Consider the following 72,089-nt stretch of genomic DNA (forward strand, 5'->3'; position numbering starts at 1 on the left):
CAACCCTGAGAGTCAACCTCACACCAGTAAGAATGACTAAGATTAAAAATTCAGGTTACAGCAGATGCTGGTGAAGATGTGGAGAAAGAGGAACACTCCTCCATTGTTGGTGGGATTGCAAGCTTGTACAACCACTCTGGAAGTCAGTCTATTGGTTCCTCAAAATTGGACATAGTACTACCAGAAGATCCAGCAATACCTCTCCTGGGCAATACCAAGAAGATGTTCCAATTGGTAATAAGGACACAAGCTCCACTATGTTCATAGCAGCCTTATTTATAATAGCCAGAAGCTGGAAAGAACTCAGATGTCCCTCAACAGAGGAATGGACACAGAAAATGTGGTACATTTACACAATGGAGTACTACTCAGCTATTAAAAACAATGAATTTATGAAATTCTTAGGGAAATGGATGGACCTGGAGGATATCATCCTGAGTGAGGTAACCCAATAACAAAAGCAGTCACTTGATATGTACTCACTGATAAGTGGATATCAGACCAGAAACTTAGAATACCCAAGATACAATTTGCAAAACACAAGAAAATCAAGAAGAAGGAAGACCCACGTGTGGATACTTCATTCCTCCTTAGAATAGGGAACAAAATAACTATGGAAGGAGTTACAGAGATAAAGTTTGGAGCTAAGAGGAAAGGAAGACCATGCAGAGACTACCGCACCCGGGGATCCATCCCATCATCAGCCACCACATCCAGACACTATTGCATTAGCCAGCAAGATTTCGCTGAAAGTACCCTGGTATAGCTGTCTCATGTGAGGTTATGCCAGTACCTGGCAAATACAGAAGTGGATGCTCACAGTCATCTATTGGATGGAACACAGAGGCCCCAATGGAGGAGCTAGAGAAAGTACCCAAAGAGCTGAAGGGGTCTGCAACTCTATAGGTAGAACAACAATATGAACTAACCAGTATCCCCAGAGCTCATGTCTCTAGCTGCATATGTAGCAGAAGGTGGCCTAGTCAGCCATCATTGGGAAGAGAGGCCCCATGGTCTTGCAAACTTTATATGCCCTAGTACAGGGGAACCCAAGGGCCAAGAAGCAGGAGTTGGTGGGTAGGGGAGCAGGGTCGGGGGAGGGTACAGGGAACTTTTGGGATAGCATTTGAAGTGTAAATAAGAAAATATCTAATAAAACAAAACAAAAAACAAAAGAATATGGATTGAGCCAGTACACCTCAAGTTTCTGGAAGTTGACTACAGACTGGATTGTATGTACCATTCTCTTAGGAATTTAAGTAAAAACACATGATTTATTTCTCTCTTTCCAGTTTGGTTGGTTAATTATGGCAGGGGATGCAGGTCTTACTATGCAACACTGGAGTCCTAGAACTCATTGTAAACAGCACAGTGGCATCAGACTCAATGTGATCCTTCTGCCTCTGTCTCCCTGACTGCACCGTTAAAGGCATAAGCCAATAGACCCAGCTTCTTTATTAATTTTCATAGTTAGTAATTGTTCATACAGTTTCTTAAATGTGTGGTAAGCAGTATTGATCTTGTGGAGCTTGTCTCCTCTTTATGTCTATTAATTGACGTATCTCTAGAAAGGCTAAATCCTACTCAAAGGGTGAGAAATGACAGAGGTGAACCTCATTATTAGGTTTCCTTCTAAAATGACTTGGTAGCGATAGTAGAAGTTCTGTGTCAGGAAATCATTTTGTCTATTGTGGTTTCTTTTGTAAACGTGTATGTGATGCTCTAGAATGCAGTGACTTATGAGGATGTGCATGTGAACTCCACGCAGGAAGAATTGGCTTTGCTGGGTCCTTCTCAGAAGCAGCTCTACAAAGGTGTCTCTAGCTGCATATGTAGCAGAGGATGGCCTAGGTGGCCATCAATGGGAGGAAAGGCCCTTGGTCTTGCGAAGATCATATATCCTAGTACAGGGGAACGTCTCATCAAAATGGTAAATCCTCGGAACTTCAAGAAAGACCTAAGACTGTGGAAAAGAACTTTAAAACCATGAGTTTGAAAATATATCATTTCTGAACTAAACAAAAATATAAGGATGCAATATAAATCGTATAAGGGGCTTCACAGATCTAAAGGAACAGAGGCAGCTATACTATGAGCCAGCTTACCAGAAAGATTCAAAGACAGGCAAATGCAAATGCAGGCAGATCCCTGAGTTTAAAGTCAGCCTGCAACAGAGAGAATTTAGGTCCTGGTGTGGTCAGAATGGAAATCTCAGGAAAAGGTCTCACCCAGCTAAATTTATGCTCTGCAGATAGATCTCTGCATTCTTTTGCAGTGCTTAAAAAAAAAAAATGCTTGTTGTCAAGGTTCTGGTGATTCTGAATGCTGACTCATAGGATAATCAAAAGCAACCCTACAATAAAGAATGAAATTGATGTGTAAATTAAAACCTTGGCTTTTGGTCTGCATGAGATTATCTAGCTAAAAGTTGCAGCACTTCCTTTTTAGATTCTTTTTTTTTTTTTTTTTTTTTTTGGCAAGACCTGAGCAGTCTGGACATATCTGGTAAACCTAAATAGTTCTTGACATTTATTTTTTCAACAAGATTTTCTGACATTGTTTGGAAAATCCATGGAGAGAAAACACAGCTCTCTTACAATTTCTAGCTCTTTTAGAATTTTTTCAAAAACAGATATCTAAAGAACATTTCACATTCAGACAAAAGAATATGCCTGCTTCTCAGCACCTCACAGAAAATTCTCCAAAATTACTTGGAGTCAAAATTCTCAACAGAAGAATCTGGAATGTCTGAGAAACACTTAAAGAAATGTTGAAACTCCTTACTCATCAGGAAAATGGAAATCAAAACAACCCTGAGATTTTTTCCTAAACAATCAAAGTGGCTGAAGTCAAAAACTCAAGTAAGAGCACATGCTCCCAAGGGTGTGGAGAAAGGGACCCCTCCACTCCTGGTGGGATTGTAAAACTGAATAACCACTCTGAAAGTCAATCTAGCCATCCTCAGAAAATTGGAAGTAGTTGTACACACAAGGTACTCTGTCCCTTGATTGAATAAGAAAATGTGCTCTGGGAGACTGCAAGAATTTCTTGATAACTACAAATTTCCCACACTCAGGCCCTGTGTGCCCCTGTTGTGGAAGCAGAGAGCTGGGCAGGCCTGTGCTGTCTGAGTCATTTGATCTCTTCTGGTCCAGTAGGAGTGCGGCCACAGTTTTGAGGCCCAGCAGGATGACAGTAGATTGTGATGAACTCTGGGTAGACGTAGTCATTAGGAGCAACAGTAGGAAGTACCTTGTGTCTTCCTTCTGGGATTCAACTCTGATGTAGCACTAGGGAGCTGTGAGGTAGACCGTAAGCTGAGTGTCACAGCTCCTGTCCAGGAAAGTCACTTTCAGGACCAGGAAGAGTAGGTTGGCTAAACTATCAGAATCTGATCTGTTGGGACTGGGATGGATTGTGAGCAGACTATGGTTCTGTTCATACATGTATGTAGTGACCTGGACAGAGGCCCTTGGCCTGTGAGCCTTCCTGAGTTTTTATTTGCTGGGGGTGGGGGGGAGAAAGGTTCTACAGTCCTGGCAATGGAAAGATGTGGTTCTTACAAAATGACTATCCAGTGCACACACCAAGACACTGCTTTGTGGATGTAGAGAAAAGACAATTTTAGAAAATGTATTTGTGGTTTCTAGAAGTTCTTAACATTGCATTCCAAAGATTGTTTTGTGTGATAAATTTTATAAATAGTTTAGAAACTGATTGACAGGAGGAGATGGGGATCATACTTGAAAGAAATTCAATAGTTGCTGTAGGGTAAAAAATATACCAAATAAGGGTCGGGCAGTGGTGGCACACTCCTTATAATCCCAGCACTTGCGAGGCAGAGGCGGGTGAGCTTGAGGCCAGCCATGTCTACAGAGTGAGTTCCAGGACAGCAAGAGCTATACAGAGAAACCCTGTCTTGAAAAACAAAACAAATCAAAACAAAACCAGAAAACAAACAAACAAACAAATCCCCAAAAAATAAAAGAAAAAAAATATACCAAATTACAAATTTGGGTCTAGATTGAGTTATTAGTGTGGGTGTGGAGAAGTCTTTGTACTTTTAATTACTAAATTTTGTTAATTAATCATTCCATTAGTTTACATCTCAAATGATATCACCCTTCCCGGTTACACCTCTGCCACTACCACATTCCAACTCTCTTCTCCCCACTCCCGTTTGCCTCTACGAGGGTGCTCTCCCACCAACTCACCGTTCTTGCCATACCACACCATCAGCCCCCTATGCTGGATCATCAAATATCTACAGGACCAAGTCTCTCCCCTCACATTGATGGCAGACAAGGCCATCTTTTGCTACATCTGTATTTGGAGCCATGAATCCCTCCATGTATACTCCTTGGCTGGTTGTCTAGTCCCTGGGAGCTCTGTGTGGTCATCCCAGCCTACACTGTTCTTTCTTTTTTTTTTTTTATTGGTTTTAACAGTTTATTATGATTATTTTTAAAATGTGAATCCACTAAACCATGTAGAAATGAGTCTGCACAAACAAAACATACTTTAAACATGAAAAAGTCGAGTGGGTGAGATCATGATTTTTCCAGCACATCTTCATTACACTATGGCAGCCAAGTAATCCATCACTTCAGTTGGAGTGAGCCTCCTAAAGCCAACCTCATTGCAGATCCCAACTTCTATGTTATCTTCTGTCATCTGCCCTTCCAAGCTTTCCTTTAGGGTTAAGATGGCTGTATGAATGGCATCCTCCAGTTCTAGGTCTTCATTATATCTTTTCTCAAGGAAAGTTTTCCCGTTCACATAGTTCTTTCCTGTTGCTGTGGCCTTCCAGGCAAAGTAAGCTCCAGATGGATCTCACTGAAATAAATATGGCCGTCGCTCATTCCACCCACAGGTGAGTAAAGAAACACCACATGGAGGAACACCACCTGACTGCGTGTACTCCTGCATCACAGGTGCTACTCTCTGTACCAGCTGGGCTGTAGGAAAGGGTTCTTGGTAAACAAGACAGTATTGCTGAGCAAGTTTCGAGCTCTGTGTACAAGTACTCTGTAATCGGGAACCATGCCACTATACACCACACCGATGTGTTTGGTAATGGGCTCCACCTTGTGAACACTCCTTTCATCATACAGGATGGATTTCTGCTTTTTCTCAGTTGCTAATACTACGCCATTTGCAGCTTTAATTCCCACTGAAGGGGCCCCTCCAGCTACAGCAGCCAAAGCATATTCAATCTGGACAAGCTTACCAGATGGGCTGAATGTAGTCAGCGAGAAGCTGTAATCGCGCTGTGCCATCTTTACCCGGAAAGTCGGAAAACATCTACATTGTTCTTTCTATGGGGTTACAATCCCACTCTGCTCTTCCAGTCCTTCCCCTGACCTCACCCACCAGGGTTCAGAGCTCACTGTGATGATTTGCTGGGAGCATCCACATCTGCTCTCATCAGGCACTATCAGAACCTCCCAGGAAGAGCCACACCAGGTTACTGTCTACAAGAGTTTCTTGGCAACAGCAACAGTGTCCAGTGTCAGAGTTTGGTGTCTGATGAGAGGATGGATCCCCAGTTGGAGTGGTCACAGGATGGCCCTGCTTCAGTCTCTACTCAAATATTTGTCCCTGTCTTTCCTTTGCACAAAGACATTTCTGGGTTAAAACCTTTGAAAAAGGTGGGTTACTCCATCCTTTGACTAGAGGCCATGCCATTCTACTGGAGATGGTCTCTACAGGTTCTATATCTCCTTTGCTTCTCATTTCAGCTAGAGTCATCCCTGTTGAGGCTAAAGTTATCCCCATTGTGTCCTGGGAGCCTTTTGCTTCCTTGGCTTCTAGGACTGTCCAGTGGCTTCCCCCAGTTCCTCATCCCTCACTGGTACATAATTTTACCTAATCCTCTGTAATTCTCTCCTGTTTTTTCCAATGCCTCATCCTGCCCCTGTCTGCTTTCCTTCCCCCTCATCTCTACCTCCCAGGTCCCTACTCCCTCTACCTATTTCAACCATCCTGTTCTCCTTTCTATGCAGGACTGAAGCATCCACACCCTGGTTTTCTTTCCCCAAAGCACCATATGATCTGTGGGTAAAAAAAGGGGTACAGAGCTAAATGAGAATTCTCAGCTGAGTTATCTAGAATGGCCAAGAAGCACCTAAAGAATTGTTCAACATCCTTACCATCAGGGAAATGCAAAGCAAAACAACTCTGAGATTCCACCTCATACCAATGAGAATGGGTAAGTTCAAAAACTCCTCCATTTCCGGTGGGATCACAAGCTGGTACAATCACTTTGGAAATCAATCTGGAAGTTCCTGAGAAAATTGGAAATGCTTCTACCTGAAGACCAGCAATACCACTCCTGGGCATATACCCAAAGCATGCTCCAACATATAACAAGGACACATGCCCCACCATGTTTATAGAAACCATGTATATAATGACCAGAAGCTGCAAAGAACCCAGATGACCCTTAACAGGAGAAAGGCTACAGAAAATGTAGTACATTTATACAATGGAGTACTACTAAAGCATTAATAACAATGACATCATTAAATTCACAGGCAAATGGATAGAAATAGAATCATGAGTGAGGTAACCCAAACACAAAAGAACACACATGGTATACACTCACAGATAAGTGGATATTGGCCCAAAAGCTCAAAATATTCTATGAATTTTCCACACATAAAGCCATAGGGAACATTGTTTAAGGTCACATTTTGCCTTGCAGAGGTTCTTTAGGTTTTTGGTGAAAGCTTTTCTAAAGTTAGGTTCATTTTTTTGCATTCCAAAGGCTGTACCTTCTGCTGGTCTCACCCACCCACTTCCTGCCATAGAGACCTTTCCCATTGCTTCTCCTGGCCCTAGGTATCCTCCCACTGTTGGCCATCAAGTCTTCCCCAGATTAGGTGCATCACATACCACAGTCAGGCTACAGATTTAGGGAAAACATCTTCTGCTGGGGGCATGACTGGATTTTGAGGGCTTACAGTTCAGGTGGGTGGGTCACAGTGTTGGATGATGATCACTGGTCTTATATCTTTCTCTGATTGACTCGATGCTATCAGCTAATGGCTTCTAGAAACCTAACACTCTCTTGGCTTGATTCTTTTTATCTCACTGTGTGTAATTTTTACTTTATAAAACTCTGGGCTTTATTCAATGCTGTAGTTTTTTGGGTTTTGTTGTTGTTGTTGTTGCTGTTGTTTGTGTGTGTGTGTGTGTGTGTGTGTGTGTGTGTGTGTGTGACAGGGTTTCTCTGTATAGCCCTGGCTGTCCTGGAACTCACTTTGTAGAGCAGGCTGGCCTGAACTCAGAAATCTGCCTGCCTCTGCTTCCCAAGGGCTGGGATTAAAGACATGCACCACCACCGCCCGGAGCTCATTGTATTTCTTATTTGGAAAACTTTACTTAGTTTTATCAGGAATGGGCACACTATAAAAAAATATTCCTCATACTATTTTAATCAAATCAGGAACTCCATAAAATGATTAATACTTCTAAAAGCATTAATTCATCAAAGTTCATCTTCATGTTGATCTGAAGGAAATTTGCCCAATAAGACTGGCTGATGCCTACATACCATTAAACTAAGTAGTAGTGATAAAAAGGTATATATATCATCTGCAAGAAGCAATACTGATGTGAAATCTCTTCGGACCTTTCTTCTAAGAGCTCACCCATCTTAGGCCACGCAAAAAGAGGTAGGCTCCATATAAGAAGGCCTCCTGCTTGACTTAGCCTTTCCTAGATGGCTCCTGACACTCAGATCCATTTGGTGGGGAGCCTAGAGGGAGACTGCTGCACTTCTGCTACATATGTGCCTAGGACCTCATTCCAGCCCATGTGTGCACTTTGGTTGGTGGCTCAGTCACTGGGAGCTCACAGAGGTCCAGGCTAGTTGACCCTACTGGTCTTCCTGTGGGGTTCCCACATACTCCAGGGACTTTAATCTTTTCTCCAACTCTTCCACAAAATCTCCAACCTCTGTCCAATGTTTGGCTTTGGGTAATGCATCTGAATGAGTCAACAGCTGAGTAGAGTCCCTCAGAGGACCTTTATCCTAGGCACCTTCTACAAACATAACAGAGTATCATTAATAATGTTAGAGATTAGTGCCAGGCGGTGGTGGCACACACCCGGCACTAAAACGTACAACTTCAGTGTCAGTAAATAAGTGGAGTAGGCCACAGAATTATATGGACACATTGTCTGTGAATAATACATGCTCAATGTTGTTTCTATTGTTCTTTCTTTTGTACACATTTATGGGATGCTCTAGAATGCAGTGACTTATGAGGACGTGCATGTGAACTTCACTCAAGAGGAGTGGGCTCTGCTGGATCCTTCTCAGAAGAAGCTCTACAAAGATGTCATGCTGGAGACCTACAGGAACCTCAATGCTATAGGTAAGACTATGAATTCCCTTTCATGTTTTAAAATTGGAAAAAACAGTTTCTTTCTTTTGATGCACTTCTGTAATTTCAATTGAGATGGACAAAGAGTTTGGTGAATAAATCATGTGTAATTCTAAGGTTCATTGAACATAGTAACTTATATTTTGCCTAATTTCCACACATACATTTTCTGTTACTCTATTTTAGGATTTAATTGGGACAACAAAAATACTGAAGAACATTGTCAAAGTTCTAGGAGACAGAGAAGGTAATTTTCTTTTTTATTTATTTATTTATTTATTTATTACTACTTTTATTTTTGTAATAGATATTTTCTTTATTTACATTTCAAATGTTATCCCCTTTTCTAGTTTTCTCTCCGAAAACCTCTTATTCTCTCTCTCCCTCCCATCCCCCTTCTCCCCATCCCAATGACTCCAGCTCCCTGTCCCTGGCATTCCTCTATACTGAAGCATAGAACCTTCAAAGGACCAAGGGCCTCTCCTCCCATTGATGACTGACTAGGCCATCCTCTGCTACATATGCAGCTAGAGCCATGAGTCCCACCATGTGTTTTCTTTGATTGGTGGTTTAGTCTCAGGGAGATCTGTGGGTACTGGTTAGTTCACATTGTTGTACCTCCTATGGAGCTGCAAACCCCTTCAGCTCCTTGGGTACTTCTTCTAGCTCCTTCATTGGGGACCCGGTGCTCTGCTCAACGGATGGCTGTGAGCATCCATTCTGTATTTGTCAGGCACTGGTGTTGTTTCCCTAATTTTTTTCGTATTCTGTTTATCATTTGTGTAGAGAATGGCCACTGATTTGTTTGAGTTAATTTTATATCCAGCTACTTTACTCAAGGTGTTTATCAGCTGAAGGAGTTCTCTGGTGGAATTTTTGGGGTCACGTATGTATACTATCGTACCATCTGCAAATAGTGACATTTTGACTTGTTCCTTTCCAATTTGTAGTCCTTTGATCTCGTTTTATTGTCTGATTGCTCTGGCTAGAACTTGGAGTACTATATTGAATAGGTGGGGAGAGAGTGGGCAGCCTTGTCTAGTCCCTGATTTTAGTGTGATTGTCAAGTTTCTCTCCATTCATTTGATGTGGCCGACTTGTTTGCTTTATATTGCTTTTATCATGTTTAAGTATTGGCCTTGCATTCCTGATCTTTCTAAGACTTTTATCATGAATGGGTATTGGATTTTGTCAAATGCTTTCTCGGCATCCAATGATATGATCATATGGTTTTTTTCTTTCAGTTTTTTTTTTATATAGTGGATTATGTTGATAGATTTCTGTATATTGAACCAACCTTGCATCCCTGGGGTGAATCCTACTTGATCATGATGGAGGATTGTTTTCATGTGTTCTAGGATGTGGCTTGCGAGAATTTTATTTGGTATTTTCTCATTGATATTCATATGGGAAATTGGTCTGAAGTTCTCTTTCTTTGTTGGGTCTTTGTGTGGTTTAGGTATCAGAGTAGTTGTGGATTCATAGAGTGCAGAAGGTAATTTTCACGTGCAAACTTATACAAATATGCCTCTGAAGAAATATTAATGTGTGCTAAAGGTTTTAAAGTAAATCAACAGTGTAAATAAGCATAACTATAATTGTATTGGTTATTCTTACATTCTAACAAAACTATAGTCCTCAGTGTCCTCTATCTGATTTGTTTTTGCAAGGCATTCCTTTAAGAAAGAGGACATGGAAATAGTATCTTAGTGTATATCATCATTTGAAACATAGCCATATTAGAGGTACAGTGTACAGCTGACAATCCATTTCTTCTCATTATGTAAAAGCTATACACATTAAAATGTAGTACATATAGGTCCAAAATCTTCTAAGAAGCAAATAGTCTAGTAAAGATAGTGTTACTCATATATTAATAGTAACATTGCTAAGTTCATTGAGACGAGGAGCATATGGGAGGTAAGAATGATGCTGTACGGTTACCTTAGTTCCTATATCACATATCACTGAGGAACAAAAGGTTATACTCAGTAAATGAAATATTCTAACTTTTTATTTGTTAGTTGTCCTTTTATCATATGTCCTAATGGATACCTGCCACTTGTACTTAACTTACGGGATATTTAAAGAATTAGTGTACCCCTCTCTGTCTCCCAGAACAATTAGAAGACATGCATTTGCTTGCATTTAGGATGGATTTTTGAATGTGATACAAGTTTCATCTCATTGGTTTTCCAGCTTCATTGACAATACTCATTCTGTAGAAATACTCATTCTGTAGAAAATTCTCTTGGGTCCTAGGAATGTGGAAATGCTTCTCTTTCTCCTGGTTCTCTTTGCAAATATAGTATGATCCACAGTCTAGGAAAAATTGGAATACACTTAGTGTGATAAAGGTCTGAGTTGTTCCACTTTTGTTCAAATATGGGAAAATCCTTTTATAGAAAAAGAATATATAAAGTTGAGCCATGTAATATATGGTCATACCTTCTCAGGTATCTTTGAAGGTGAAAAAAAAAAACCATAAGGAAGAGGTAACAGCATGAATGATAAACTGCAAAGTGATAAAAATCTTAAGGTCTGATTCCTTTTTCTATTTAGACAAATAGTACCATTAATTCATACAGGTGCAAGTATTCGTCAGTGTGATAAAGCTTTCACATGTGCCAATTTTCTTGTCAGGCATGAAAGAAGTCCGAGTGCAGAGAAAGCGTCTGAATATACTCAATGTTATAAAGTCTTTTTTTTACATGCTCACCGTCATGCTCAAAGGCATGAAAGGATTCATACAGAAAAGAACACCCATGGATTTATTCAATTTGTTTAAGCCTTTGCTCAACATAGTCTCCAAATTCATGAAAGAGCACAAATTGGAAAGAAACTCTATGAATGGAAGCAATGTGGTAAAGCCTTTGCAGATCACATTAAATGTAATGAATATGGTAAAGCCTTTTCACAAAACCGTGATCTCCAAAAGCATAAAAGAATACATACTGGAGAGAATCCCTACAAATGTAATCAACGTGACAAAGCCTTTTCTCGACATATTATGCTCCAAGTGCATAAAATAATACATGCTGAAGAGAAACCACACAAATGTAAAGAATGTGAAAAAGCCTTTTCCAAAACAGTGATCTCCAAAAGCATAAAAGGACACAGAAGGGAGAAAAACCCTACAAATGTAATCAGTGTGAAAAAGTCTTTTCCCAACATCATCATCGCCAAATACATAAAAGAACACATACCTAAGAGAAACCCTTCAAATGTAATGAATGTGATAAAGCCTTTTCACAACATGGTAGCCTCCAGCCCCATAGAAGAATTCACACTGGAGAGAAACCCTAGCGAAGTAATAAATGTGAGAAAGCCTTATTACAACATAGTCACCTCCATTCACATAAAAGAATTCATACTGGAGAGAAACCCTACAGACGTAATAAATATGAGAAAGCCATTTTTCGACAATATAACCTCCAAAGACATAAAAGAATACATGCTGGATAGAAACCCGATGAATGTGATCTATGTGTGAAAGCCTGAATATGTCACAGGCATCTTCAAAAGCATAAAAGAATTAGTACTGTAGAGAAAGCTTAAGAATGTATATAATATGGTAAAATCTACAAATATTCATAGTCTTAATCATCCTGAACATATTTGTATTGGCAAGAAACCCTCTGAATATTAACTGTGTGATAAAACCTATCCCAACACACTTATCTCCTAATGCATCAAGGAGCACATACTGGGGAGACAGAGGTGTGTGTGTGTGTGGGAACTTATAAATGTACACAATGTGGTAAAAATCCATGCTGCAGGGAAGCCCTACAGATGTAGTCCTTCAGTTAAAACTTTGCACTTCACAGTATCTTTATGTAAGAGGAAAGCCTTTAGCTTATACTAAATCTGTTACATTAGCACATCACAGTAATTTTTCAAACTCTAAGAACTCATAAGTAAGGCAGTCTAGGACTCTGATGGACTTGGAACAATTTTTAGCCAATCCACTTACATTAAGTTACACAAAATTATTTATTCCTGAGAAAAACTCTACCAAGTGTCAACTATCTGCTCAAATGTGATGATGTCTCTATTTTTTTAAAATGTAAATTCATAGGTCCAAAAGCCCTTTCTATTTCATTGATAAGGTAACTGGCTTAAATTTCACAGTTCACTTTAAGTCCATTAAATAACTCATTCATGTGTAAAACTATGGGTGCAGATTAGTGTGTTTTCTGTTGATGGGAGAAAATATTTTAAGTATTGTAGAAAAGTCCCAAACCAGGGTTTCCACCCCAACTTTGGCCATTTGTTTTTCAGGTAAAAAACACACAGCCTTAATCAGCACATGAGCTTGGCAGATATTTATCCTCTATGCTATTATGTCTATTTCCCAGCCAATGATTTCATCCTAGAATTTGCCTTGCTTCATCTAGGCTATGCTTTGTCTGTGGCTTTGTGTGATTATGTGAATGCTGATTTCCAAGAAAATTAAGCTGTTGTATAGCAAAAAATATAGGAAGATCTAAAACCCTGACCTGGTTTCTGGGAATAAACTTTTCTTAATTGCTTGGCCATGTGTCTAGGCATGTAAACATTTTACAGTGTTTTATATCATCTTGATGTCAGAAAATAGAAAACACTTATACAAGAGAAAAACCATATGTATGTTGATGATCTCATTATAGACTGTAGACACCACAGTTGTTTTTGACATCAGGGAAAAAAAATCCTGTTTAATTTCTTCTTCATCCTGGCCTTAAAGAAGTAAATTATTTCCCATTGTCACTATGTGTTGTAGTAGAGATCACCAGTCGTGGTGGTGGTTTTTTATTTTCAAACTTTTGGAATAGATATTGATGTATGTTCTATGACTTTCAAATCCATTTACAGGTGTTTATTAGGGGGTTCTTGAGTTCATTCTGAGACTTAAGTTCACCTTTATTTCAACTCTCCTTGTTGAAATGTATTTTTCTGCTGCAATGAATTTAGTTGGATAGTCCTCTTCTAAGTGGCCCATTCTTTAAATATCAGGATCTGTGTGATTATACATTTCCAGTAAGGTTGCTGCTAAAAGCATGGTGAGCTCTGTTTGTTGTTTCATTTTATTCACAAACTTCTTTGAGATATTGTTGTTTGTTATCCAGCCTGGCTTTGTTGTCAGTCAGTCAGCATTTCATTTAACCTCTTGATACTCATGTGTCAGCCGTCTGAGTACAAGTCCAGGGATAGGAGATGTATGCTCAGTGTGTCCTTTTTCTTTAACATGTTTTAATAATATTAATGTTAACGTGCTTAATGGATGGAAATAGAAAGAACAATAAAATTCCTATCATATTCCTCTATCTCATAGAAATATAATGTAGAATAATCAGCAATCAACTGTATATCTCACAACATAGCTTGCTATGCAATGTGTGTGACTATATTATTTGTCAGCTCATGCTTCTTCATGTCCTGTGAGTTATGCAGTTGGCACTTCATCTTGAACTGCTGCTGTCTTTTAAAGAAATTATCTGTAGATGTAGGATGATGTAAATGCAGTGAGATTTTAAATCTTTTTACTTTGAGTCTGTGTAGGAGGTAGTGATGTGTTTTTAGGTCAGCACAGATATGTGGAGACTGGAAGACAACTTTGTGGCTTCCACTTTTGGCCATCATTATCTGGAGATCAAGGTCAGGTTACCAGCCTTGCTCACCGTAGACATTTCATATTGAGCCTTCTCACTAATGCTCAAGGAAATAGAGAGATTCCATCAGTAGAATACTGTTTTCTGTTCAGACTATAAACAGGAAAGGACTGTTTTCTTTTCAGACTGTTAACAAAACAGCCTCCAGAATGACAACATATGCGGAATACAAATTTTGTTCTTGCTTGTCTTGTCTTTGAGCATTAACTCAAGCTGAATTTTGGCTGTTACAAAAAGGTTTTTTTTTTTTTTTTTTGAAAAAATAATCTTTTAAATGTGTGGAATAATTTCTTCCAAGAGATATATATTGATTCTAGAGCAGCAGCTCCCAGTCTAGAATGAGACTGAGAAAAGCTCCTCTGGTTGACTCTGGTGGCCTTGATCCCACTGTTGCTCCTGAGGGCAATAGCATGCTGTCTTCATGACTAACCTAGCTAAACCCTTCAATTAGCTGGGTGTCCCACCACTCAGTTTTTCAGTTACCCATTTGAATCATGTTGTCAACTTTGCATCACAGCAAGAGGAAAAGGATTTGGATATGGACTATGGCTTTTAACTTCACACCAGAATGAGAGTAGTCTCTTATTGTACAATTCACAGGGAGAAATATTGTAAGCAATCAGCTGCTAGAGTCACAATTATGCAAAAGTACCTCATTGTGACATGCTGAAGGATTTTGTAATTTCCCTGCATGTATTAATAATTCACGCCATGTGCAAACCAGATTTGTATGCATACAATTTGAGGAGGCGTGCTTGATCCAGTGAATATTGAATTTACCCATACCAGGTGCGCCCTACAGATATGTTTTATCCCCTTTCGTAGGTAATTCATCTCATAGGGGTGAGAAACAGGCCATTGGTTTTAACTGTGTGTATTTGTGATGTTTCCTATATGCTTGGCCCAGGGTGTGTCACTGTTGGAGCTGTGGCCTTGTAGGTGTGTGCTTTAAGATCCTTGTCCTAGCTGCCTGGGAGCCAGTATCCTGCTAGCAGTCTTCAGATGAAGATGGAGAACCCTCAGCTCCTCCTGCACCATGCTTGCCTGGACAGAGCTATGCTCCTACCTTGATGATAATTGACTGAAACTTTGAAACTGTAAGCCAGCCGCAATTACTTCTTTGCTGTATAAGAGTTGCTTTGTTCATGGTGTCTGTTCAGTAAAACCCTAACTAAGTAGTCAAACTCTAAGACATTGTATGTTTACATATCTTAGAAGTTAACATTGTATTCAGGGGCAAGATTACATAGCACTTTCTTAATGCCTTTCTCTCTGCAGGGGAATGGCCATCTTTTATTATTTTTTTTAAGATTCATTTATTTATTACATGTAAGTACAATGTAGTTGTCTTCAGACACTCCAGAAGAGGGCGTCAGATCTTGGTATGGATGGTTGTGAGCCACATGTGGTTGCTGGAATTTGAATTCAGGACTTTCAGAAGTTCTCATAAATGCTGAGCCATCACTCCAGCCCTGCTTTCTCCTTTTCAAATTAGTATAGCTACGTAGATTTTTTTAAGCTTATCTGTCCTTTTTTCAGAATCAACAATTGATTTCACTTTTTAACAAAATTATTATTTTAAACTAAAACCCCAGTATCAGGCCCTCTTCTCCCACCACCCTCTTGCAGCTCCTCTTCACATTCCGTTTTGAGATGGAGGAACCAGTCCTGTGTATGATCCTCAAATCTACCGTCCTCTCCACCCCTCTAGCCTGAACACATCATTCTCTACAGGACTAGGCACATCTTCTCACTGAGATCAGATATGACAGCCCACTTAGGGTAATGGAATCCACAGGCAGGCATCAAATCAGAGACAGTCACCACTATAGTTGTTGGGGAATCCACATTAAAACCAATATGTACCTATGTTACATATATGAGAGGGGGCCTAGGTCCAGTTCATGCTCACAATTTGGATGGTTGTTCAGTCTCTGGGATCCATCAAGATTCCAGAGTAGTAGATTCTATTGGTCTTCCTGTGGATTCCCTATCTTCTTTGGGTCCCGCAATCTTTTCCTGAACCCAACCCTTCCACACACTTCACCAAGCTCTGTTTAATGATTGTCTGTCTCTGTATGTATTTCTGTTAGCTGTTCATTAGAGTCTCTCAGAAGTGAGGTTTGCTAGTATCCTGTCTGCTAGCATAACATGATATCATTAATAGTGTGAGTGATTGGTTCTTGTCCATGGGATGGGACTCAATTTGGGCCAGTTATTGATTGACCACTTCTTCCTTCTTTGCTATCTTCTCCCTGTTTGTCTTATAGACAGGGCAGGTTTTAGAAGGAAGTTTGTTTTTAGATAGATAGATAGATAGATAGATAGATAGATAGATAGATAGAGTAGAGAATATAGTTTATTCAGCACAGGGGAGGGGAGTTAAGAAGGTAGTAGAGATAGGCAAGGGCAGAGAGAGAACAGAGGAGTATAGGCTGGCCATGAGCACTGGGGAGAGAGGGGAAGAGAAATAGGGTGAAAGGGGGAGCAGGAGGGAGAGGACAGAGCTAGAGCAAGAAGTCAAGAGTAGATGGAAGATTTTGTGGGTGAGGTGATGTCCTTATTTCTCCACTGGGAGACCTGCTTGGCTACAGGAAGTGGGCACTTCATGATCCACATCTTCCAGTCCTAGGAGTTTTAGCTAGAGGATTGCAATAGTCATCTTGTGGGCTCCCTCTGTCTGTGATTCTTGGCAGAACCTAAACATGTCTTTTGGATCCTATACCACCAGTTTCCATTATTTTCTCTGCTTTCCCTGCACCTGTACCTCACTCCCCGCACCCACAGCTTCCTTCCAAATTTCTTTTCCCACCCAGTTTGAAATCTTATGAGGAACATGCAACCAGCCTTCCTTGGGCCCTCTTAATTATTTGGGTATTTTAGATCTGTGAAGTTTAGTATTATTATCCTATACTTTATCTGTAATATCCACTTATAAGTCAGTGCCTAACATTCATGTATTTTTGGGTCTGGGTTACCACACTCAGGATGACATTTTCTTCTTCCATCCATTTGCCTGCATCATGCCCTTGTTTTTAATGCCTGAGTGTTCCTCGTGTAATGGAATGGCATGTCCTTTATCCATTCTTCAGGTCAGCGACATGAAAGGTTTATTTTGCAGTTTATATCTGTCATGAATAAACCTGCTATTAGCATGGTTGAGAAAGTGTCCGGGTGGTGTGGGGGAGCATATTTTGGGTATATGCCCAAGAGTGATATAGCCGGCTCTTGAGGTAAAACATTTCCCAGTTTTCTTGGAAGCTGACAAAATGATTTCCAAAGTGGTTCTATAAGTTTGCACACCCGCCACCAATACAAGAATGTTTCTCTGGCTCCACATTCTTTCCAACATGTGCATTTTTTGAGTCTTTGACGTTTGCAATTCCAGTGGGTGTAAGATGGATCCTCAAAATTTTGATTTGAATTTCCCTGATGATGAGAGACTTTGAACATTTCTTAAATATTCCTTGGCCACTCACAATTCCTCTGTTGAGACTTCTCTGACAAGCACTGTACCCCATACTTTAATTGGGATATTTGGGTTGTTGGTGTCTACCCTCTTGAGTTCTTTAGAAATTTGAATATTATCCCTCTGCCAGATGAAGGATTATTGAAGATTATGTTCCAGTGTGTAGTCTCCTGTTTGGTCCTACTGACAGTGACCTTTGCATCACAGAAGTTCTGCTGTCTTGTTTTTATTTATTTATTTTTGGTTTTTTTGTTTTATGTTTTTTGTAAGGATTTTTTTATGTATATGAGTACACCAGAGTTATCTTTAGACACACCAGAAGAGGGCATCAGATCCCATTATAGATGTTTGTGAGTCACCATGTGGTTGATGGGAATTGTACTGAGGACCTCTGGAAAAACAGTCAGTGCTCTTAACCACTGAGCCATCTCTCCAGCCCAAAGATGTATGTATAATTTGACAATTCATGTTCCTTCATATCCCCATTAGTTATCCATTTGGCACTTCATCTTGAATTACTGACTTCTGATAGAATTATCTAGAGATGCTAGATGTTGCAAGAGCAATGAGATGTATTATTTTGTTTTGTGTTGTATGTGTGTGATGTGATAATGGGCCTTTAGGATCCCGTGGATATGTGGAGACTGGAAGATGACTTTGTGTGATCACATTTGGCCATCGTTATACATTGATCAATATCAGTTTGCCAACCTTGCACACCAGAAGTGTTTCACACTGAGCCTTCTCATAGATGCTCAAATAAGATTAGGTGGATCAAACATTTTTTTTTTAAAGATTTATTTATTACTTATTATATGTAAGTACACTGTAGCTGTCTTCAGACACTCCAGAAGAGGGAGTCAGATCTCGTTACGGATGGTTGTGAGCCACCATGTGGTTGCTGGGATTTGAACTCCGGACCTTCGGAAGAGCAGTCGGGTGCTCTTACCTGCTGAGCCATCTCACCAGCCCTGGATCAAACATTTTAACAGAAAACATTACCTTCATTTTAGATTGTGAACATTTTGTTCTATAAGGATGGAGGAAAACAGTACAAGGTGATAACACATTTTATCTGCAAAAGAAAATAATGTACTGCTAAGTCCTTTTAAAAATGTGTTATTTTGGGCTGGTGAGATGGCTCAGTGGGTAAGAGCACCCGACTGCTCTTCCGAAGGTCAGGAGTTCAAATCCCAGCAACCACATGGTGGCTCACAACCATCCATAACGAGATCTGACTCTCTCTTCTGGAGTGTCTCAGGACAGCTACAGTGTACTTACATATAATAAATAAATAAATAAATAAATAAATAAATATTTAAAAAAATGTGTTATTTTATTCTTAGGTGAAAACACTTCTTTACAACACTTTTCTCAGCAGCACAAATGAATGCCAGACAACTGTCTCAGTGGGTAGAGCTAGTTGCTTCTAAACCCGATGACCTGAGTTCAGTTAGTGAGACCCATATTATCCACAATATTTTCTTATTTCTATACTTAGGTTCTGGCTTATGCATGTCACACACCAGCAGTATATAAATGGTAAAAAATAAGATACAACGGTGTGAGTCACAGCCAAAACCTCCTTGGGTTTTATTTCTAGAACTCCCATAATGGAAATAGATAATAGACACCTGTTAGGTGTTTTCTCACTGCTACCTACACCCATGGTATAGCTGCATATCCACAAACACAGTGAAAGAACCTAGTGGGGAAACCCCCACTCAATTTTCGATTCGGTGGGCACCCAAGAATCACGAACAGACGACCATCTTGATGTAAAAGCATGAGGTAGTTTAATGAAGGAGCTCCGGGCTGACACATATCTCCCGCAGGAGACAGAGGTGTCGACCACATGGTGGAGCCATAATGGCAGAGCTCCGGTTCGAAACTTATCTCACACAGGAGACAGTGGTTTCGACCCCGAGGCTTGGAAGCTAGGGACTTTTATAGAAAAGGGGTGGGGCTGGAGGAGGAATTGGCACAGCTTCACATGATTGGTTCATTTAAACATTAACAGACTGTCAGAAGGGCAGGAGATAGGGAGGCACTAGGACAGTCAGGACATGTAATGATGGGCCTGCCCGGGCATGTCCTGGCCTGTTCTGCTATGTTCTCAGCCCCAGGTTTCAAAGCTCACAAACAACTCTTTGGGCTATTTGACATAAATTACATGAATCACATGTCTCAAGTTTTATTTCCTTTCAACAGTTGAAACAATTTTCCATGGAGGAAATTAACAAAGCCAAGAAAATAACCCCATTTTTGAAAACATGAAATGATTTGCCAGTTTAAATTATTACTATTACATTTCAGTAGTACTGAACATCAAAACCATGAGGTTTACTCTTCAGTTTTTATCTTGTCATTCGTTTTTGGTTCGAATGTAAGTCACTTAAAAAAAGTCTCAGCTCATCTTAATAGTGGATACCTGTAAACCTATGACATTTGGGGTGGCCTGAGTTTTAGGCCAGGGTGGTCTACATAGTGAGTTCTTGGAGAGACATATTTTATAGTGAAATTCTGTCTCAAAAAAAAAATCCAAAAAGAAAGAGCATACCTCATTTTATTGAAATTTTTCTAATACAATCTGTCTGGTTTCTGGACTCATTTGGCAGCAGTAGGAGCCTCTGATGTAATTTATGCTTTTTGTAATGAGATAAGGGTACCATGCATGTATGAAGATTGACTAGCTGAATTGGATCCTGTTCTGGTTCCTTAATGCCTATAAAACATTCATTTCTGAATTCTGAGTGATGGTGACTCTAGGTGTCATCAAGGCCATTGTCAGGGGACCCTGGACCTCAAAACCAGGTCACTCTAGAACTGTGGATGTCAGGCATTTCAAAAGAACCATGAAATATTGATTGGGGGTGGGGAGTTGAGGCTTTGGTTTTAAAAGAAAGAGGAAGAAAAGGCCCTCTGGAGTGCAATGCTTGGGGTGTAGCTGAACACCAGCTGCCTTCTATTGTACTCTCTGTATCCACTCAGCTGTGGTGGGTCAGTCCTTTCCTGTTCTTCCCCTCTTTTTATCAAGGCAACTACACAGATCAGTGGATGATAGCACCTTGCATAACCGATGGGGTGTTTCCAATTAGGCCATAAAGCCTCTCAGTCCCTACCCCATTATCCCTGTATCCAGCAGGGTTGGTAAGAATTGAATATTCATCTCTCCCTTTGGTTGTGGTATAGTGTTACAGTGGACACCAGGAATTTTGATTTTCCTTGGATGACTTTTCCTCTAGTTAAGGACTTCTGTATATAATAAATATTTATTTGTTAACTAAATGCTTTTCAGGAGAGCAAGGAGCTAAAATTCTGTTCAGAACTTAGAAAAGGGCGAAAATTCTGTTTCAAATTAGTCACATGAACAAATATGTTAATCTGTTTTCTTCTTCTTCTTCTTCTTCTTCTTCTTCTTCTTCTTCTTCTTCTTCTTCTTCTTCTTCTTTTTCTTAAGATTTATTATATTTATTATTCGTAAGTACACTGTAGCCTTCTTCAGTCACCAGAAGAGGGCATCAGGTCTTGTTACAGATGGTTGTGAGCCACCATGTGGTTGCTGGGAATTGAACTTGGGACCTGCAGAAGAAGCAGTCAGTGCTCTTAACCTCTGAGCCATCTCTCCAGCCAAGTTAATCTGTTTTCAATTTTCATTAGTAATTTCCTTTTTTTACTTTACTCATTTCTATTGTTTTATTTTAAAGACTATTCTTACGATGGATGGCCCGGAACTATAATCTGTTCTAGAACATCAGAGAATTCTGCCCACCTTGCCTCCAGATTACCAGCATTATAGGTGGGCATGTGACAGCTAGATAAATGAGTTCTTTTAATCGGCTTAGTGAACATGAGTGGCTGAGTCTATATTGTTAGGGTCACCAAAGGACTAGGGCAGATTCTGTCCTCATTCTATAGATGGTGAAACTGAGACTCAGAGTGTTAAGTCAGTACTGAAAAGATATGTGGAACTGCTCTTCTTATTCCTGCTGTGTTTCCAGGGACTCAGTGAATGAAGTGAAAGTCACCCCAGAAAGACATGGAGGCACAGGCCTGCAATCATGGTGCTTGGAAACTGGAGACAGAAAGGAACAGGCCAAAAGAGTTGATAAATTCCCTGCTTTGACAGTACCTAATATTAGAAATGAACATTGAGGTAATCAATTTTAGATGATTGATAAGTATCCTGCTGGCCCATTTTTGGGGTCCAACACCAGGCGTTCTAGAATCTGCAAAGAAGCCAGGTGGTGGTGGCCCACACCTTTAATCCCAGCACTTGGGAGGCAGAGGCAGGAGGATTTCTGAGTTCGAGGCCACCCTTGTCTACAGAATGAGTTCCAGAACAGACAGGGCTACACAAAGAAACCCTGTCTTGGAAAAGAAAAACAAAACTGAAAACAACAAAAACAAAAGAATCTGCATAAAAAACGAATTTACCAAAAAATCAAATTACTATAGTTACACTAGTCCTAGCAAAAGGGTATCTAGGTACTGATTGTGATTCGGTTTTTTTTGGTTTGTTTGTTTTGGTTTTGGTTTTTGGTTTTTTGGTTTTTGGAGACGGGGTTTCTTTGTGTAGCCCTGGGTGTCTTGGAACTCACTTTGTAGACCAGGCTGGCCTCAAACTCAGAAATCTGCCTGCCTCTGCCTCCCCAGTGCTGGGATTAAAGGCCATTTTTTTTTCTCTTTCAAATTTTAAGATAATCCTCCTGATAGAATAGGCTTAAGTAATACTTGGTGGGCTCTAATCAAATCCCTCCTCCCTCTCTGGACGCATAATCATCAAGCCCATTTCAAGTTCCCCCCCCCCCCCCATAGGTATATAAGCTATTTATTAACAGCAAAGGCCCAGAGACTCATTTCTTCTTGGATACACCCATAGTACGGCCCCTGCGGCCAGTGGTCTTGGTGTGCTGGCCGCGGACACGAAGGCCCCAAAAGTGGCGCAGCTCTCTATGGTCTCGAATTTTCTTCAGCCGCTCCGGGTCCTCAGGCAGCTTGTTGTCTGGACCGTTGGCCAGAATCTGGCTGCACTTCCCATCCTTCACATCCTTCTGTCTGTTCAGGAACCAGTCTGGAATGTTGTACTGTCGTGGGTTCTGCATGATGGTGATCACTCGCTCCACCTCATCCTCCGTGAGTTCTCCAGCCCTCTCGGTGAGGTCGATGTCTGCTTTCCTCAACACCAGATGAGCATATCTCCTCCCCACGCCCTTAATGGCAGTGATGGCAAAGGCTATTTTCCGCAGCCCATAGATGTTGGTGTTGAGTACTTCCAAAATGTCCTGGGACCTCTCAGCAGGCAACCATCCACATAGAGGCAAGGTCAAACAGTATTGGAAAAATGCTATTCATTCTACAAGGACATGAATGCTCCTTTTCAAAGTCAGAATGGGTATGTGTTTTTTCAATAATATTTATGTTTGTAAAAAGTCAATTATTGGTTCCCTATAAATACTGCACTGCTCTTGTTTCCATTCGATTATGTTTTCCAGATATAAGAATTTCTTTCCATTTCTTTTACAAGTGCTGCTTAGGACAAGGTCTCCTGAAGCCCAAGCTGGTTCATGCCACGTAATTGAGACTTGCCTTGAACATCTAATCCTGTCTCTAAAGCCACATGATGGGAAGACAGTCCTGCATGCTTTCTAGGCTAGACTTTGAAGGTGAAAGTTTTACTGGTATGGCTTTACTTGACATTAGCAATGAGTAGTGATGTCACCAACTTTCCATCTTGATAGTCACCTTGACTGGCCATTACTCTGGTCTGCAGCCCAGGAAATTAAGAATCTGGATAAAACAGATGGGCACTCTGAGGGGTTTTTATTATTTTCAACATTTAATGTGGGAAAACCCTTCTTTAATCTGGAAGTTTAGATTGAGATGAAAAAAATTAATCAAGGCCAGAAGTTCTGCTGTGAGCCTACATATACAAAGGATATTGAAGATCTTAGTTCTTTCTCTTTCTATTCTTCCCACATACTGGCTTGCAAGTTTTTTTTTTTTTTTTGTTTTGTTTTGTTTTTTCTGGCATTAAAGCTCCATCTTTGGAATTCTGTTACGTGCTGAACACCAGCTGAGACATACAGGAACTACTGTTTTCTTCAACTCTTCATTGGTACAGTCATTGATTTACTAGTGGGGCCACATTCTGTGAGACATTCTTATCTTTCTGCATACTTAGAGAGATCCATGCTCTGAGTTCTGTTCATCTGGAAAACCTTTACTAATACAGATATGTCTTTCCACCTTCCCACGTAGGAAGATGTGCTGGCTAACAACAGTGCTCCATAGTGATTGGAATCCATCCCCTACTGTTCTCTTAGGGTTATTTGGAGTCTCATATGTAGCAATTGAATATTACCTGCGGTTTTCCTGATGTCAGTGTGAAATCAGAGAAGCAAACATCACATTTTGTGTCCTAAAATCAATCTTTAATTGTAAATATCCTTGGAACCTATAGTTCACTCTGCTCCAAGTTGAATAAGGTACTGTGCACGGTGTGGATCTTGATTCCCCTGAGGAGGAGGGGCCAGAGCGAGGAGGAGGAGGAGAACCAGTGCCCTTGGCCTTGGTGAGCAGGAAGAAAAAATTCCTGCTGAGTTCTGGATGACAGAAAGATAGACTATTGGAGGACAGGACTGAAAGTTAGTCTTGCAGATCTGAAAATGGTCAACTCCTGGATAAGAAACCGGAGCTGGGAAGCCCAATGCTCTATACCTATGGCTCACTCTAACCCTAAGTGAGGTGGTCATGTCAATCAAGATTCACTAGCCAATCATAGCCTCGGATAGGCCCGCCAATAGAAGTAGAAGCCTGTTCTTCCGTGGGCCACATTTCTGGCTCTCTTCTTAGTTGCTGAGCAGGCTGAAAGCTTGGTCGGAGGTGTTTTGGATCTCTGCTGCCAGGGGCCTTAGGGAATTGCCAGTGATCTACAATGTGGCGACATGGTGAGCATGGAACCACTGCCCTTAACCGGAAGGAGCAGGGGGCTAAGCATTTGGAATCGGGGTGATGGGATGCAGGGGACCAGCCCTGGCCGTTCTTGGTTCCTTCTGAGGCAGCTGAGAGGGAAGAGTGTCTGAAGTGAGAAGACTTGGTCTTCAGATATATTTAGTGTTGCTGTTTAGTATTAACTCGTTTTCCTATCTTAAGTCTCAGTCGCTTTGATGGGAAGACAGTGCTGCATCTCTTCTAGCCTAGGCTTTGAAGGGGAAAGTTTTCCTGGTTTGGCAGTACTTGACATTAGCAATGAGAAGTGAGGTAATCAATTTGACCTGGTCGATAATCACCTTGACTGGCCATTACTCTGGCTGCAGAAAAGGCAGTCATGAATCTGGATAAAGAACTGAACTTATTGTCAACTGTAATTAACACTACTTCAAGTAGTTCAAATTACTGCATTAAAACAAGTTGAGTAACCTAAAACTGAAACAGGTGGGCATTGTGAAAGTGTTTTCTATTTTTTGTAACATTTAACATGGGAGAACCCTTCTTTATTCTGGAGCTTTTGAATTGACAAAAACGTCTTTAATCTAGGCCACAGCTTCTGGTGGCATCCTACATTTATAAAGGACATTGAAGATGCTCGCTCCCTCTCTTTTTCTGCTTGCCATACTCTGGCAAGGGAGATCATTTGATTTTTCTAGCATTAGAGGTTCCATCTTTGGCATTACGGTATATGCGGAAGGCCAGTTGAGACATACAGGCACTACTGTATCCTTCAACTTTCCATTGGTACGCAGTTATTGGTTTCCTAGTTGGACCACATTCTGTGAGCCAGTCTTTTTTGTTTGTTTGGTTTTTTTTGTTTTTTGTTTTTTTTGAGACAGGGTTTCTCTGGATAGCCCTGGCTGTCCTGGAACTCACTTTGTAGACCATGCTGGCCTCAAACTCAGAAATTCACCTGCCTCTGCCTCCCGAGTGCTGGGATTAAAGGCGTGCACCACCATGCCTGGCTCTCTGAGCCATTCTTATATATCCACTTTCTACATAAATAGAGAGATCCGTACTATCAGTTCTGTTCAAGTGGAAAACCTTTACTAATACAGATAGGTTTTTTTTTTTTTTCACCTTTTCACTCAGGAAGATGTGCTGGCTAACAGTAGTGCTCCATAGTGATTGGAATCCATTTCCTCATTTCCTGCTTTTCTCCCAGGGTTCTCTGGAGAATCATCTTCAAAGGGCAAGATAAACCCTATTTTTCTCCATGTAAGGAGCCCCATGGTTGTCATTTGACAACCAGACCTGATTTCATAAAGGTACCAGCTTCAGTAATAAACTGTAAATCCCAAAAGTAAGTCATAAGACACCATGTTTAGGAACAGACCATAAAATCTAGAAGAAGATGGTAGAACCCCCTTCCAGAGACCAGACTGTGGATAACCACAGAAATGGGGAAGTATCTGAGAATGGTCCATCCGGGCTGGGCAACCCTATTTCATCATATGGTGAAAAGTTCATGGCATAGGATTGCAGATCACTGACAACCTGCCACCTCCTACATCCACCAATGAAATTTTAGACTACCCTATCATTCTAGAGGGTTCCACCTGTTTCCTATAAGGAGGTCCTCATACCTTTGTCTGGGGTCTCCATTTCAAAGAAAGCTGGTTGTTTCTCCAGAATGAGTGCTTTTTCTTTTTGCATATTATCTGATCTGGGGTCTTTAGTGATTTTTGAACCCTTTCAATATGTAGCAGGTGAATATTAGCTGCAGTATTTCTGAGATCAATGTAAAATCACAGAAACAAATATCGCATTTTATATCTTAAAATGATGCAGTAATTGATAATATGCATGGAACCATTCTGCCTGTGGTTCATAAGGTTCACTCTTCTACAACAGGAGGAGGAGGAGAGGCAGACGAGGGCAGGGAGAAGAAAAGGAGGAAGATTAGCAGGAGGAAGAGGGTTTGGGGAACATTAGGCAGAAGAGGACAAGGAGGAGGAACAGTAGAATGAAAGTAGGAGGAGAAAAAGGAGGAGGAGAAGCAGGATGAAAAGGAGAGGGGGAGGATTATGAAATGGAGGGAGAAGATATTTGTGCTCAGTGCTGTTAACAGAAAGCTAGGCTATTGGAGGACAGGCACACACAAAACTGAAACAAAGATCTTGCAAATCTTTAAAGTGTCAAGTCCTGGACTGATTTCCTGGGGTAGGAAGCCCTAAGAGGCAAGCTTTCAGCACAGTCTATCCCTAAGGCCAGTGCTCTTGTCACTCAAGATTCACTGGCCAATTAGGGACTCCTGGAAAACTGTCCAATCAGACGATGAGGTGGGCTCTTCCGGGTGCTTTGTTCCCTGTTGGAGGTTTAGCAGCATACCAAAGCAGGGTTCTATGGTTGGTTGTGATGTGCTTTGACCTCTGATGCTGGGTGCCTTTGCAGAGTGCAGGCAAGCTATTAAGTCTCATCATGGTGAGCATGTGACCATTGCCACTAACCTGAAGGAGCAGTGGTCTGAGAAGCAGGAGTGAGTCCTGATAGTGGGCTCTCCCCTGGGTTAGGTGGAAAGTAACAGCCAGCTGTGCGATTCCATGAGGTCTTAGCCACTAGATGTACTCAGTGGTGGCATCTGAATAACTTCCTTATGGGAGCTTCATCTGCACAAAGCGTTTGGAGAAAAGGCTTGCGATGTAGAAACATCCTCAGCAAGATGCCAAATTTGGAGGGGCTGAGATTCTCTGGTATCTTCTAGACATTGTGCCCTGGCCACCATTTAAGAACCATTTGGAGTTAATTTTGTGGCAGTTGTAAACCCCATCTCACAAACTCCAAAAGTATGCTGTGATAAGAAGCATAGAGTAGAATCGCTGATGGAAAAGACTTCCCAATGATAAGAAAATGGGAAGTCACATTTAGATGAGGGACGGACTGCCTCCTAAACACCCACAGAGAAGTAGTATGGGAACCAGGCATCTGAGAGATTAGGATGCTGGGATACACATGTTTGTTCATCAGGATTGTGGGAAATATGGCTCCAAGTCATAACAAAGAGGACAACCCTGATTAACAAATAGGCCCTTTCCCAGGTCACAGACCAGCCCTTTAACAAGCTGCTCAATGAAGTATTGCAGACTTACAACCAACACTAAGGCCTGGTGTGCCATAGAGGACCATTTTTCTTCTTGAAAAAGCATAGTTCTGCCACATGGTCAAGACATCTGTCAACACCATTTAGATAGGAAAAACACTGTTGTGGTGAGGACTGTCCTGATCAAGCAAGGCCATCCCTGAGGCCTTCATAGATGGAGAATGACATAGCTTCTTCTCAAACTCAGCAACATTCTTGGTTGGGCCTGTAACAGCCTGGGGCCTAGGCCTTGGGATCCTTGCCTAAGGCCATGAGGTATTGACAAAGAAACAGAGAAAAAGAGCTCCTTCTCTAAAACCAGGCATATTCTTGGAAGAGCTGGTAATGGTCTGGGGCCAGAGCCTGTGGAGAGGGGTGGTTTCTTATCCTGAGAATCTAATAGTTCCTACCACATAGGGCTGATGATGTCAATCACAAACCACCGTAGGCATGCGCAGTGATATTGATGAGATTACTTGTGTTCTCCTTGAGCAGCAGTGTTTGATTGGATTCTTCCTCTGTCCCATTGTACGCTAGTTTCTGCTGACACCATGGAAGTCTCCATGTCTTTCCATTTCCCTGTAGGTAGTATACATGCTGCCATTCTTTTTGTTGTTGTTGTTTTTCAAGACAGGGCTTCTCTGTGTAGCCCTGCTATCCTGGAACTCACTTTGTAGACCAGGCTGGCCTCAAACTCAGAAATCCACCTGCCTCTGCCCCCTGAGTGCTGAGATTAAAGGTGTGCTCCACCACACCCAGCCACAAGCTGCCATTCTTATGAAGCTTCCTTAGCATAAGCCTTAGCAATTTACTACTCCATCCCAGCTTCCTGCACCTCTTCTAGGCTAGGTTTTCAAGGTGAACGTTTTCCTGGTATGGCTGTACTTGACATCAGCAATGAGTAGTGAGGTCACCAATTTTCCATATTCATAGTCACCTTGACTGGCCATTACTCTAGTCTGCAGACCAAACAATCAAGAATCTGGATAGAAGCCTGACGGTGGTGGCCCACACCTATAGTCCCAGCACTCGGGAGGCAGAGGCAGTTGGATTTCTGAGTCTGAGGACAGCCTGATCTACAGGGTGAGTTCCAGCACAGCCAGGGCTGTACAGAGAAACCCTGTCTTGAAAAAAACAAAACAAAACAAAACAATCTGCATAAAAATTGAACTTCCTGTCAACTGTTGTTGCCATCAATACAATTATTTCAAATGACTGTAGTTACAGGAGTTTTGTTACCTAAAACCAAACACACGGGCACTCTGAGGGTTTTTATTATTTTCACCATTTAACGTGGGAAAACCCTTCTTTAATCTGGAGGTTTAGAGTGAGAAGAAAAAAAAATTAATCTAGGCCAGAACTTCTACTGTGAGCCTATATATATAAAGGATATTGAAGATGGTAGTTCTTTCTCTTTCTCTTTCACTTCTTCCCACATACTGGCTAGCAAGGTCTTTTTATTTTTCTAGCCTTAAGGCTCCATCTTTGGAATTCTGATGAATGCTGAAAACCAGCTGAGACATACAGGAACTACTGTTTTCTTCAACTCTCCATTGGTACAGTCATTGATTTACTAGTGGGGCCACATTCTGTGAGCCATTCTTACCTATCCACTTTCTGCATACTTAGAGAGATCCATGCTCTGAGTTCTGTTCATCTGGAAAACCTTTACTAATACAGATATGTTTTTTCACCTTCCCACGTAGGAAGTTGTACTGGCTAACAATAGTGCTCCATAGTGATTGGAATCCACCCCTACTTTTCTCCCAGGGTTGTCTGGAGTCTCATCTGTAGCAATTGCATATTAGCTGCAGTTTTCCTGATGTCAGTGTAAAATGAGAGAAGCAAACATCACATTTTGTGTCCTAAAAATCTCTCTTTAATTGTAAATATCCTTGGAACCTATGGTTCACTCTGCTCCAGGTTGAATAATGTACTGTGCAAGGTGTGGATCTTGATTCCTTGGAGGAGGAGGGGGAGGAGCGAGGAGGAGAAGGAGAATAGGTTGTGGCCTTGGAGGAGCAAGAAGAAGAAATTCCTGCTGAGTTCTGGATGACAGAAAGATAGACTATTGGAGGACAGGACTGAAAGAAAGTCTTGCAGATCTGAAAAGGGTCAGCTCCTGGATAAGAAACCCGAGCTGGGAAGCCCAATGCAGTGTGCCTACATAGCACTCTAACCCTAAGTGAGGTGGTCATGTCAACCAAGATTCATTAGCCAATCAAGGCCTCCGGTTAGGCCCGCCAATAGAAGTAGAGGTGTGTTCTTCAGTGTGCCATGTTTCTCTTTTCTGTGTCCTCTCCTTTGGGAGCAAGCTGAAAGATTGGTCTGATTTGTTTTGATCTCTGCTGACAGGGGCCTTAGTGAATTGCCAGCGATCTTCAACGTGGCAACATGGTGAGCATGTGACCACTGCCCTTAACTGGAAGGAGCAGGGGGCTAAGCAGCTGGAGTCAGGGTGATGGGATGCAGGGGACCAGCCCTGGCCATTCTTCATTCCTCTTAGGCCACCAGAGGGGGAAGAGTTTCTGAGGTGACAAGACTTGGTTTTCAGGGATATTTAGGGTTGCTGTTTATTATTAAGACGTTTGCCTGTCTTGAGTCTCAGTCGAGTTGCAGCCCAAGCTGACCTGCCCGAGTTCCTCTGAGGCAAGTCTGGAAGCTGTTTTCTCTAGGATTTAGCACCTCCTCTTAAAATGGCAGGGGATTAAGTGAGTAGCTTTTGTTCTATCTCCACAGAAACTGGGCTGCTCTTACTTCCAGCTGCTAGTTGAAGTCACAGGAAGAAAAGTGGGACACTTTTAAACATGTCTTTAATCTTTATTTCCAAGTTTTAAAAAAAGTTTCCTATGAAAGTTCTCCAAGGAAAGGGAGTGGGTGATTAAGTAAAGGAGTCATTGCTAGAGCCTTTCCCTCTTGTCCAGATGCCTCTTGCTTGCTAAGCTTGGGGGAAGTTTGAAGCAATAAACTTCTCTTAAACCAGAAGAGAGCCACCCTCACAGTAGGAAAGACTTTTACACATGCAAATGTGGAAAAACTCACATAAATTCATATACAAATTCATACACTTTTGGGAGGTTAGTTTGATCCAATGTATATTGAGTTTCCAACTAGAGGGGACTCCTTTGCAGATATGTCCAATCCACTTGCACAGTTACTTCAGCTCAGAGTGTTGAGAAGCTGTGTGTTAGGTTACGTCTCTCAGCAGCTAACATTGCACATAGGGGTGAGATCTAACTGTATCTTCTTATGCTGTTCTCTCTGCCAGGGAATGGCCTGCTATTTTTCAAAATCACTCTCCTTTACCAATAACCAGACCTACGCCAAATGACTTCTCAGCTCTCTCTTCTATAGAAGATTCTGATGCTAGGAATATTTGCTCAAAGGCATCAGATTAGATACATCCTGCTATCTATTATACTTTTAGTATGTATGATACATTGTGGTATGCTTAGTGAATCAAAGTCAGCTGGGCATCTGAATTAGACCCTGTCTCAAACACAGGAAATAATCAGGATTGTATTTGTGATAGGCTTGCATCCTCCAGTTTTTCTTTCTTTTATAAATTAATATTAATGTAACAGTTCGATTCCAAGTTAAAAGTCACCTTCTTTTTTTTTTTTTTTTGGACTTGTTCTTTATTTATAGTTTTGTGATTTCCACATCAGAAATGGATTCCAGTGTTCCTGGTATGTTCTGTTAACTGTGTGATAGTGAACTAAATTACTAACTGAAAAAGTTTCTACTTTTGTAAGCACATGCTATGTATCTAGGCCTTGAGCTTGACTATAAAAGTACTCCCCTGCTTTTTAATAAATCGATTTCTCTTTGTTCAATTTACATCCCGCTCAGTGCCTTCCTCCCAGTCACCCTGCTCGCACAATTCTTCCCCCAGTTCCCCCTCCCCTTTTCCTCTGAGTCGGTGGGCCACATTGTATTACTAGACTTGGTAGGACTCATGTAGTATCTTGGTTTCACAGCAAGTTCAAATTTTTATTCAGATTCTTGATTGCCTGGTGTGTGGACCCCAAAAATGGGCCAGTCAGACTCTTGTCGATGGTCTACAATTGATTACCTCACTGTTCATTCTCAATATTACATACTGTCAAAGCAGCGAACTTATCTTCTTCCTTTTGTCCTGACCCTTTCTGGGCTGTGACTACACTACTTTCAAAGGTCCTGAACTAGAATCCTGAGCATTGAAGGTGTATAATGTGTGCCTTCAGCACACTCTAACCCTAAGGAGCATGCTTATGTCACTCAAGAATCACTGGCCAATCAGGGCATCCAGGCAGGCCAATCAGAAGAATAGGAGGGTTCTTCTCAGTAATTTCTGGCATACTGGAGGTTCAGTTCTATGGTGAGCCTGTGACAGCTGCCTCTTACTTGAAAGAGCAGGGGCATTAACATTTGAAGCTGGGGAAGTGGGTACTTCCCTTGGCTGGGTGGGAACCAGTGGCCAGGTGTGCTGAGCCATCTCTCCAGCCTCAAGTTAAACACTTTTAAAAGTTGCCTTAGATATTTTGTTTTATCACCAGCAGCTGAGATGTCACTGGTACATAGCCATAACCTTTTACACCTAAATGAGTTATTTCATGGAAGTAAAGAGAAGTGTGAAATCTAAACAGGTTGCCTTATCAATGAAATTCATAGGTTTCTTTCCATGAGTTTGCAAATACAGAAACAATAGAAAGGCACATCAGTATATTTAAGAAGTCTCATGATACTTGTTAGAGTTTTTCTCAAGAAAATACAATCGTGTGGAACTTAACATAAGCGGGCTAGCTAAAGATCATACCACAGTCTTTGTAGTCTTAGAGTTCCTTCAGTATTAATTCTCTCTGGTCCTCAAAGACTTCTGTATTATGCTAAGGCTTTAACAGACTCAGTACACTCTCAAAATTTTTACTTTTAAAAGAGAATATGAAGTGTTGACATTTACCACGGTAACTATATTTATAGATTTTCTTTTAATTTTTTATTATGAGACATCTCTGTGTCTTTGTGATAGGATATACATAATGCTTTCCCAGAAGATTTAAACCTTAGATCTTCTATTAGAAGGAATTATAAAATGTTGCCAAAATCTTCATTTGTTCTGGCAATGAACTTTTCTTTAAGACTTGTCTATGTCTATGGCACTGTAAAAATTTTCAAGTCTTTTTATATCATCTTGATTTCAGTAAATAGAAAAAGGTTTTACAAGAGAAAAATCCTATCCATGTAAATGACTTGGTAAAGACTGTAGACATCAGAGTTGTCTTCAATTTCAAGAGAAAACATCTTGTTTAAAAAAAAAATCGTGTTTCATCTCTTCTGCATCATAGCCTTGAAGAAAGTAAATTATTTACCACATTCACTCAAGTACTTTTGTGGAGATCACCAATTGTGGTTGTTGTAACATTGGTAGTAGATATTAACATTTGGTCTGTGTGTGACAAATCCATTCAGAGAGATTGTTTGGCTGTTCCCGTCTTCCTTCTGTGACTCCTGTTCATCTTGGAATTTGCTTTCACCTGGTGATAGGTAGCTTTCTGCAGCAATATATATGATGGGACTACTATCATCTAAGTGCCTCACTGTTTATACAAATATCAGGCTGTGCTTGATCAAGCTTTTGAAGGAAATCTGCTTATTGGGAGCAGTTTTGCCTTGTTTTGTTATTCATATTTCCACAAATTACTTTGAGATGTTGTTTTGAGAGATTATATCTACTCCATCTTGGGACCGTCCTCCATCTTAAAGAAAAGAAAAGAAAAAAAGCCTGAGAACTTGACCTAAAGGAGTACCCAAGCCCCACCCCTGTACCAGCAAGGACCCCACTGTTTGTCCTTGGCCATGAGTTCCTCCCTAGCTACTTCCAAGCAGCAGTTAATCAAAGGTAGTCTGATTGTTTCAGATGTACTTGCAGACTAGTGGTGATTGTATATGATCTTGCCTTAGAGCAGCCACCTGTTGGCTTACAATAGTTATTCTAATAGATATTTGTCAGACTGGACTTCCTCCCTCACCCCCTCACTGGGTTCTATTGTCCTATAAAATCTTGTCCTGCTGAGATTTGGGGCTCATCCACCTTTCCTTCCTGTCCTACTGTGTCAGAGTTGGGTTGGAGGAGAGCCCAAGCCTGAGTTGTAATTAGGCTACCCAAATTCTGTTACATCAGAAATGGCTCCTTGGTGGTCTTTGGGGTTAAGGAATGCTTTCTGGCACAGGAACTGAAAGATTAGAACTACTAACAAGTAGAAGTAGGGAATGAAAAAGTAAAACGTAAAAACAAAATTCTAGGCCTTTAGGCCTAGGCCTGGGAATGTGACCTTTGTGACTTGATGCTCCAAGATATGCTAATCATAAAACAGATAGCAACATCTCTCACCCACCGGCTTCCTGGATTCAAAGAGTGTTCATTCAAAGAATATACTATTGTTAGGTGCTCTTAGAAACTGTCTTGAGAGATAACCTGAACACTTGTGACACTTGTGACTTTGCACTTCCTTGTGACTCTTAACTGATATCTTTGGTATTTTCCAACAATGCCCTCTCCACTTCCTTGAGTTGTGGTTTCTTCCTTTAAATACCCCCTTACCCAGCTACTCGGGGCGCCACGGTCCTCTACCCCTGCGTGGTGTATTACCGTGGGCCCAAGAGCGCTCTTAAATAAAAATCTTCTTGCAGTTTGCAGCAAGATCGTTTCTTGTGGGTGATTTTGGGGTGTCGCCTCTCCTGAGTCAGAATGTGGGGGAGTTCTCACTTTGTGGGTCTTTCAGAACTCCAAGGCCACCAGGACCCAATACAGTAGGTCTCAATGCCAGTAATGTCTGTGTCTATGTGCCACAATAATTCTGTTCTAAATAATTCTGTAATTCTGTTCTGAAGAAGCCTGAAAATTTGTATTTCATGGAAGAAATGACAAAAGGGGATGTGGAATCTCGCTGCAGCAGATGTACTGGTTCCTCATAGCCATGGGGCCTTGAGAGATGTTCCAAGGACCCCGGGGAACAGAGTGCTCCTGGTGTTAATTTCTGGGAAAGACTGAGTGGATGTGGAACCTCGCCATATGGTGTCTTGTTTATTTTTGCTCTCTGTCACTTTTGTCCAGTCTGGTTTCTGTTTCTTGTTAAGGGGCAACTTTGATTTTGAGGGACTGACAGTGTTGAGATTAGAAAACCCACCCTCTTGACTTGACTTCCCTCCTGAACCTCCCCTATTCTTTATAGGGCTGAGAGTCCCAGGCTGAGGATCAACAATATGAACTAACCAGTACCTCCAGAGCTCCCTGGGACTAAATCACCAGTCAAAGAAAACACATGGTGGGGCTCTTGGCTCCCCTTGCATATGTAGAATAGGATGGCCTTGTAGGTCATCACTGGGAGGAGAGGCCCTTAGTTCTGTGAAGGTTCTGTGCCCCAATATAGGGGGATGCCATGACTAGGAAGTGGTAGTGGTTGCTTTTGAGCCAATATCTACTTGTTAGTGAGTGCATTCCATGTGTGTCCTTTTTGACTGGGTTACCTCATTCAGGATGATATTGTCTATTTCCGTCAATTTTCCTAAGAATTTCATGGAGTCATTGGTTTTAATAGCTGAGTACTATTCCATTGTGTAACTGTACCACATTTTCTGTATCCACTCCTCTGTTGGAGGACATCTGAGTTCTTTGCAGCTTCTGGCTATTATTAATAAGGCTGCTATGAACATAATGGAACATGTGTCCTTGTTATTTCTTGGAGCATCTTTTGGGTATAGGCACAGAAGTGTTATAGCTGGATTCTCAGGTAGTACTATGTCCAATTTTTCTGAAGAAACTCGAGACTGATTTCCAGAGTGGTTGTACCAGCTTGCAATCTCACCAACAATGGAGGAGTATTCCTTTTTTGCCAAATCTTCACCAGCATCTGCTGTCACTTGAAATTTTGATCTTAGCCATTCTGACTGGTGTGAGGTGGAATCTCAGAGTTGTTTTGATTGGCATTTCCATGATGACTAAGGATGTTGACTATTTCTTTAGGTGCTTCTCAGCCATTGAATATTCCTCAATTGAGAATTCTTTGTTTAGCTCTGGACTCTATTTTTAATAGGGGTATTTGGTTCTCTGGCGTCTAACTTCTTAAGTTCTTTATATATATTGAATATAAGCCCTCTAGCAGATGTAGGGTTGGTAAAAATCTTTTCCCAATCTGTTGTTTGCCATTTTGTCCTATTGGCTATGTCCTTTGCCTTACAGAAGCTTTGCAATTTTCTGAGGTCGCATTTGTCAATTCTTGGTCTTAGAGCATGTACAGGCTAATTTTTTGTCAACTTGACACAGCTGGAGTTATCACAGAAAAAGGAGCTTCAGTTGAAGAAATGCCTCCATGAGATCCAACTGTAAGGCATTTTCTCAATTAGTGATCAAGGTGGAAGGGCCCCTTATGGGTGGGACCATCCCTGGGTTGGTAGTCTTGGATTCTATAAGAGAGCAGGCTGAGCAATCCAGGGGAAACAAGACAGTAAGGAACAACCCTCCATGGCCTCTGCATCAGCTCCTGCTTCCTGACCTGCTTGAGTTCCAGTCCTGACTTCCTTAGTGATGAACAGCAGTTTGGAAGTGCAAGCCAAATAAACCCTTTCCTCCCCAACTGCTTCTTGGTCATGATGTTTGTGCAGGAATAGAAACCCTGACTAAGGCAAAGCATAAACCATTGGTGTTCTGTTCAGGAAATTTTTCCCTGTGCCCATGTGTTTGAGGCTCTCCCCCCACTTTCTCTTCTATTAGTTTCAGTGTATCCGGTTTTATGTGGCAGTCCTTGATCCAAGTGGACTTGAGCTTTGTACAAGGAGATAAGAATGGATCAACTTGCTTCCACTCTGGACTGGTGCCATGAGTGGACATTAGGTGCAAATTCCACAGCCTGTCCCACAACACCCAGAGGAAGCACCACGCCCAGTGCTCTAATGCTTCCAGGATCATAGGATTAGAAGTGAGGAGCACAAAACATGTGCCCCAACACCTGCAGTTACTGGGACCATCGGTAACCAGGCACCCAGGAACTCGGCCAATATTTTCTTATGTCCAAGTGGAACTGCTAAACCATATATTCCCTTTTGGTAATATCTTATTAATGTTATAGTGTGAACTGGTGTACCTCAGGTTCTGGAAGATGAATACAGAACTATATTGTATGTATCACTCTCAAGATAATTTAAGTAAAGGGCTTGAGAGAGGACTCAGCAGGTAAGAGCACTGACTGCTCTTCCAAAGATCCTGAGTTCAATTCCCAGCAACCACATGGTGGCTCACAACCATCTGTAATGGAATCTGATGCCCTATTCTGATGTGTCTGAAGAAAGCTACAGTAACATATACATAAAATAAATAAATAAAATCTTGTTTCTTAAATAAGAACTTAAATAAAATCACATAAGCTCATTCTGTGATTCCGGTTTGGTTGGTTAATTATGGCAGGAGATACAGGGTCTTCCTATGTATCTTTGGCTGTCCTAGAACTCATTGTATACATCACAGTGACATCCTGTTCAGTGTCTTCTGCCTATGTCTCCTGACTGCATTGTTTTGGTTTGGTTTGGTCTAGTTTGGTTTTTCTAAACAGGATTTTTCTGTGTAGCCCTGGCTGTCCTGGAACTCCCTCTGTAGACCAGGCTTGCCCCTAACTCAGAAATTCGCCTGCCTCTGCCACCCAAGTGCTGAGATTAAAAGCATGAGCCACCATTCCTGGCTCTGACTGCATTGTTAAAGGCATAAGCCAGTAGACCCCTCATGCTTAATGATTTTTATATGTAGTAATTGTTGTTTTTTTTTTTTTTTTAGGATTTATTTATTGATTATATGTAAGTACACTGTAGCTGTCTTCAAACACTCCAGAAGAGGGAGTCAGATCTTACGGATGGTTGTGAGCCACCATGTGGTTGCTGGGATTTGAAGTCTGGACCTTCAGAAGAACAGTTGGGTGCTCTTACCCACTGAGCCATCTCACCAGCCCATAGTAATTGTTAATATCAATACAATTTCTTTGGTGTGTTCCAAACTCTATTCTTGTAGAGTGTTTCTCTTTATATGTGTAATTGACATTTTTTTAAAAAGCTACATCCTATTCAAAGGGCTGAGAAATGACAGGGGTGACAGGTCTAGAGAGATGCCTCAGCGCTTAAAACACTGATTTTTCTTGCAGAGGTCCTGATTTTAATTCCCAGCAACCACATGGTGGTTCATAACCACTTGTAATAGGGATCCAGTGCTCTCATCTTGGGTGTCTGAAGATAGCAACAGTGTACTCACATATATGAAATACATAACTCTTAAAAAAGACAAAAGAAATTACAGGGGCAAACCTTATTATTAAGATTCCTTCTGATATGACTTGGTAGTTACAGTCGAACTTGGGTGTGAGTAAATAAGTATGATAAGCCTCAGAATTATATGAACACATTGCCTATGAAAAATAGATGCCCGCTGTTGTGTCTATTGTGATTTCCTTTGTACACATTTATGGGATGCTCTAGAATGCAGTGACTTATGAGGACGTGCATGTGAGCTTCACTCAAGAGGAGTGGACTTTGCTGGATCCTTCTCAGAAGACACTCTACAAAGGTGTCATGTTGGAGACCTACAGGAACCTCAATGCTATAGGTAAGACTATGAATTCCCTTCCCTGATTTAAAATTCAAGAAAAAAAAATTTCTTTTGATGCACTTCTGTAGTTTCAATAAAAATCAAGGAAGGATTTGGTGAATAAATCATGCATGGCTATAAGGTTCACTGAAGATAGTAACTTACATTTTGCTAAATTTCAAGGCATACATTTTCTATTTTAGGCTTTAATTGGGAAGCCCAAAATATTGAAGAACATTGTGAAAGTTCTAGAAGACACAGAAGGTAATTTTCATGTGCAAACTCATACAAATCTGCCTCTAAGAATATGTTAATATGTGCTGAAAATTGATAAGAAAAGGAGCAGTGTAAATTAGCACAGCTATAAGTGTATTGATGAGTGTTACATTCCAACAAAAGCATTGTCTTTAATGTCCTGTATCTGATTTTTTGCAAGGCCTTCCTTTAAGAAAGAGGACAGGGAAACAATGCCTTAGTGTGTATCCCCATTTGAAACATACTATTCACGCTACACAGTACAACTGCCAGTCTGTTTCTGCTTACTTTGGAAAAGCTACACCAATTGAATAGTTGATAAGTATGTGTCCTAAAGCTTCTAAGAAGCAATAGTCTATATTTAAGCTGGTTGTACTCATTTATTAGCAGTGTCAGTGCTAAGTTTAGTTAGAAGGGCAGCATTTGGGAGGTGAGTAGGCGGCTTTGCAGTAACCTTAATCCATATTTCACATGTCTATGAGAACACTGAGTCAAACCTTGTGAATGCAAACTTCAACATTTTATGTATTGGACTTCCTTTCATAAGTATATAATATTTTATAATGGATACACACCATGTATACCAAACAGATATCCCAAAAAACTATGTCTGTCTTTCTTTCTCTCTCTCTTTTCTTTTGCCTCCTATAACTATTAGAAGAAATATAGTGGGTTGCAGTTATAGAGTAGATTTTTGAACATAAAACAAGTTAACAGTTAATTACATTTCCACGTTTGATGGCAATACATCAGCAACCTCATTCTGGAGAAAATTTTCTTGAGTCCTAGGGATGTAGAAATGCTCCTATTTCTCCTGGTTCACTTTGCAAATATACTATGAGCCACAGTACAGTAAAATTTAGAATACACTTAGTGCATTAAAGCTCTGAATTGCTCCACTTTTCTTCAAGTACGGGAACAACATTTTATAGAAAAAGAATACCTAAAACTGAGCCATGTAATCAATGTTCATACCTTCTCAGGTGTCTCTAACCATGAGAAACAACCCATAATGAAGGGGAACAGCATGAATGTAAGGAAAGGGATAAAAGGTCTGATGCCTCTTTACATTTAGACAAATAGTAACAGTAAATCCTAGAGATGAAAGTATTCTGGGACTTCAGAGATGGCTCAGCAGTTAAGAGCACCAAATCTCAGCAACCACACGGTGGCTCACAACCGTCCCTAGTGAGATCCGACTCCCTCTTCTGGAGTGTCAGAAGACAGGACAGCTACAGTGTACTTACATATAATAAGTAATCAAACTACCAAACAGAAAAACAAAAAGAAAGTATTCATCCGTGGGGTAAAGCTCTCACATGTGCCAATTCTCTTCTCAGGTGTGAAAGGAGTCAGAGTGCAGAGAAACCCTCTGAATATACTCAACGTGGTAAAGCCTTCGCTCACAGTCATGCCCAAAGGCATGAAAGGATTCATACAGAAAAGATCCCCTCTGAAGTTATTCACTGTGTCGAAGACGTTTTACCTTACACTAGTCTCCAAGTACATAGAAGAACACAAACTGGACAGAAACCCTATGAATGTAAACAATGTGGTAAAGGATTTGCAAAGCCCAGTCATCTTAAAAGGCATGAAAGATTTCATACCGGAGAGAAACCCTTCATATGTAATGAATGTGATAAAGTCTTTTCTTTTAAACATCACCTCCAAACACATATAAGGGTGCATACTGGAGAGAAACCCTTCAAATGTAATCAGTGTGATAAATCCTTTTCAAAACATAATCATCTCCAAAGTCATAGAAGAACACATACTGGAGAGAAACCCTACAAATGTAATCAATGTGATAAAGCCTTTTCTGAGAAATGTAATCTCCAAACACATATAAGGATACATACTGGAGAGAAACCCTACAAATGTAATCAATGTGATAAAGCCTTTTCTCAATACAGTACTCTTCAAACTCATAGAAGAACACATACTGGAGAGAAACCCTTCAAATGTAATCAATGTAATAAAGCCTTTTCTGAGAAATATAGTCTCCAAAAACATATAAGGATACATACTGGAGAGAAACCCTACAAATGTAATCAATGTGATAAAGCCTTTTCTATTAAATGTAATCTCCAAAAACATATAAGGATACATACTGGAGAAAAACCCTACAAATGTAATCAATGTGACAAAGCCTTTTCAAAAAACAGTACTCTTCAAACTCATAGAAGTACACATACCTAAGAGAAACCCTTCAAATGTAATGAATGTGATAAAGCTTTTTCCCAATACAGGAATCTCCACATTCATAGAAAAACACATACAGGAGAAAAACCCTACAAATGTAATCAATGTGATAAAGGCTTTTCCCAATTATGTCATCTTCAAATTCATAGAAAAACACATACCTAAGAGAAACCCTTCAAATTTAATGAATGTGATAAAGCCTTTTCCCAGCATTATAATCTACAAATTCATAAGAGAAGACATACTAGAGAGAAACCTTACAAGTGTATTCAGTGTATGTAAGTCTTTTCAAAACATTTTCATCTTCAATAGAATAAAAGAATCCACACTGGAGAAAAAAGCTACGAAGGAATTGGATTGTGAGCAAATTTTTTATAACGCCATCGTTTCTGAATGTATAAGTGAACATACTGAAGAGAAAGACTATGGATGTGATCATAGTCTTAATCGTCATGAACATATATGTAGGGGCCAGAATCCTTCTGAGTATAAGCAGTGTGGAAAAATCTATGCCAGGCAGTTATCTCCTAATGCAGGAAGGAGCACATACTGGAGAGAGAGACAGACAGAGAGATACAGAGAGAGACTGTATAAATATACACAATGTGGTAAACCTTTGCATATCGCAGATATCTTTGAATACATAAAAGAGAACACGATATATCTCAGAATTCATAAAAGAAGACACTGAAGAGAGAAACTGTGTGTGAATAATGCGGTAAGGACTTTGCAGTTGACATTGACATTGATCTCATCATGTATAAATTAACACAGACTTGAAAGAAACCTCATAAAAATAAGGAATGTGGTAAAGCTTATGTGTGGACCAGTCATTTTTTTCTTGAGAAAAATCCATGCTGCAGGTTAACCCTGTAAATGGAGCCACTGTGGAAACATTTTGTACATCACAGTATCTGTATGCGAGAGTAAAACCTTTAGCATGTACTGGATCACTTAAAGTTTGCATGTCACAATATTTTTTAGGACTTTAAAGAACTCAAAAATCAGGCAATCTATGACTCTGATGGACATGGTTCCATCTTGTGCCAACCCAGTTACATTAATTTACACAACATTATTCATTCTTGAGAAAACCTTTAGCAAATGTCAACTATCTGCTCAAGCATGATGATGTCTCTATTTTGTTCATACATGGAAACTCATAGGGACAAAAGCCCTGTGAGGTTCATTGATAAGGTAACTGGTTTAAAATTCACAGTTCACTTTAAGTCCGTGAAATAACTCATTCAGATGTGAAACACTGTTGGTGAGTATCAGTGCCTTTTCTGTTGTTGTGATAAAATGTCTAAGGTATTGTAGAAAACTGAAGTCCCAAGCCAGGGTTTCCACCCCAGCTTTGGCCAATTTTTTTCCAGGTAACACACACATAACTTTTATATTTGTAATAAACCATAATCAACACCCAATATTAGCTAATATCTATCCTCTATGCTATATTGTCTATTTCCCAGCCAGTAATTTTGTCATACTATTTTGCTTTATTTGTTCTGGTTTATGCTTAACTCCATTATTTTATTGTTGACCTAACTTAAGGCTGTTTTTTCTCTGTCTACTTTCTTCTCCTTGTGGTTCTCCACTGATCCCAAGTCCAGTATCCCTAATCCCTGTCTATGTCTGTTCTGCCCAGCTACTGTCCAGCTATTGATTGTTGTCATCTTTAATAACCAGTCAGAAGAAACTTGAGAGCAAGGTCACACACCTTCACTTGGGGCTGTGTGCAGATCTTGTCTTCTATGGAGCAATCATTTTTTAGGTTCCTGCTTTTAACTTTACAGTACATAGCAAGAAACGAAACCCCAACATGAAGGCAATTTTTAGAAGCATTTAAATTTCATTAGAGTTCTAAAGGGATATAGGATCACCATGATATTGTCAGGGCAACAAGTGTCATTTGTGGCAGCTAAAGGAGGAGCTCAGAGCTCACGTCCTCAACCTATAGCCTTAAAGAGAGGGTTAGAGCCAGGTGTGGTGTCACTCACCTTTAATCCCAGCACTTGGGAGGCAGAGGCAGGCAAATTTCTGAGTTTGAGGCCAACCTGTTCTGCAGAGTGAGTTCCAGGACAGCCAGTGCTACACAGAGAAACCCTGTCTCAATAAAACCAAAAGAGAGAGAGAGAGAGAAACAGAGAGAGAGAGAGAGAGAGAGAGAGAGAGAGAGAGAGAGAGAGAGAGAGAGAGAAACAGAGAGAGAGTTAGGACTAGACATGATTTGAGGAAGTAAGCTCTGAAATTCAACCTCAGTGACATATTTTCTCCAACAGGCAGATATTTCCTACATCTCCCCAAATGACACTAGTAACTGAGAAGTATTGATTTCTCTGCCATCAATCCTCTATGCTTGCTTTTTGTTATATAAGCCAACTCATTAGGAAGAAAAACTCTGTGGATAAGCCTTAGATGCCACAAACCCTGCGTTATAGTAGTCAGTGTTTATACAAGAATAACATCATGAATGAAATTTTCTTTGCTGACCAACTTCGTTTAATTTTATTTACGGGGTTTGTCTGCATCTTTGGGTGAGTATGTGCATGTCTATGAAGATTTCCAAAATTATTAAGTTGTTGTATCTTCTTCTAGCAGAAGATACACCAAGATGTCCAAACCTGACTTTGTCCCTGGGAATGAAATTTTCTTAATTACTTGGCCATGTCTCTAGCCATCTAAATAATTTAAGTGTTTTATATCATCATGATGTCAGGAAATAGAAAAAAATCTTATACAAGAGAAAAACCCTATCCATGTGGATGACCTTGTAACATCACAGATGTTTTCCATATCAGGGACAACATCCTGTTTCTTCTCTTCTTCATCAGAGCCTTGAAGGAAGTAAATTATTTCCCATGGTCCCTCGAGTGTTGTAGTAGAGATCACCAATTGTGCTGGTGGTTTTATTTTCAAACATTTGGAATATATATTAAAGTTTTTTATATGTCTTTCAAATCCATTCACAGATGTTTATTATGTGGTCCTTGACTTCCTTCTGTGATTTCTGTTCAGCTTTAATCCCACTTTTCTTGTTGATAGGTACTCTTCCACTGCAATGAAATGAGTTAGATACTCATCTTCTAAGTGGTCCATTGTTTATTTAAATATGAGGGCAGTGAGATCATAAGTAAGATCCAGTAAGGTTGCTGGTGAAAGCATGGTGGGCGCTGCTTTGTGTGTCATTTTCTCACAAATTCCTTTGAGAGTTGGTTGTTATGCATCCTAGCTTTTGTGTCAGTCATTAATCATGGTTATCCTTTTTCTTTGTTTGTTTTGTTTTGTTTTTTGGGTTTTTTTTTTGTTGCTGTTGTTGTTGTTGTTGTTTTTTTTTTTTGTTTTTGAGACAGGGTTTCTCTGTATAACCCTGGCTGTCCTGGAACTTACTTTCTAGACCAGGCTGGCCTCGAACACAGAAATCCGCATGCCTCTACCTCCAAAGTGCTGGGATTAAATTTGTGCTCCCCCATGCCTGCCTTGTCTTTTTACTCTTTATAGACATGTGTCAGCCTTCTGAGTTTAAGTCCAAAGATAGAAGACATACAGTCAGAGGGTCCTCTTTTGTCAACACGCTTTAATATTAAATTTCAAATGGTTAATATATGAAAATAGAAAGAACAACAATACCTTAGGTATACACCCAGAGCATCCTATTCATCTCTCTCATAGAGATGTAATAATGTAGAATAGTCAGCAATCAACTACATATCTCACACATAGGTGGGCACGTTGTCGCCAGAAAACAATTTTTTTTCTTGGCTTAATGAGGCTGAATGGTTCAGCCTAGCTGGTTAGAGTAGTTAGGACACAGTCCCTAGTCCTAACACTATTAACAGAAGTCTCCCATCCTATGTAGCTCTCCTACCTAAAAGCCACTCTCTGTGAACTAAGAACATTATTATTTTGGTTTATGGTGGCATCTGTTATAATTCACCAAAACTAGGGTAGACTTCTATTTTTATTCTACAGATGGTAAAACTGAGGGTCACACAGTTAAGTTGCTTCTGAATATACTTAATTGGAACTGTTCATCTTTCACATGCTGTAATTCTAATGCATTAGGAATTGAAGTGGAAGCCACCTAAACCAGGTATGGTTACACATGCCTATATTCATGGTGCTTACAGAGTGAGGACACCAGGATTTCACAGTCATCCAAGTTAAAAGTGGTCAATAGAGTGTGTTGCAAGGTCCGGAGAGCCAAGGCCGAGGTTTCTTTGAGGTTAGAGTAGCTCAGCAGAATTGTTCATGTAAGAGCAGCAACCACAGTACTGTTAGGTGACTTTTCCAATATTCTATATTTTTGTTTGTGTCCCTTGTATGTGTGAGGATTGTGGCACTGATACATCTTTTAACTCAATCTTTGAAATCCTCCTTCATGATTAAAATGTGCACCTGAGTTATAAATCCCCATGTGCCTCAGTGGCTAGACTTGCAGACTCCTTTCCCTATTGCTGTGGTTCAAAGGATAACCTGGGTCCTAAAACTTAAAAAGAATTAAAATGGTAGCATATGTGAAATGCAAAATCTCTTCTTGGCTGGTTTCTCTTGAGCTGAATACACACTCTTTGTAAAGAGATTTTTCAAAATAATCATTTACTTTTGTGCAGTGATTTCCTTATCAAAACACATCAGTGCTAGAGCAGCTGTACCTCCAGCCTAGAAAGATGTTTTTGAGAAAAGCTCTCCCACTTACACTCAGGTGGCCTTGCTCTCAGTTCTTGCTCCTGAGGGCAATAACATATTGTCTTCCTGATTAAGCTAGCCAAATGGTTAAATGAACTGCCTGCAGCACCACTCAGTTTTAAATGACCTGTTGGAGCCATGTAGTCAACTTTCCACTGCAGTAAGGGGGGAAAGGATTTGCATGTGGAGCATGGCTTCTGCCTTCAGACCAGAGTAGGAGGACAAGATTCTTGTGTAATTCACGGAAAGACATTGGGCACACAAACAACTCTTAGTATCACCATTATGTAGAAGTCCCTGGTTATGCCAGGGTGAGTGAACTTGTAGTTCCCCAGCATTTATTAATTCATGTCATGTGAGTGAAAGCAGATCAGACTGGTGGGCATGCACATTGGGATGATTAGCTTGGTCTGATGAATATTGAATTTCCGACTAGATGTCAATATTGCCTATATGTCCAATCCACTTGCAAATTTACTTCAGCTCTGAGGGCTGAGAAACAGGCCAGTGATTTCATGTGATTGCATGTGTTAAGTTACATAACTCAGCAGCTAACATTGCTCATAGGGGTGAGGTAAAACCCTATCTTCTTAACAGCATTCCCTCTGCCAGGGAATGCTCTCCTTTTTTTGAAAATTGGTGGAGATATGTGAGAACTTTTCAATGATGTTTATCTTTTTTTGTTTGTTTGTTTGTTTTTTGGATTTTCGAGACAGGGTTTCTCTGTTAGCCCAGGCTGTCCTGGAACTCACTCTGTAAACCACGCTGGCCTTGAACTCAGAAATCCACCTGCCTCTGCCTCCCAAGTGCTGGGATTAAAGGTGTGTGCCACCCTCCCCACCCCACCCCCCCCCCCATTTCAATTTTTGAATGTGATTTCCTTTAAATGCATTTCTGTTATTGTCTCTTAATTGTTTTCATTCTCCAATACTTCCCAGTCATTAAAAATTTTCTTTTCATTTTTAAAGAGTTCTGTTGATTATTTATTTCTGTTTAGAGCATTATCTCCTGTACCATAGGCTAGCTCATACTCTGTAATTTAGAATTAATTTGAACTTCCAATCCTGTCTCTGCTGCCACAAGTTTGGATGTCAGTCCTGTACCTCTCCCAGCCTGGGCTTTGACAGTGCATTGAAAGGGAAGATAGGTCAGTAAATGATTGTCACCCAACTTCTGTTTTCTGTTGGGACTGTCAAATGAAGCTGCACCTGTGCAAGAATTGAATTTTGTGAACAATTTGAAATATGGTTAGTCACAACCCAGAAAGGGTTGAGACAAAAGAAGTTGATAATATCTCTTCTGTGACAGTGCTTAAGATTCACATTGAGTTAATCAATTTTAGATGATTGATAACTGTCCTGCTGGCCCATTTTTCTATCCAACCCCAGGCAATCAAGAATCTGGATAAAAAGCTGAACTTGCTAAAATGTCAAATTACTGTATTTATACTTGTTTCTACCAAGAATAATATCTAGGTAATAATTGTCTTGCTACTAAATAAATCAATTTTTTATTTTAAGTTTTAAGATGATCCTCCTGAGGGCTGGAGATATGGCTCAGTGGGTAAGAGCACTGACTGCTCTTCTGAAGGTCCTGAGTTCAAATCCCAGCAACAACATGGTGGCTCACAACCACCGGAAATGAAATCTAACGCCCTCTTCTGGTGTATCTGAAGTCTGCTACAGTGTACTTATATATAATAATAAATAACTCGTTAAAAAAATGATACTCCTAAGACAATAGGCCTGAGTAATACTTGCTGTGCTCTAATACACTTCCTTCCTCTCTGGAGCACATAATCATCAAGCATTTTCCACTTTAAAACTATATTTTTCCATTATACTTTACAGCATTTCCACCATCTCCCTTGTGTCTCCGAATTCCTTCATAGACAATTTATTGTTTTTCATGAGAGGCATTTCTTCTTAAACAACAGTTACTGTTTGAATGTGACCTATTTTTACCTGCAGGACTTCCCAGCCATGAAGCAAATTGATGGCTGACCTGACTGTAGGTGTGTAAGAGAATGTAGACATGATGTACCCTGTTCCTTGATTGAATGAATCAAGTAGACATGCTCTGGAAGACTGCAAGATCTTCTTCATATCTAAAATTTCCCAGTCTAGGACCCTGTCTGCACCCATTGTGGAATGGCAGAGCTCAATAGGCCTGGCCTCTCTGAGTCATTTGATCTCTTCCCATCCAGTGGCAGTGCTGCTACTTTCCTGAGGTCCAGCAGGTGACCTAGATAGTGATGGACTCTGGAAAGAGCTAACACTCAATAGCTACAGTAGGAGGAACCTTGTGGGTTCATTCTAAGATTCTCCTCTGAAGCAGCCCTACAAGCAATACTATGCTGAGTGTGGCAGCCAGTGTTTAGGATGGTAAATTCCATGACCAGGAAGAGCAGGTTGGCTGAGCTATCAGAATCTGATCTGCTGGAACTGGGAAGGATTGTTAGAGAGACAGTAGTGCTGCTCATACATGTAGTGACCTGGGCAGAGGAAAATTATAACACTAAGTATGGTTTAACACAGAAAACAAAGGGAGTGAAAACAAAACATGGTCCAGAATTGAACTGTTAATCTATCTGTGGTAGGGGTTTATGTGTTTGTAGATAGAGTAAACTCTTTTCACTGTAGATTAGTGTTTTTGACAAATAACAACTCAAATTGGTTAAAAGTTTGTTTTTTGTTTCTTGTTTTTGGTATAGTTGATTTATTTCGCCTGAAATCGTAGACTAGAATATACATTTGATACTTTATTTCACACTTTGTCATTGCTGAATGAAAGAGTAACTCAAGCAACTGTGTTTTGTTCCTCTGTAGTATAGAGGTATATTTTTATGCCATTCATTTTAGAATCTATTTGAAAGACATGCAGAAAAGGTCTCATTTATGGAAATGCCCCAGAAAATACCAGTTGACAGTGTATATGTAACAACTTAGACTTTATGTTTTGTGGAACTATAGTTCTAGATCATTGAAAGCTGCCATGTAAATGAAGCATTGTCCTACAGTCAGTGCTCTTAACAACTGAAAGATCTCTCCTGCCTCACTAACTCAATTTAAATAAAGAAAAATATAATACCACACACAAGGTATTTGGGACAATAAGGGAATCTTTGAACAGAGCTGCAAGCAAGTCGTGGAATTGGCCTAAAAGTGAGGCCATGTTTGCTTCAGAGACAGAGGTGGAAGACTAGGGATGCCTAAGTTTATTGTGGTTTAGGCGATTTCATCATTATGAAGAAGCTAAACAATGAACTTCATGATTTCATATTTTCCTGCTGGATTAGGTCTTCTTTGGTCTGTTCCATCGTTGATATGCTTTGACTCTTTGTGGAATAATATTGTTTATTCTTAGCATTGTATGTTGGAATCATAACAGTCTCATTGAAGATCATGGTAGAGTGTGGTAGGGTAAGAGGCAGGATTCACTCTTTAAGAGTTGAAGCAAGATAATGTGTTTAGATGGGAATGTCGCCCTTTACTCCTATGTTGAATACTTTTTTCCAGTACCTGGAAGTCTTTCAGAGGAGTAGGCAAAAAGTATAGGTAATTATTGTGGGGAATTTGGGTGACAGCTACCTCTATATCTAAGGTAGGAGAGGTTTGCCACCACAAAAAGCAAAAAGCTCACTCAGTAAATAAAATAATCCACTTGCAGCTTTGGATTCGAGGTAGGTACTTTATCTACTTCACAGAGAAGAGGGCCTATCTTATTTTAACCCTAATCTGTCATTTGTGCTCCCCAAGTCCTATTGCTTATTAAAGAGTGGAACTCTTAAGTAGGAGAATTAGCCCCAGGCAATGAGTTCCCTATTTGGCTAATCAATGCATGTCATTCAGTCCTTGAATCATATACACATAACCAATAAAAATGCAGTCAGCAAGTTTTATTTATGTATTTGAGTCTTCATAGTCACACATGTATGTAACAAGGAAGAAACTGGCAGGGAAGAATTTAGGATGGAGAAGGGATAACTAAGGGGATAAATTGTTGAAGGATATTTGCATATGGTTCTTAGAAAGAGTAATTGGTATTGAAATATCCTAGCTTAGGAAGACTTTGCCTTTTCAGATGCACCTAGGTGGGTCTTGGAAAGGTGTATTTTGGGTGTGCCTCTGACAGCCAAAGCCTCAAAACAAGGCAATGCTAAAGAATGGGAAATGCCTGCCCATTTTAAGGCAAGTTACTTGGGAGGGGTCTTGAGACTTTGCTGAATGACTTGGGTCAAAGTCAGTTTGGATGGCATTGAGATGCTCTTCTGTAAAAGTGAAAAGTTTCAGCTCCCTACAGACTTGGTCGGGGGGGGGGGGGGGGGGGGGGAGGGGGGGGTCCTCCCACCACTGCCTCCCCCTGGTGCTGACCTGCTGCAGCCTGCCAAGGATGTAGTAAGGGACATAGAGCCTGGTTTTGTAGCAATAAGACATTTGAGCTTTCTCCTGGTGGGCACTCTCTTTGGACTCTGTCTCTATGTCTTGACTTAGAATAGCATTGTGGAAGCAGAGTGGTAAGAAATAGCAGGACAAAGATGAGGCAGGATTTGAAGAAAGAGAGCAAAGGAGCCCTCCTGGCTTTCGGTGAGCTCAAGAGAAAGGTAGACTATGTAAAAGGGCATAGAGAAAGAGATTTCAGAGCATGTAGCAGTTTAGTTGTACATTCAAGCTTGTAAGTAGGCATTTTGCATACAGTTAAGAAATGAAGTTAGTTCACTAGGCTAGCAATTTTTTTACCAAACCTCCCACCTCATTTGACATTGGGAATATATATTAGAAAAATGTAAAAAGGTAAAGTTGCATGAAGTATTGTATTATGATCTAATTTAAATGCATAAAAAATAATTTTACAACAAAAATATAATAAATACAGAGATAGTTATGACCATTGGATGTTGTTGCATTCGAAAAAAACCACATGGTTATAATTCAATTGCTGTAACTGCAATCCAGAGGGATATAATGCCCTCTTCCGACCACTGTAGGTAATGCACACAGACATGACCCAGCAAAAGACTCACATACATAAAATAAAAATAATGTATAAAATATGGAATCTTCTACAGAGATGTCACAGCTTTGATACACGCAGCATTCAGGATGCACTTCTTTCTGGTCCTACAGAGAAGCACCTGTGCCTTTCCTCTGAACCAAGTTGCTGAGTAAGAAAAGCAGCCTTATTCTGAGGTTAGACTAGCTCAGCAAACCTGTTCATGTAAAAATGTTAGCCACAGTGCTGTTGGGTGATGTTTCCTTGATATTTTCTGTATTTGTATTCTATGTCCATGGTATATTGGAGATTTGTGGCTTTGATACATCTTTTAAATTTACTTTTAGATCATACATTATGGACTAGAAGATGGATTTACTCTGTAAATGTCCATCTGCCTCAGTGACTATTGTTCAAACTATAACCTGTGGCCCAACCTTAAGACAGACTTAGGTATAACAGCATATTGGGAACTAAAAATTCTGTTCTGGGCTGGTTCTTCTTTGGGCATCACTCAAAGATGAATGAGTGATCTCTTCCTGAGAAAGGATGCAAATTCCACCTGTTATTCGTCCAGCCTTTTAAAAAATTCTTTTTGAGCCAAGGTTTCCTATAGTGAGTCATGTAGCTCTCATTCCACTCTGTTATGTCTCAGGGCAGTAACATTCCTATCCTATTGTTTAAACCAACTAAATTCTTAAGTTAACATCTGTACCACCACTGTTTTAAAATTATGTATTTGAGTCATGTAATCAACTGTTTATTAAGTCAAGAGGAAAAGCATTTGCATGAGGGGCATAGCTTCTGCATTCTGACCAGAATAGGAAGAAGTTTATTGTGTACACTAATGGGGGAAACAGGGTGGGTAATCAGCTGCTGGAGTCACCATAATGAAAAAGTGCCCGATGCTGGCATGGAGGTAATTTCATAATTTTGCAGCAGGTCTTAATTCATGTTGGGTAAATGAAGGCAGACTAGATTGGTGGGTGTATGATTTTTGATGTCAGTTAAGCCAGTGAATACTCAAATTGCAGTTAGGTTACTACTGTCCTATGAGATATGTGCAATCCTCATTGACATAATTAAGTCAGCTCAGAAATTTAAAACACAGGCCTTCAATGGCTATAGTTGTGTGTAAAGTTACAGGTCTCAGCATGCAACAATCCACATAGAGGCAAGGTCAAAAAATATTTGAAAAAAGCTATTCCTTCTACAAGGAAATGGACTGCTTTTTTTCAAAGTCAGAATGGCTATGTTTTGTTTGTTTGGTTGGTTGGTTGGTTGGTTTTTGCAAAACAGTGTCTCTCTGTGTAGCTCTGGCTGTCCTGGATCTCACTCAGTAGACCATGCTGGCCTCAAACTCAGAAATCCACCTGCTTCTGCCTCCCAAGTGCTTGGATTGAAGGTATGCGCCACCACCGCCAGGCATGTTTTTTCAATAATATTTATTTTTTTAAAAAGTCAATTATTGCTGGGCAGTGGTGGCGCACGCCTTTAATCCCAGCACTTGGGAGGTAGAGGCAGGCGGATTTCTGAGTTCGAGGCCAGCCTGGTCTACAGAGTGAGTTCCAGGACAGCCAGGGCTGTACAGAGACACCCTGTCTCGAAAAAACAAAAAAAAACAAAAAAAAGTCAATTATTGGTTCCTTTTAAATGCTGCACTGCTCTTGTTTCCATTCTGTGATGTTTCACAGGCATAAGAATTTCTTTCCATTTTTTTTTCTTTTCTCCATTTTTTATTAGGTATTTAGCTCATTTACATTTCCAATGCTATACCAAAAGTCCCCCATATCCACCCACCCCCACTCCCCTGCCCACCCACTCCCCCTTTTTGGCCCTGGTGTTCCCCTGTACTGGGGCATATAAAGTTTGCAAGTCCAATGGGCCTCTCTTTCCAGTGATGGCCGACTAGGCCCTCTTTTGATATATATGCAGCTAGAGTCAAGAGCTCCGGGGTACTGGTTAGTTCATAATGTTGTTCCACCTATAGGGTTGCAGATCCCTTTAGCTCCTTGGCTACTTTCTCTAGCTCCTCCATTGGGAGCCCTATGATCCATCCATCAGCTGACTGTGAGCATCCACTTCTGTGTTTGCTAGGCCCCGGCATAGTCTCACAAGAGACAGCTACATCTGGGTCCTTTCAATAAAATCTTGCTAGTGTATGCAATGGTGTCAGCGTTTGGATGCTGATTATGGGGTGGATCCCTGGATATGGCAGTCTCTACATGGTCCATCCTTTCATCTCAGCTCCAAACTTTGTCTCTGTAACTCCTTCCATGGGTGTTTTGTTCCCAAATCTAAGGAGGGGCATAGTGTCCACACTTCAGTCTTCATTCTTCTTGGGTTTCATGTGTTTAGCAAATTATATCTTATATCTTGGGTATCCTAGGTTTGGGGCTAATATCCACTTATCAGTGAGTACATATTGTGTGAGTTTCTTTGTGAATGTGTTACCTCACTCAGGATGATGGCCTCCAGGTCCATCCATTTGGCTAGGAATTTCATAAATTCATTCTTTTTAATAGCTGAGTAGTACTCCATTGTGTAGATGTACCACATTTTCTGTATCCATTCCTCTGTTGAGGGGCATCTAGGTTCTTTCCAGCTTCTGGCTATTATAAATAAGGCTGCTATGAACATAGTGGAGCATGTGTCCTTCTTACCAGTTGGGGCATCTTCTGGATATATGCCCAGGAGAGGTATTGCTGGATCCTCCGGTAGTACTTTGTCCAATTTTCTGAGGAACCGCCAGACTGATTTCCAGAGTGGTTGTACAAGTCTGCACTCCCACCAACAATGGAGGAGTGTTCCTCTTTCTCCACATCCACGCCAGCATCTGCTGTCACCTGAATTTTTGATCTTAGCCATTCTGACTGGTGTGAGGTGGAATCTCAGGGTTGTTTTGATTTGCATTTCCCTGATGATTAAGGATGTTGAACATTTTTTCAGGTGTTTCTCTGCCATTCGGTATTCCTCAGGTGAGAATTCTTTGTTCAGTTCTGAGCCCCATTTTTTAATTGGGTTATTTGATTTTCTGAAGTCCACCTTCTTGAGTTCTTTATATATGTTGGATATTAGTCCCCTATCTGATTTAGGATAGGTAAAGATCCTTTCCCAATCTGTTGGTGGTCTTTTTGTCTTATTGACGGTGTCTTTTGCCTTGCAGAAACTTTGGAGTTTCATTAGGTCCCATTTGTCAATTCTCGATCTTACAGCACAAGCCATTGCTGTTCTGTTCAGGAATTTTTCCCCTGTGCCCATATCTTCAAGGCTTTTCCCCACTTTCTCCTCTATAAGTTTCAGTGTCTCTGGTTTTATGTGAAGATCCTTGATCCACTTAGATTTGACCTTAGTACAAGGAGATAAGTATGGATCGATTCGCATTCTTCTACACGATAACAACCAGTTGTGCCAGCACCAATTGTTGAAAATGCTGTCTTTCTTCCACTGGATGGTTTTAGCTCCCTTGTCGAAGATCAAGTGACCATAGGTGTGTGGGTTCATTTCTGGGTCTTCAATTCTATTCCATTGGTCTACTTGTCTGTCTCTATACCAGTACCATGCAGTTTTTATCACAATTGCTCTGTAGTAAAACTTTAGGTCTGGTATGGTGATTCCGCCAGAAGTTCTTTTATCCTTGAGAAGACTTTTTGCTATCCTAGGTTTTTTGTTATTCCAGACAAATTTGCAAATTGCTCCTTCCAATTCGTTGAAGAATTGAGTTGGAATTTTGATGGGGATTGCATTGAATCTGTAGATTGCTTTTGGCAAGATAGCCATTTTTACAATGTTGATCCTGCCAATCCATGAGCATGGGAGATCTTTCCATCTTCTGAGATCTTCCTTAATTTCTTTCTTCAGAGATTTGAAGTTTTTATCATACAGATCTTTCACTTCCTTAGTTAGAGTCACGCCAAGATATTTTATATTATTTGTGACTATTGAGAAGGGTGTTGTTTCCCTAATTTCTTTCTCAGCCTGTTTATTCTTTGTATAGAGAAAGGCCATTGACTTGTTTGAGTTTATTTTATATCCAGCTACTTCACCGAAGCTGTTTATCAGGTTTAGGAGTTCTCTGGTAGAATTTTTAGGGTCACTTATATATACTATCATATCATCTGCAAAAAGTGATATTTTGACTTCCTCTTTTCCAATTTGTATCCCCTTGATCTCCTTTTGTTGTCGAATTGCTCTGGCTAATACTTCAAGTACTATGTTGAAAAGGTAGGGAGAAAGTGGGCAGCCTTGTCTACTCCCTGATTTTAGTCGGATTGCTTCCAGCTTCTCTCCATTTACTTTGATGTTGGCTACTGGTTTGCTGTAGATTGCTTTTATCATGTTTAGGTATGGGCCTTGAATTCCTGATCTTTCCAACACTTTTATCATGAATGGGTGTTGGATCTTGTCAAATGCTTTTTCTGCATCTAACGAGATGATCATGTGGTTTTTGTCTTTGAGTTTGTTTATATAATGGATTACATTGATGGATTTTCGTATATTAAACCATCCCTGCATCCCTGGAATAAAACCTACTTGGTCAGGATGGATGATTGCTTTAATGTGTTCTTGGATTCGGTTAGCGAGAATTTTATTGAGGATTTTTGCATCGATATTCATAAGAGAAATTGGTCTGAAGTTCTCTATCTTTGTTGGGTCTTTCTGTGGTTTAGGTATCAGAGTAATAGTGGCTTCATAAAATGAGTTGGGTAGAGTACCTTCTACTTCTATTTTGTGAAATAGTTTGTGCAGAACTGGAATTAGATCTTCTTTGAAGGTCTGATAGAACTCTGCACTAAACCCATCTGGTCCTGGGCTTTTTTTGGTTGGGAGACTATTAATAACTGCTTCTATTTCTTTAGGTGATATGGGACTGTTTAGATGGTCAACTTGATCCTGATTCAACTTTGGTACCTGGTATCTGTCCAGAAATTTGTCCATTTCGTCCAGGTTTTCCAGTTTTGTTGAGTATAGCCTTTTGTAGAAGGATCTGATGGTGCTTTGGATTTCTTCAGGATCTGTTGTTATGTCTCCCTTTTCATTTCTGATTTTGTTAATTAGGATTTTGTCCCTGTGCCCTTTAGTGAGTCTAGCTAAGGGTTTATCTATCTTGTTGATTTTCTCAAAGAACCAGCTCCTCGTTTGGTTAATTCTTTGAATAGTTCTTCTTGTTTCCACTTGGTTGATTTCACCCCTGAGTTTGATTATTTCCTGCCGTCTACTCCTCTTGGGTGAGTTTGCTTCCTTTTTTTCTAGGGCTTTTAGATGTGTTGTCAAGCTGCTAGTATGTGCTGTCTCCCGTTTCTTCTTGGAGGCACTCAGAGCTATGAGTTTCCCTCTTAGAAATGCTTTCATTGTGTCCCATAGGTTTGGGTACGTTGTGGCTTCATTTTCATTAAACTCTAAAAAGTCTTTAATTTCTTTCTTTATTCCTTCCTTGACCAAAGTATCATTGAGAAGAGTGTTATTCAGTTTCCACGTGAATGTTGGCTTTCCATTATTTATGTTGTTATTGAAGATCAGTCTTAGGCCATGGTGGTCTGATAGGATACATGGGACAATTTCAATATTTTTGTATCTGTTGAGGCCTGTTTTGTGACCAATTATATGGTCAATTTTGGAGAAGGTCCCGTGAGGTGCTGAGAAGAAGGTATATCCTTTTGTTTTAGGATAAAATGTTCTGTAGATATCTGTCAGGTCCATTTCTTTCATAACTTCTGTTAGTTTCACTGTGTCCCTGTTTAGTTTCTGTTTCCACGATCTGTCCTTTGAAGAAAGTAGTGTGTTGAAGTCTCCCACTATTATTGTGTGAGGTGCAATGTATGCTTTGAGCTTTACTAAAGTGTCTCTAATGAATGTGGCTGCCCTTGCATTTGGAGCATAGATATTCAGAATTGAGAGTTCCTCTTGGAGGATTTTACCTTTGATGAGTATGGAGTGTCCCTCCTTGTCTTTTTTGATAACTTTGGGTTGGAAGTCGATTTTATCCGATACTAAAATGGCTACTCCAGCTTGTTTCTTCAGTCCATTTGCTTGGAAAATTGTTTTCCAGCCTTTCACTCTGAGGTAGTGTCTGTCTTTTTCCCTGAGATGGGTTTCCTGTAAGCAGCAGAATGTTGGGTCCTGTTTGTGTAGCCAGTCTGTTAGTCTATGTCTTTTTATTGGGGAATTGAGTCCATTGATATTTAGAGATATTAAGGAAAAGTAATTGTTGCTTCCTTTTATTTTTGTTGTTAGAGTTGGCATTCTGTTCCTGTGGCTGTCTTCTTTTTGGTTTGTTGAATGATTACTTTCTTGGTTGTTCTAGGGCGTGATTTCCGTCCTTGTATTGCTTCCTTTCTGTTATTATCCTTTGAAGGGCTGGATTCGTGGAAAGATATTGTGTGAATTTGTTTTTGTCGTGGAATACTTTGGTTTCTCCATCTATGGTAATTGAGAGTTTGGCCGGGTATAGTAGCCTGGGTTGGCATTTGTGTTCTCTTAGTTTCTGTATAACATCTGTCCAGGCTCTTCTGGCTTTCATAGTCTCTGGTGAAAAGTCTGGTGTAATTCTGATAGGCCTTCCTTTATATGTTACTTGACCTTTCTCCCTTACTGCTTTTATTAGATTCTTTTTTTTTTTTAAGATTTATTTATTATTATATGTAAGTACACTGTAGCTGTCTTCAGACACACCAGAAGAGGGAGTCAGATCTTGTTACGGATGGTTGTGAGCCACCATGTGGTTGCTGGGATTTGAACTCTGGACCTTCGGAAGAGCAGTCGGGTGCTCTTACCTGTTGAGCCATCTCACCAGCCCCCTTACTGCTTTTAATATTCTATCTTTATTTAGTGCATTTGTTGTTCTGATTATTATGTGTCGGGAGGAATTTCTTTTCTGGTCCAGTCTATTTGGAGTTCTGTAGGCTTCTTGTATGATCATGGGCATCTCTTTTTTTATGTTTGGGAAGTTTTCTTCTATTATTTTGTTGAAGATATTAGCTGGCCCTTTAAGTTGAAAGTCTTCGTTCTCATCAATTCCTATTATCCGTAGGTTTGGTCTTCTCATTGTGTCCTGGATTACCTGGATGTTTTGAGTTAGGATCCTTTTGCATTTTGTATTTTCTTTGACTGTTGTGTCGATGTTCTCTATGGAATCTTCTGCACCTGAGATTCTCTCTTCCATTTCTTGTATTCTGTTGCTGATGCTCGCATCTATGGTTCCAGATCTCTTTCCTAGGGTTTCTATCTCCAACGTTGCCTCGCTTTGGGTTTTCTTCATTGTGTCTACTTCCCCTTTTACTTCTAGTATGGTTTTGTTCCTTTCCATCACCTGTTTGGATGTGTTTTCCTGTTTTTCTTTAATGATTTCTACCTGTTTGGCTGTGTTTTCCTGCTTTTCTTTAAGGGCCTGTAACTCTTTAGCAGTGCTCTCCTGTAATTCTTTAAGTGACTTGTGAAAGTCCTTCTTGATGTCCTCTATCATCATCATGAGAAATGTTTTTAAATCTGGGTCTAGATTTTCGGTTGTGTTGGGGTGCCCAGGACTAGGTGGGGTGGGAGTGCTGCGTTCTGATGATGGTGAGTGGTCTTGATTTTTGTTAGTAGGATTCTTACGTTTGCCTTTCGCCATCTGGTAATCTCTGAAGCTAGCTGTTTTAGTTGTCACTGTTAAGAGCTTGTTCTTCAGGTGACTCTGTTAGCCTCTATAAGCAGACCTGGAGGGTAGCACTCTCCTTAGTTTCAGTGGGCAGAGTATTCTCTGCAGGCAAGCTCTCTTCTTGCAGGGCAGGTACCCAGATATCTGGTGTTCGAACCAGACTCCTGGCAGAAGTTGTGTTCCACTCACTAGAGGTCTTAGGATCTCGTGTGGAATCCTGTGTGGGCCCTTGCAGGTGTCAGGCGACTCTGCTGGCAAGGTAGCCCGGGGCTCGAGTAGAGCGGAAGGGACTTGTGTCCCAGATCAGGCCCGGGTTGCCTGCTTCCCTATGTACTGCAGTCTCAGGTTCCGCGCGATTGGATTGGGGCAGGCGCTGTGTTCCACTCACCAGAGGTCTTAGGATCCCGTGGGGGGTCCCGTGTGGGCCCTTGCGGGTGTTGGGCAAGACTCTGCTGGCAAGGTAGCCCGGGGCTCGAGTCGAGCGGAAGGGACTTGTGCCCCAGATCAGGCCCGGGTAGCCTGCTTCCCTATGTACTGCAGTCTCAGGTTCCGCGCGATTGGATTGGGGCAGGCGCTGTGTTCCACTCACCAGAGGTCTTAGGATCCCGTGGGGGGTCCCGTGTGGGCCCTTGCGGGTGTTGGGCAAGACTCTGCTGGCAAGGTAGCCCGGGGCTCCAGTCGAGCGGAAGGGACTTGTGCCCCAGATCAGGCCCGGGTAGCCTGCTTCCCTATGTACTGCAGTCTCAGGTTCCGCGCGATTGGATTGGGGCAGGCGCTGTGTTTCACTCACCAGAGGTCTTAGGATTCCGTGGGGGGTCCCGTGTGGGCCCTTGCGGGTGTTGGGCAAGACTCTGCTGGCAAGGTAGCCCGGGGCTCCTCCATTTTTTTTTTACAAGTGCTGCTTAGGACAAGGTCTCCTGAAGTCCAAGCTCATGCCATGTAATTGAGAATTTCCTTGAACATCTAATCCTGTCTCTAAAGCCACATGATGGGAAGACAGTCCTGCATGCTTTCTAGGCTAGGCTTTGAAGGTGAAAGTTTTACTGGTATGGCTGTACTTGACATTAGCAATGAGTAGTGAGGTCACCAAATTTCCATCTTGATAGTCATCTTGACTGGCCATTACTCTGGTCTGCAGCCCAGGCCATTAAGAATCTGGATAAAAACTGAACTTCCTGTCAACTGTTGTTGCCTCCAATGCAATTATTTCAAATGACTGTAGTTATAGGATTTCAGTTACCTAAAACCAAACAGATGGGCACTCTGAAGGGTTTATATTATTTTCAACATTTAATATAGGAAAACCCTTCTTTAATCTGGAAGTTTTGATTGAGAAGAAAAAAATTAATCTAGGCCAGAACTTCTGCTGTGAGCCTACATATATAAAGGATATTGAAGATGGTAGTTCTTTCTCTTTCTCTTCTTCCCACACACTGGCTTGCAAGGTCTTTTTATTTTTCTGACATTAAGGCTCCATCTTTGGAATTCTGTTACGTGCTGAACACCAGCTGAGACATACAGGAACTACTGTTTTCTTCAACTCTTCATTGTTACAGCCATTGATTTACTAGTGGGGCCACATTCTGTGAGCCATTCTTATCTATCCACTTTCTACATACTTAGAGAAATCCATGCTCTGAGTTCTGTTCATCTGGAAAACCTTTACTAATACAGATATGTTTACTCACCTTCCCACGTAGGAAGATGTGCTGGCTAACAACAGTGCTCCATAGTGTTTGGCATCCATCCCCTGCTTTTCTCCTAGGGTTGTTTGGAGTCTCATCTGTAGCAATTGCATATTAGCAGCGGTTTTCCTGATATCACTGTGAAATCAGAGAAGCAAACAAAACATTTTGTGTCCTAAAATCTCTCTTTAATTGTAAATATCCTTGGACCCTCTACTTCACTCTGCTCCAAGTTCAATAATGTACTGTGCAAGGTGTGGATCTTGATTCCCCTGAGGAGGAGGGGGCGGAGCGAGGAGGAGGAGGAGAACCGGGGGCGGCCTTGGAGGAGCAGGAAGAAGAAATTCCTGCTGAGTTCTGGATAACTGAAAGATAGACTATTGGAGAACAGGACTGAAAGAAAGTCTTGCAGATCTGAAAAGGGTCAGCTCCTGGATAAGAAACCTGAGCTGGGAAGCCCAATGCTGTATGTCTACAGAGCACTCTAACCCTAAGGGAGGTGATCACGTCAATCAAGATTCACTTGCCAATCAAGGCCTCTGTTTAGGCCCGCCAATAGAAGTAGAGGCGTGTTCTTCCGTGTGCCATGTTTCTCTGCTCTCTGTGCTCTCCTTTGGGAGCCGGCTGAAAGATTGGTCTGATTTGTTTTGATGTCTGCTGACAGGGGCCTTAGGGAATTGCCAGCGATCTACAACGTGGCGACATGGTGAGCATGTGACCACTGCCCTTAACCAGAAGGAGCAGGGGTCCAAGCAGCTGGAGTCGGGATGATGGGATGCAGGGGACCAGCCCTGTCCTTTCTTGGTTCCTCTTGAGGCAGTGGACGGGGAGGAGTTTCTGAGGCGACAAGACTTGGTTTTCAGGGATGTTTAGGGTTGCTGTTTGGTATTAAGACGTTTGCCTATCTTAAGTCTCAGTAGTTTTGCAGCTGAAGCTGACCTGCCCGCCCGAGTTCCTCTGATGCAAGGCTGGAAGCTATTTTCTCTAGTATTTAGTGCCTCCTATTAAAAAGGCAGGGGATTAAATGAGTAGCTTTTGTTCTATCTCCACTGAAATTGGGATACTCTTAACTTCCAGCTGTTAGTTGAAGTCACTTGAAGAAAAGTGGAACACCTTTAAACGTGTCTTTAATCTTTATTTCCAAATTCTTCTAAAAAGCTTCCTATGAAAGTTCTCCAAGGAAAGGGAGTGGGTGATTAAGTAAAGGAGTCATTGCTAGAGCCTTTCCCTCTTGTCCAGATGCCTCTTGCTTGCTAAGCTTGGGGGAAATTTGGAGCAATAAACTTCTCTTAAACCAGGAGAAGAGAGCCACCCTCACAGTAGGAAAGACTTTACACAAGCAAATATGGATAAACTCACATAAATTCCTAATACAAATTCATATACTTTTGGGAGGTTAGTTTGATCCAATGTATATTGAATTTCCAGCTAGAGGGGACTCCTTTGCAGATATGTCCAATCCACTTGCACAGTTACTTCAGCTCAGAGTGTTGAGAAGCTGTGTGTTAGGTTACGTCTCTCAGCAGCTAACATTGCACATAGGGGTGAGATCTAACTGTATCTTCTTATGCTGTTCTCTCTGCCAGGGAATGGCCTGCATTCAAAGTCAGTACATGCATGCGGGTATTTTTTTTCAAATCGACAATGTTTGTCATTTTAAAGAGTCAATAATTGATTAATTGATTTCACTTTTAAATTTCATTTCCTTTAAATGCATCACTGCTCTTATCTCTTTATTGTTATTCTCCAATGTCTCCCAGTTGTTAAAAATTTATTTTCAGGCTGGAGAGATGGCTCAGTGGTTAAGAGCACTTCTGCTCTTCTGAAGGTCCTGAGTTCAAATTCCAGAAACCACATGGTGGCTCACAACCACCCATAAGGAGATCTGATGCCCTCTTCTGGAGTGTCTGAAGACAGTTACAGTGTACTTACATATAATAAATAAATAAGTCTTTTAAAAAATTTATTTTCATTTTTCACAAGTGTTATTTGTCATTTAATTCTGTTTACAGGAATGTATCCTGTACCACAGTTTCAGCCATCCTACATAGCTGATTATTTCTTTGAACACTCCTTCCTGCCTCCGTTGCCCTGTACCAGAGAGTCAGTCCTGCAATTCTACCAGGCTCGGCTTTGACAGGTCATTAAAAGGAAAAATAGGCCACCGATTCAGTGTCCTCCAACCTCTTTGGTTTCTGTTTGGACTTATAAATGAAGAGAAACCTGGGAAAGACTTGAGTTCTATAAATAACTTTGAAAGCAGTGTCATCGGAGTTCAGAAAGGGATTTGACAAAGGGTGTTGAAAGCCTTCCTGCTTTTACATTACTTAACATTAGCCATGGGCAGTGAGGTAATCAATTTTAGATGATTCATAAATGTCCTGACTGGCCATTTTTCCCTGTCCACACACCGGGCTATCAAGAATTTGAAAGAAAATTGAACTTATAGTGAAACACAGTCACTGCAGTAACCCTAGTTGTACCAAATAGAAGATCTAGGTCAAATGATGTGACCCTTCCTAACAGGACTGTTGTTTTCAATTTCTAAGATAATGTTCATGAGAGAATATAGTTAAGTATACTTGGTATGTTCTAATACAAATCCCTCGTCTATGGAGCACATGGTCCTAAAGCCACTTTCAACTTTTTAAATGAATTTTTGGGATTATCATTACTTAATTTCCCCCATTTCCTTATGTCTTCAAGGCTTTTCAGAAACTCCTCATTATATTTAGATTCGTGGCCACTTTTTGCTTTAACAACAGTTACTGTTTGGACATGACCTATATTGGGCTTCAAGACTTCCCAGCTATGAAGCAAAGGGGTGGTCACCCTGGACATTGAGGGTGTAGGGGAAAGCGCACACAAAGTGCCATGTGACTTGGTATGTGCCCGGACCTGCAGGGATAATCAGCGGGGACCCAGGGCAGGAGAGAGAGTGGGAGGGACAAGAGACACGAAGAATGAGAGCAAGTCAATCATACTGATCAAGCTTTGAAAACTTTCTTCAGTCTAAAAAAAAAAAAAAGAAAAGAAAAAAGATGAAGAGCACCCGACTGCTCTTCCAAAGGTCAGGAGTTCAAATCCCAGCAACCACATGGTGGCTCACAACCATCCGTAATGAGATCTGACTCCCTCTTCTGGAGTGTCTGAGTACAGCTACAGTGTACTTACATATAATAAATAAATACATTTAAAAAAAAAAAACTTTCTTCAGGAGTGGCAATATAAGCATAAGTAAGAGGAGGCTCCAAGGGAGGGGGAAGAGCCCGGGGGCTGTCTGAAGGTCAGGTGGCAATCGTCAGCTCCTGGAACGGTCACAGTGTCCTCTTTTCGCATAAACACTCTTACTGTTATGACCACGAATGTTCTCTCAGGATTGTTTATGTAAGCTAGAAAATATCCACAAAGCCATGGCTGAGGCCATGGCTCCCGGCAGGTAGGAGAAATAGATGTTCTCTGAGAGACAGCAAGAATTTCTTTTGAACTACAAATTCCCCAGACTTGGACCTCATCTGCCCCTAGGGTGGAAGTGCAGATTTGGGTAGGCCTATGCTGTCTGAGTCATTTGATCTCTTCTGACCCAATAGGGATGCTGCTACTGTCCTAAGGCCCAGGTGTGTGAAGCTAGATAATGATGGACTCTGGGAAGCCACAGCAATCAGTATGACCAGTAGAAAGTATCTTGTGGTTTCTTTCCAGAATTTTTCTCTGCTACAGGTCTAGGAAGCTCTGCAGTAGACTTCAAGCTATACCATGCTGAGTGTGTCATCCACTGTTTCATGGCTGAGCTTTCAGAATCTGTTCTGGTGGGGCAGGGATGGACTACGGTTCTGTTCATTCATATGGTGACCTGGGCAGGGGCCCTTGGTTTGAGCCTCCCTGAGTTTGGATTTCATGGGGAAGGGGAAAGGTCTGCAGTCCTGGCAGTGGAAAGCTGGAGTGCTTACAAAATCACTATCCAGAGAAGACGCACAGGTATTGCTTTTGTTATGAAATTAGAAGATAATTTCTAAGACTGAAAGTCTGATTTCTAGGACTTGTGAACATTGCATTTCACATTTTGGTTTGCAGGATAAATTTTACAAATAGTTTAGAAACTGATAGAAAGAGGTGACAGGGAACATTCCTGGGAGAAAGATCAGTAGTAACTGGGCAGTAAGAAATATAACAGATTAGGGAGCAGTTTGAGTTATGTTTGTGGGGCTTGTGAATCTGTGTTTTTTTTTTTTAATTTTTACACACATACAATCACAGGTAACAATGGGAAATGATACTATGTCTGGCAACGTTTCCTTAAGTGTTTGATAAAAACTTGACTATATTTTGTGCAATTGTTTATGGCTATTTCTCTCCATTCCCTCATTATGTCACCAACACTGCACACAGTCTTGATTGTTGTATCTTTGTGCCTCATTGTGTCAGTGTGTTTTCTATTTCTCTATAATCCTGTTGAGAACTCTGTGTTCTAGATCATGGCACATACCCTGGGATTAGCTTTTCTGTTTTATTTTTATTTAATTATTTTAAACCATTTTTAAAAAATATTTATTTATTTATTTATTATACATAAGTGCACTGTAGCTGTTTCAGACACACCAGAAGAGGGCATCAGATCTCATTATGGATGGTTGTGAACCACTATGTGGTTGCTGGGATTTGAACTCAGGACCTTCGGAAGAATAGTCAGTGCTCTTAAGCTTGGAGCCATCTCTCCAGCCCAGCTCTCTGTTTTTTTTTTTTTTTTTCTTCGAGACAGGGTTTCTCTGTGTAGCCCTGGCTGTCCTGGAACTCAATTTGTAGACCAGGCTGGCCTTGAACTCAGAAATCTTCCTGCCTCTGCCTCCCAAGTGCTGGGATTAAAGGCGTGCGCCACCACGCCTGGCCCAGCTTTCTGTTTTAAATGGTTAAAATTTTTATTTGGATTTTTAAAAAATCTATGTTGATGTTTACATCCAGACAGAGATTCAAAATGTGAGCTCTCTGCTCTTGTTGCCATGTGCTTACATTGTCATAACGGACTCTAATTCTTTAGAAGTGTAAGTCTAATTTAATGCTTTCATGTATAATTTGCATTGGCTATGGTATGTTTTATGACAGCACTAAAAGTTAACTATACAGAAGGATTGTGTGATGGATCAGAACACAGTAAATCTCCCCTTCCAACTACAGAAACCAGATTTTCTTCTACATCTAGCTCTAGAGCAGTTAGCATCAGTCCAATTCTTCTGAGGATTGGAATGATCCCAAGATTGACAAGTCTAGGCTTCTATGAAGAAGCAATTCTGTTAAGAAAATTCTCCTTTACCACGAACCAGACTGACATCAAATGAATTCTCAGCTCCCTCTTCTATACAATATTCTACTGCTAGGAATGTTTGTCCAACAGCACATAATTAAATATATACTGCTATCTATTATACTTTTAATATGTATTATACATTATAGAATGCTTAGTGAATCAAAGTCACTGGGATTCTAAATGAGACTCTGAAACAAAGTAAATAATAAAAATTGTATTTGTGATAGGCTGGCAGATTCTAAGTTTTCTCCTTTTACAAATTAATCATAATGTTAAAATTTGATTTCAAGTTAAAAGTCACCTTTTTTTGTTGACATGTTCTTCATCAATAAACTTGTGATTTCCACATCGTAAATGGTTTCCGGGGTTCCTGGTATGTTTTGATAACTCCGTGATAGTTAACTAAGTTACTAACTGAAAAGGATCCTACTTTGAGGGCTGGAGAGATGGTTCAGTGGTTAAGAACACGTTGCTTTTCCAGAGGTCCTGAGTTCAATTCCCAGCAACCACATGGTGGCTCACAATCGTTTGTAATGAGATCATGAGATCTGATGCCCTCATCTGGTGTGTCTGAAGAGACTGACAGAGTACTCATACACTTAAAATACATCTTTAGAAAAAACAAGATTCTACTTTTGTAAGCACATGCTCTGTACCTAGGCCTTAAGCTTGACTATAAAAGCACTCCCCTGCTTTTTTTGTTTGTTTGTTTGTTTTGAGACAGGGTTTTTCTGTGTAGCCCTGGCTGTCCTGGAACTCACTCTGTAGACCAGGCTGGCCTTGAACTCAGAAATCTGCCTGCCTCTGCCTCCCAAGTGCTGGGATTAAAGGCGTGTGCCACCACGCCCGGCACTCCCCTGCTTTTTAAAATAAGTATATTATTATTATTATTATTATTATTATTATTATTATTATTATTATTATTATTATTATTATTTGGGGGTTCAAGACAGGGTTTCTCTGTGTTGTCCTGGCTGTCCTGGAACTCACTCTGTAGACCAGGCTGGCCTCAAACTCAGAAATCTGCCTGCCTCTGCCTCTCAAGTGCTGGGATTAAAGGCATGTACCACCACTGCCCAGCTTAAATTAATTTTTTTACTTATTCACTTTCATTTCTGCTCACTGCCCTCCTCCCAATCACTCCCTCCCATAATCCTTTCCCCATTTCTCCTCCCCTTCTCCTCTGAACCAGTGGGGGCCTCCATGTGTATCCCCCCTACCCTGGTACTTCAAGACTCTGTGAGGCTGGCCACTTCCATTCCCACTGAGGCCAGACAAGGCATCCCAGCTAGAACATATCCCGCTTGGGGGCTACAGCTTTTAGAATAACCCCCACTCCATTTATTCAGGACCCACATGAAGACCAAACTGCACATCTGTTACATACTTGCTGGGAGGTCTAGGTCTAGCCGGTGTATGTTCTTTGGTTGATGGTTCAGTCTCAGAGAGCCCCAAGGTTCCAGGTTAGTTGATTCTGTGGGCCTTCCTGTGGAGTTCTATTCCCTTAGGGGCTGCACTCTTTCCTCCTATTCTTCCATAAGTGTCCTCAAGCTCCATCTACTGTTTGGCTGTGGGTGTAAACCTCTATCAGAGTCAGTTGGTGGGTGGAGTCTCAGAGGACAGCTATGCTCGACTCCTTTTTGCAAGCATGACAGTATCATTAATAAGGACAGATACTTGAACATGGGATGGATCTCAAGCTTGGCTGGTTTATTGGTTGGTGAGTACCACAGTCCCTGCTCCATCCCCAATCCATGCATTTTTCTAGGCAGGATAAATTTTAGGTGGAAAGTCTTGTGGGTGGGTTGGTTTCTTTATCTCTCTAGGAGATAAAGGAGGCAGTCTTCCAAGGCTTCAAATCTACAATGCTATGAGTCACAGCAAGGACATCCCCATTGATTCACAGGTGCCTCCCCTATCTCAGGTCTCCCTCTCTTCCTAGTGATGCCCCTAGTTGATTGCAGATTTGCATTCATTCTCCTGGTCATCTGGCCATACCCTCTGCCCCTCTTCACTCCTGACCCTGAACTGCTCCCCCCTCCCCCCTCCAAGTCCCTCCCTATTCTCTCTCCCACCTTTATTTTTCTAGTGATCTATGGATGATTTGTGCACCTAAAGCCCTATTGCTTGTTAAAGAGTGGAACTCTCCTGTAAATGGTAGAAGGAGCTGCAGGCAAGGATGATATCCGTATTTGGCCATCTAACACAACAGGATCAGTCCTGGTACCATATACACACAACCCTTATAAATGCACTCAACAAGTTTTATTCATATATTTGAGCAGTCATATTCGCACATATGTATAAAGGAAGAAAGAAGTGGAGAAATATTTGGGATAAAGAAATGACAAGGAATTGGGTAAATTGTTGCAGGATATTAGATTATGTTTCATAGAAAACCTAATTGGTAGCCACAGCTTCTGGTTGCAGCCTACATATTAAAAGGGCATTGAACATGGTTGGTTTTCTCTTTTTCTGCTTGTCCAACTCTGGCTAGCAAAATCATTTTTTTCTGGCATAAGAGGCTCCTTCTTGCCAGGCAGTGGTAGCACACACCTTTAATCCCAGCAATTGGGAGGCAGAGGCAGGCAGATTTCTGAATTCAAGGCCAGCCTGGTCTACAGAGTGAGTTCCAGGACAGCCAGGGCTTTACAGAGAAACCCTGTCTCGAAAAACCAAAACAAAACCAAAAAAAAAAGGCTCCTTCTTTGAAATTCTGATATATATTGAAGACCAGCTGAGACATCCAGGCACAAGGACTGAACCACTACTGGATTCTTCAAGTTTGCATTGGTAGATAACCATTGTTTGTTCAGTTGAACCACATCCTGTGAGCTATTTTTATATATCCATCTTCTGCATACACAGAGATCCATGCCATCAGTTCTGTTCATATAGAGACTTTTAACTAGTACAGCTGAGTTTCTTCACACTGAGCAAGATGTGCTGGCTAATAATATTGCTCTAGAGTGATTTTCATGTTTCCTGCTATTCTCCCATGGTGGTTTAGAGTCTCATAGGTAGCAGGTAAAGAGTAGTTGCAGTTTTCCTGATACCAGTATGAAGTCACTAAACCAAATATGTTCTGTTTCTAAAATCTCTCTTTAATTGTTAGAACAGTTCTGCCTGTGGATTTGATAGTTCACTCAGATGCAAGTTGAATAATAGACTGTGCAAGTTATCCACCTTGATTCCAGGAGGAAGAAGAGGAAATGCCTGCTGAGTGCTAGAAAACAGAAAGATAGGCTATGGGAGGACAAGCACAAGTGCTACTGAAACGCAAATCTTTTTAGATCTGGAAAGGGTCAGCTCCTGGTGGAATCCTGGGCCCTAAAACTCTATGGTGTGTGCCATCAGCACACTCTAACCCCAAGGAAGGTGCTCATGTCATTCAAAAGTCACTGGCCAATCAGAGCCTCTAGGCAGGTCCTCTGAACAGGAGAAGAGGAGGGTTCTTCCGGGTGCTTTGTGCCATGCTGCAGGTTCAGCTCCATTGCTGAGTATGCAGGAATTGTTGGTTTGATATACTCTGATCTCTGTTGCTTCACAAGCTCCCGAGTCACAACATGGTGAGCATATGATTGCTGCTTCTAACTTGATGGACCAGAGGGATTAACAGCGGGAGCTGTGGTGGTGGACCCTACCATGTGCTGGGTGGGAACCAGTGGCCAGATGCAGCCACTTCTGGGATTTCTTGTGGTCCCAGCCATTCGATTTACTCTGCGGTAGCATCTGAGTAACTTCGTTATGGGAGCTGCATCTGCACGAACCATTTGGTCTTGTGTGTAGAAATATCCTTGGTAGGTTGCCGAATTAGGAGAAGGCCACATTCTCTGGTTTGTTCTAGAAATTGTGACTTTGACATTTAACATTAAATGTAAGATCCATTTGGAGTTAATTTTGTGACGGTTGTAAACCCCATGTCATGTGCTGTGTAGCACTCCAATATTAAGCTGTGATGAGAAGAGTAGAATCAATGACGTAAGGGATTTTCAGTGCTTAGGAAACAGTAAGTCACACCACAAAGAATTTACCTGAGGGAGGATTGCCTCTAAAACACGTTACAGGTAAGCAGTATGCTAACCTGGTGTCTTAAAGATTGGGATGCTAAGATACACATGTTTGTTCACCAGGATTGTCCAGAAATGTGGCTCCAGATCAAAACAAAGGCGACAACCCTAGATTAACAACTAGCCACCAGGCCCTTCCCCAGATCAAAAACCAGGTCTCGCCGGGCAGTGGCGGCGCACGCCTTTAATCCCAGCATTTGGGAGGCAGAGGCAGGCGGATTTCTGAGTTCAAGACCAGCCTGGTCCAGGACAGCCAGGGCTACACAGAGAAGCCCTGTCTCGGAAAAAAAAAAAAAAAAAAAAAAAAGAAGAAGAAGAAGAAGAAGAAGAAGAAGAAGAAGAAGGAGCTATCAAGCTTGTAGGTTTCCCTAAGAACATGATGTATTGGTAAAAACACAGAGCTCCTTTTCTAAAACCAGGCATATGATTGGGAGTGCTGGTAATGGTCTGGGGCCAGGCTCTTTGGAAGGGAGTTTCTTCAGATTCCGAGAATCCAGCACTTCCTACCACACGGCACTTATTTTATCAGTTCTGAGAACACTGTAGGCATGGCCAGCAGTGTTGGTGAGATATCCTGTGTTTCCCTTCCCAGCACTGTTTGATTAGATTACTCCTTAGTCTGTCCCATTACATGGTAGTTTCTTAGTGAAAGTCTCCTGCTTTTTATTTCCCCCACCCCCACTCCCTGTCAGTAGTATGAATGCTGCTATTCTTTGGGGTTTTTTGGTTGGTTGGTTGGTTGGTTGGTTGGTTGGTTGATTGGTTGGTTGGTTTTTCGAGACAGGGTTTCTCTGTGTGGCACTGGCTGTCCTGGAACAAACTTTGTAGACCAGGCTGGCCTTGAATTTAGAAATCTGCCTGCCTCTGCCTCCGGAGTGCTGGGATTAAAGGCCTGCTCACCACCACAGCTGGGCAAATGCTGCTTTTCTTAAGCTTACTTAGCATAAGCCTTAGCTCCTGGCCACCTCACTGCAGGTTTTCTACTTTCCCTATCTTTGCGTTCTCTGAGACCTTCCACTTAGAACCCTTAATGCTGAATGACCTGCTGTTTCAGGACACTAGTATACTTAAGAAATAATTCTGGGATATCTTTGCTATGTAAATCTCCCATCTGCCTAAGTGCTAGATCAGCAGTAGTCTCCAGTCCATCTGTAAATTGTTGATAGCATAACCGGGGGTGAGAATCTAAAAGACACATAAGGATGACAGCGTATGTGGGATGCAAAATATTTTTTAGCCCAGCTTCTCTTTCAGCCTTAACCAGAGCTAGATGAATGCTATTTCTATAGAGGTGTTTTTTTTTTTTTTTCCCGAGACAGGGTTTCTCTGTGTAGTCCTAGCTGTCCTGGAACTCACTCTGTAGACCAGGTAGCCCTCGAACTCAGAAATCCACCTCCCTCTGCCTCCCAAGTGCTGGGATTAAAGGTGTACACCACCACTGCCTGGTAAGATTTTTTTTAATTAATATTTTAATTATGTGTTGAAAGATTTCTTGCCTGGAAAAGCATACTAATTCTAGAACAGCTGGATTTTCAGCCCATTACAAAAATGTTTGTGATACAAGCTATATTGCCTAAGAGGGCACTGATCCCAAAATCTTCCCAGGGCAATGATCTTATTTTCCTCTTGATTAAATTTTCTAAATTCTTTTTGTTGTTGTTGTTGTTGTTGATGTTGTTGTTGTTGTTTTTTTCGAGACTGGATTTCTCTGTGTATCCCTGGCTGTCCTGGAACTCACTCCATAGACCAGGCTGGCCTCGAACTCAGAAATCCGCCTGCCTCTGCCTCCCAAGTGCTGGGATTAAAGGCATGCGACACCATTGCCCGGCTTCTTTTGGAATTTTAATGGAGATTTCGTTGAATCTGTAGATTGCTTTTTCACTTGCTTTTTTTTAAAAAAAAAATTATTCCAATGTATCTTATATTATTTGAGGCTATTGTGAAGGATGCTGTTTACTTGATTTCTTTCTCAATCTGTTTGTCATTTTTCATAGGAGGGCTACTGATTTTATTTGAATTAATCTTGTATCCAGCCACTTTCTTGAAACTGTAGGAGATTGGTAGAATTTTTTTGGTCATTTATATATAATGTCATGTCATCCTCCAACTAGGATACTTTGACTTCTTCCTTTCCAAATTATATCCCCTTGATCTCTTTCAGTTGTCCTATTGGTCTGGCTAGAACTTAAAAGTACAATACTGAATAGATATGGAAAGAGTAGATGTTTTTGTCTTGTTTATGATTCTAGTGAAACTGCTTTGTGCTTTTCTCTGCATTTAATTTGATGTTGGCTATAGAACTGTTGTCAATTTCTTGTATTATATTTAGATGGGTCCATTGTATCCCTGCTCTCTTTAAGACCTTCATCATGAAGCAGTGTTGGATTTTGATGTAGGCTTATTTGGTGTCTAATGAGATGATTCTGTGGCTTATTTCTGTCTGGTTATTTATATGGTGATGCATCTATGTCCATGGAGTAAATTGGTCTTTTTTGTTAAGTCATCCTATGCTTTGGGAATCATGGTTAATTTTGGATTTATAAAATAAATTGTGTATGCTTCATTTTGTTTCTATTTTGTAGAATACTTCGAGCAGTATTGACAGTAAGTCTTCTTTTGAAAATTGGATTGAATTCTGCACTAAAATCATCCCTCACTGAGCTTTTTGGTTCTGGGTCTTGTTATGAATTCTTCCATTTACTAGGGGTTGTAGGTCTATTTAAGTTGGCTATATTATATTGATTTAACATTTGTAAGTTCTACCCAGTGAGCCAATAATGTGTATGTGAATATATATTGATTAAATTTTGTTGACATCTGTTTTGATAGATGTTGAACTAGCTATACCAGCTTTTTTTCTTAGGTCCATTTGCTTCAAATATATTGTTCCAACCCTTTATTTTGAGGTAATGTCTATCCTTGACTTTGAACTGTATTTTTGTAGGCAGTAGAAGGATGGATCCTGTTTTAACTTCCATTCTGTTAATCTGTGTCTTTTTATTAGGGCACTGGGGCCTTTGATACTGGAAGACAGCAACGAGCAATTGTTGTTAATGCCTGTTATTTT

General features: G+C 40.8%; 1 non-coding gene and 2 pseudogenes across 1 annotated transcript; 1 reads left to right on the forward strand and 2 right to left on the reverse strand.

The window, feature by feature from the left end:
- Positions 4,435-5,308, reverse strand: Gm7640 (predicted gene 7640; annotated as a pseudogene).
- Gm17352 (predicted gene, 17352) lies at positions 22,327-22,812 on the reverse strand (annotated as a pseudogene).
- 2810408B13Rik lies at positions 24,451-43,613 on the forward strand. Its single transcript, XR_001780978.2, has 5 exons — positions 24,451-24,463; positions 26,901-26,985; positions 38,085-38,209; positions 38,395-38,455; positions 39,787-43,613. It is a non-coding gene; the product is annotated as an RIKEN cDNA 2810408B13 gene (transcript).
- Positions 43,614-72,089: the final 28,476 nt, after the last annotated feature.

This window comes from Mus musculus, chromosome 13, assembly GCF_000001635.26.
Source record: "Mus musculus strain C57BL/6J chromosome 13, GRCm38.p6 C57BL/6J".
Classification (NCBI taxonomy): Eukaryota; Metazoa; Chordata; class Mammalia; order Rodentia; family Muridae; genus Mus; species Mus musculus.